Below are 65,034 nucleotides of genomic sequence, written 5' to 3'. Positions count from 1 at the left end.
ACAGTCATCGTTAATGGTGAAATAGAGCTACCGCACTTACTGTCACAATCAAATAACCAGCAGCACACACAGTGGATTGCTAAGTAGGTCTATTGCCAGTTTCCTTAATTAATAAGTTTGTGTCACAATTTTGGAATTAATGGACCACGTGAGCCTTTTTTTATCTCTACCAGATGGGAAATAAAAGTTGACGTCTTAACTTTTACTACGTAGAAATAATTTAGAAACGCTATGTCAGTTTGATTCCGCAACAATAATAGTAGGAGTGCTGGAGTAACTGAAATTTCATCACCTTTATTAGTGAATCTATAAATTGATTTTTTTTTGTTAGAAAGCCTTACGTGTTAAATGAAAATAAACGTAAATCTAAAGTTGTTGAACAATGAGTTTTGATTGTCAGATATTTTATCATAACAGGAAAAAAGTTATTTTGTGACGCTGATCATTCTTGTGATTTATAATTAGTAAGTAACTATTATAATGTATTTAGCGTTAATATGAAAATAACAACTAATTTGAGGTAAAAAGGGATAGCAGGATAAAACCTTTTTTATAAAATGAAAGGAAAAATGTACCAATTTATATATTTACCTTTCAAAAAGCTTAGGCCTAGCCGAGGGTCTTCCGGAAACAATTTCTCTATCTTCCGAGATGGATGTTAGGTCTGCGTACATTTTACCTTCCCCAGATCCCACATTGTAGGCTTTCACTGGGTATGTTGTTGTTGTTGTTGTTGTTGTTGTTATTAAAAAGCTTAGGCCTAAATGATGTAATATATGTCAAGCCTTTATATCGAGAACGTCTAAGAGAAACCGTGATATTTATGCAACAAGGGGAGATCACATATGGACTAAAGATATTTAATGACATTATTAATATTAAGAAAGTAGAAGAAACTAGTTAGGTCAATAAAATGAATAATGGTGGACGATGATCTGATTAGGAGGACAAAAGTTTCAAAGATTGACTTGCCTTGACAACTATCTTTTGGACCAAACCTGTTCATCACTTTAGGGCTGAGCCGCAAAATATTGGCTATGAGTTCGGAACCTTTTGGCTTAGATTCAATATTTATATTAAGAAATTTATTAAATGTGAATAAACATACAATTATGAATTTATTATTTAAGATGAACTATTGGTTCAATGACAAATTTAGAATCATAAACTTTAAATTCGCCGATTAACCACACATTCTATCAATCTTTCACATGAACGCAAACTATTTGCAGTCAATAATTTAAATATATCTGTTCACCAGTGAATTAGTTCTAAGTTTAAAGGGACGATTTATTTAAAAAATAGTGTAGTTGATGTCGGCCAAAAATGACTATGGTCATTGAGAAGGATGAAACAGATAAAATGAAGTGGAAATTTCGACAAATGGATGCTCTTAATGAGAATATGAGACAACAAAAGAATAAAAGTTAGGATGTCATTTGGTTGGTTTAATTATTTTTCCTGAAATTTGACTGACTATTTTAGAAACAATCTTGGTAAGATTTCCTCATTTAAGCCATTGCTGGGATTTATTAAATAAACTTAACTATTTTAGAAATAATTTTTGATATACGCGATCGAAATTGCAAAATATGAAGTTACAAATTGTGCTTGAAATCTGATTTATTACTTGTGCTATCAAACTTTCGACGTTACGTGTATGCAGCGTTGCCGTCAAGGCCACACTCTCAAGTTTTTGTCAGGATCAAACTTTCCACACACATATACTTAAAAAATGTATATCTAAAATTTTAACTATCACTTTATGAAATTCAGATATATCTTTTTGAAACTGAGAGAAGTTTTTGTGAAGTTTCAACTACATATGTTCATGCCTGCTAGCTAATGTTTTCAAATTTTTTCAACACTATCACTCGATTTAAACTCAGTTTTTATATTCGAAATTCAGGACATGCTTCGTCAAACTTGCAACATTAATGGTGATTTGCGAATGTTTTCAAGCTTTTCCAACAACATACACTTAATTTAAACTCACTAAACATTTCCAACAACATACACTTGATTTAATCTCACTTTTCATATTTGAATTATATATTCTGGACCCACTTTTCCAAACTTGCAACATGGTGATTTGCCAATATTTCAATAAAAATTCAATAACATTCACTTGATTTAAACTCATTTAAGAACTACATTTCCAAGCATTGTACTTCAATTGTTGTGAAATTTGACTGAAATTTGCCTACAGCGTCAATTAAATATTTTGGAAAAATTGATTAAGGTTAACTGTGAGGTTCAAATAAGTTGCTCAACAAAATTTATTCCTTCGGATTTACTCCTGTTCTCCTTAGGTTTAATTTTATGGGTGAAAAAATTAGCCCATAAAAATATAGATAAATTAACTCATCTGAAAGTTGTTATGATCCAGGTCAAGTATATAGTTCAAATTAACCCCGTAAAATAGTATTAGGAAAATGACCAAATTAACCTTTATTATACCATCGGAGTAAAATACCCATATCATTAGCAAAGTTTTACATTTGCCCGTAGCCTTAACAAAAATTCCCAATTGCCAAAATCTCTTTATTTAAGACACTTATTTATTTCTGCAAATTAAAAAAAAAAAAAGAACATGTAAATTCACCAACTAATTAGTACACCCTGAATTTAATCCAAAAACAGCTAATTGTACCCCTGACTTGTGAACATTTCGATATTTAACGATGTTTTTGTACTCTTCGTCATTTCATAGCATATTTTCCATTAATGATAAAACTATGAAGACTAATATTATAGTGCTTCCTTTGTCTCACTTTATTGAGAAAAGCTAACATGCACATAGTACAATTTCTTTTAAATATGTAGGGCAAGGAAGTGCATCAAGTTGGTGGGAATATCTTTTCAAGTAGCTCATTGAAAGGCAGCATCATTTTCATTCATTAAAAACAAACAAAGAAGGTTCCGCATTTTCCGAGCTTATTGTAAGTGCCCGTAAAATGCATGGATCATTTGGTAGTAACTTTATTTTGACAGCTTTTTGAAAATGCTCTTTTGGAAGGAAATAATTTGTGGGGTATTTCATCGGACATGTACAAAGGAGATGCGCAGAGGCGTCAGTGGGAGGTGTGAGAGGTTGGCCATGATGGGCCTAAGGAGAGGTAAAGGTAAGCCAACAAAATCTTAAGGAGAGGTGATTAAGCAGGATATGACGCAACTTCAACTTACCGAGAAAGGTGTGAAGGTTGAGTATTAGGGTAGAGGGTTAGTAGGTTGCCGCGAGGATCTCTTTTTCGCATCAGGAGTATTAGTAGCTTTTTACGTTTGCTTATTCTTAGTTCTCTAGGGCTACCTGGTTTTTTATTTTTTTATTTCGTGTATCTTATTATCTTGCTGTTGTTACTGCCTTTTATTACTGTCGTCTTTTCATCTTTCCCAGAGCCAAAACTCTATCAAAAACATCTCTATCTTGTGGTGTGCGTACATTCTATCCTTTTTAGACCCTACCTAGTGAGATTATACTAAGTATGTTGTTATTGTTTATCAGACTATCAGGGTGTGTTTGGCACAGGAAAAAATATTTTCTCCCAATTTTCCATATAGGTAGGTAAAATATTTTTTATAAAAAACAAGTTCATTAAAAATAAAAAAAGTAACTTATTTGTTGTGCAGGTAAAGAAACAAATTTAACAAATTTCTCAAGTCCTCCTCCCCTCGCCTATACTCACTCCAATCCCATCATTTCCTCCACCCCATCACCTCACCTATATCCTCATAATGTTAATGTAGTGTAAATAATTAAATAAATACTTAGAATAGTATTTTTGCTTGTTTATTAAATAAATATTACTCCTTCCGTCTAAAAAAGATTGTACTCTTTTAACTTGACACAGAGTTTAAAAAATAAAGAAAGACTTTTAAAATGTGTGGTTTAAAATAAGCCTTAAATATTTATGTGATTGTAAATCAGCTCATAAAGTTAAATTATTTTTAAATATAAAGATATTTTTAGAACAAATTAAAAAAAAAAGATAATTTTTTTAAGACAAAGGTTGTAAAAGATAGAAGAAATAAAAACTTATTTTTCGACTAAAGAAAATTTTCAGGGAAACCTTTGTCTATGAAATAATCCAAAGGTGTTTGAACTCTACTTTGCAAACAAGCATTTCAAGATGTTTTAGGTCCACAAGCCTCTCTATGTTGAGTTCAAATCAATCCATTTCATTTCAACAAGATTTATTGACTGTGACAATATTCGCCGTCAAATCTAACGACGAGAAGAGACGTTAAAATCCCATCCCCCACAGTCCACCATGGCAGAATACCTAATAAAAATCACTCGTTTTATATAAATCTCCTTAAATTATATCTCATCTTATTTATTTTATAATATACTCTCCCGTTTTAATTTATGTGAACCCATTTGATTGAACACGATATTTAAGAAAGAGTGAAGACTTTTAAAACTTGTGGTTCAAAATAAATTTGAAATATTTGTGTAGCTGTAAATCACTTCATAAAGTGAATTTGTTTTCAAATTAGGAAAAAGGTCATTCATTTTGACACGAATTAAAAAATAAATGGGTTCACATAAATTAATACAGAGGGAGTAGTAGCTTTCTTAAACTCGTAATTGCTTAACCCCGATAACTGATCCTAATTATTACTTTTCTACGATTCTAAGTGATTTTAAATGACGATTAACGTGTGGGAGTAATGACAATAACATCATATTATTTGATATGCAAAAAATATAAAATATTATTTTCTTTTATATTTAGTCATTTTAACGATTATTTCCTTTCTCCTTTTATATATCTTCTCTAATTCTTTATGAAAATACAATTATCAAGTTTTCTTTTGAGGGGATAATAATTATAAAAAAATTAAGTACACGAAGATAAGTAGGAATAATTATTATTTGAGAGTGTAACAATTATAAAAAATCAAAATAATTTAAAGGAATTTGAATTAAATGCGTCCAATTTAAAAAAGTCTTTAGATATCTACCTGAAAAAGCTAACAAGCCAGCTGCGAAACTCTTCCAACTGCTCCACCTGTAATTACAGATTTTAAATTTGAGATCTGAATATAAAAAATTTAATGATAAGGATCGCCTTCCTTAAAAATGAGCCTTACGCGGTACGAATGTGCATATAGTCGGCCAAAAAAAAGAAAGAAAAAAAAAAAGCCCAGCTACCATCCCCTCTCTCTCTCTCTCTTACACGTTAAAGCTAAAAAACTTGTTAGCAATTATCACTTCAATACCCCCCACCCCGACTTGACAATCATTGTCCTACTACTAGTACTACTACTTCACCTCTTCTCAGTTTTCTACTCTACAGCTACTTTCTTCTTACCATCAAACACTTGTTATTCTAGCCGGAAAATTAATCGGAATCTTTGCCTATTTAATGATCTTCTCCAGAATCGGTTGCTTTCTATATCAAGATCCACTTCACTCTTACTGACATATTCTTATTTACAGGTAATGAACTTATTTACTACTCTTGAAAATGTTTTCTTTTTTCTTGTTTGTGGGGTGATCACATTTCTTGAACCATTTTCTTCTTTCATGAGAATCTTAAGTGAAAGTTTTGTAATCCATTGGAGTATTTTTTTTTTCTGACGTGTTATACTGTTTATATAACTGTTTGAGCATGGTATTATATTAGCTCAGACGCAACATTCATAGAAGTTGGTCACGGTCATTTTTGAGTTCCCTAGCTATATATAGACTTCATCTTCTTTTTGTTTAAGTTTAAGTTATAGTACATCCATTGTAAAAATAAAAAAAAAAACAATTCACACTATATCTATGGGTAAACTTTCGTAAAATGTAAATTTTATAATCTTGAAAATAAGATGGAATATTTGCTATAACATATAGAAGTGATATTAAACTCTTTTTATATTTGTTCTTGATGAATGTTTCTTTGCAGCCGAGGGAAATTAAGTGTCAAAAAAATATATGTATTAAAGTTATTGGGGCTGTGAATTAGGGTTTTGTTACTTGTAAGAACCTTATTTTAGTGTTTCGCAACTTTATTTGGTGATTGTTTTTTCGTAGTAAATCTTTAAAAAAAGATTTTGTTCAATTTGCGGCAACTGTTCTGAAGTAATAGCGTGGTAAAAACGTTGTTGCTTGTCCTATAAGGCTAATTCTAGGAGACATTACTGTCTAGCATATCAGAATGTGTGGGGGAAACTTAACAGTAAATTTTTGGAATGGAATTTGTGTCTACTTATCATTTTTAGTTTTTTACTCTTTCAACTATTTTTGTGTCTATGCAGCTATATATTAACTTCGCATTTATTGTTTTCCCAATCTTCTTATCTATGTTGCTACTAACCCACATGGGTTTCTTGTACCTTGCGACTGTTCTATTTCATGTTACCTAGCTTCTTTTGCTCTTAACATTGTAACATGATTTTTTTTTTTTTAAATTTAGTTATTAGGTTTTCCCTGAATTTCTATCTTACTTGGATTCTACCATAACTGTGGTTTACTTTGAAAAAAAAAAAGTTTTTTCTGGATCGAAAAGAAGTCTTTTGTATTAATCCTTTTCTTGAAGATGTATGGCAATTGTATGAATCTTTCCCATGAGAACCCAATAGTATCCACAATGTAGTTCTTATATATATTTTTGTTTAAGGGGAGAATTTTCTCTCAATAGTTTTATAATCTTATATTTTAGTACGTAGGTCACTTGACCAAACCATATTATGTTTCTTGTATTTATCGTTGTTCAAGGTTTGCAATTGTTAGCTTCTGAATGACACCCTGTTATTTCGATCCCAACTTTTGAGCTGATTTGAATTTTTGATTTTCTTGTAGCACCATGCAGTTATTGAATGCTATATAGAGATACAAAGTGATCTTACAAACATCAAAATATTTGAGATGAGCGACCAGACATCTGAATTTCATGTTGCACAACATAGCCGGAGAGAAAGGTTGAGGATTAATTCGGAGCAACAACTCGACCCCGGTATTCTTCAGCCATATCAGTATAGAAATATTTCGTATGATCCATCTTTAGTCCTGTCATCTGAAATGCTTAATTTCGTGACGACAAGTACTGAATCCGTTGTGCCTAGTGATGTGACACAAAATTGTAACACTTGGAAAAACGTCGGTACCAGCTGTCTTTGGAATAATGTAGCAAATTATTCAAGTGGATCAGGAGTTATTGAAAATAATCTGAGTCCAATGTTTGTTGGAGGTGAAGGCTTGAATTTGAATAATATTGATGTGAAGCCCAATTTCTTTGGTGGTTATCAAGAAATGCAGCAATCTCCGGCCGCGACTAATAGTTCACCCACTAATAATAATATGCAATTTAGCACTCCTGTACTTTACCATGACACTCTTCAAGAAGTTGTTACTTCAGCTACAGCTGGAACTCAAGGTGTAGAAACCGGCCGGGTTGGTTCGTGGACTGAGAATGGGAATGAACTTCTGCTGCTTCCAAATTATATTGATCAATCGCGCCACTTATTTGGCACAAATTCAAGCACAAAAGGTCATGATAATTCGAATGCTCAAGCCTTGGCTCTTTCACTTTCACCAGTTCCAGCATCAAAAACAAATATGGTGCAAATGGAAAAAAGGAATAATGCAATGGCGCCTGAAAATTTTGCTATTGCACATCGAAGTGCGGTGCCACTTGGTCCTTTCACCGGTTATGCAACGATACTCAAAAGCTCAAAATTTCTAAGGCCTGCACAACAATTGTTGGAGGAACTCTGCGAACTTGCTGCTGGTTCATCAGATGCGATTAAATGTTCAAATTACTCGAAGAAATTTCATGACGGTTTTAGGGTTTCTTGTGATGTTAATGCTTCTGAGTCTTCATCCGGAGCTGTTGTTGGAGATTCGGGTGGTTCAAGTGAATCCAATGTGCGGCCTGAGTATCTGCAAAAGAAGGCAAAGCTAATATATATGCAGGATGAGGTAATTTGTGCATTTACTTTTTTGTAGAGATAGTTTGTTAGCTCTAGCTTAGTTACATGATTAATTTTTTTGGCTTACAACCATAATTTTAGCTTCCTATAAGGAAATTTCCAATGTGCTAGCGGACGTAATTATCCTTTGATTGCCTGAATTTGCAAATAATAAGATCTTGATTTTCTCAGGAGTACTTTTTAACCACCATATCTTGTAGAGTTTGTTTACATGATATATTATAATTCACCAAGAGATATTGCAAAGAAGATCCACTGGGTATGTTGTCGTTGTAGATATTGCAAGTAAGATCCAAATTCCATTTGTTGTGCAGATGTTTCGAATGGAGTTTGTATATTTATCTACTTTATAGCAGAATCGATATTTGATACTCGCAGAAAGTGTCCCTTTTTCCCAATGCCCCTCAAGTTAGTAGAAGCGTCCTTTCTTTTTCTTGAATGCAACTCCACTAGTGTTATATATTTGTATCTATATCTACTTTATAGCAGAATTGATATTTGATACTCGCAGAAAGTGTCCCTTTTTCCCAATGCCCCTTAAGTTAGTAGAAGCATCCTTTCTTTTTCTTGAATGCAACTCTCCTAGTATTATGTATGATATGATTTTGTATTTTCTGTTTGAAATTCTATCTTACACATCTAGTGAACCAAAATAATAAGAACATCTTTTTAGAAGATTTATTCTATGAAATGTTGTTTTACGCTATGTTGCTCAGACTCGACAAACATGTTGCCGCATTCATGTCTGATCCTCCAAAATGCACTAGTTTTGGAGGATCCTATACGCACCGGTCGACATTTTTGAAGAGTCCGAGCATCTAGCTTATCAGTGATTCAAAAGATCCTGTTGGATTTTGAATGTTATGGTGGATAGATATTTGATCTAGCTTAGAGTTTTCACTTGTGGTAATGTGCTATGATTTCCTGGACATTTAAATTCTGTCTTTTGAGTGTCTTTTTAGCTGTACTTTGAACTTGAAGCAGTGATGAAATAGTGGTATTCCGCTATATCACTTGCTCTTCTTTACAATTGGACATAGTATGGTATCTATAATACTTGGAAAAAACTGAAAACTGAGAGGCACGACTATGAACTTGAAGCATAAATATAATAACGGGGCACAAGGAGTCATTGTGGATACATAGAAAATTGTTAATTTCAATTGTTAATTACACTGTAAATCGTTGAGAAAGTCCATAGGGTGTTTCCAACATGATTAAGCAGGTTATGAAGCGTGATGATATGGGTAAATTTCCAAAGTGATAATTTACCTGACTGAATAAATATACAGATATGCTTTTACTCTCTCAAACTATCAAAAAATTACTGCTCATTGGTATTTAATCTCCATTGCTTAAGATAATCTTTTTTAGTCGGTGATTTCTATCAGTTTCTCTGCTACAATTTACTAAATCGTAGTCATTCGTACTGTTTCCAACATATTTGCAGCTGGTTAGTATCCGTCTGGAAAGTTAAATGGGTAAGAGACTGTTGGTTGCTTTTACTGACGTAGGACATAGTTGTACTTTTTGTACCTAATGTCTTTCTTCTTTGCTGGTAGATTTATGATTTGGTGCCTTTAGCATTCGACGTTCCCCATCAGGCATGAACATTTATTTACTCAACAAAAGAGCACGACTTTTCTGTTTCAATCAAATGATGTTATGTTTAGTGAACTTTATTAAAGTAGAATCTCATCATTTAAAGACCATAATTTGATGGTTGTCAATGGTTGGAAAGCAACATTCTACTATGTTACTGACGTATAACTCAAAAAAGTTACTCGTTTAACTAATTTATTTTATGTCAAATTATTTTGATTAAACTTGTTTCTGAAATATTAGGTTTAGTGAACTCCAGAAAAAGATGCATCAGAAGGAACATTTTCCCACTATTTTGTTCACTTTCATACTTTATTTACAGGACAACATTTGAAATTGACTTAAATATACTTTTGTGACAGATTTGTAAAAGATACAAGCAGTATCATCAGCAAATGCAAATGGTGGTCTCGTCCTTCGAAACCGTGGCTGGTCTAAGTGCAGCAACCCCGTACATTTCTTTAGCTCTCAAAACGGTCTCACAACATTTTAAATCACTGAGGAATGCTATCTCGGATCACCTGAAAAACATAAGGCAAGCGTTAGGAGAAGACCTGCCATCCCCTGCATCTGGCAGTAAAGGTGATGGAACTTCGTCACGGTTGAAATTCGCGGACCAGACGTTACATAAGCAGAAAACTGGCGGTCCCGCGGTCGCCTTTTTTGAGTCCCAACAACATGTCTGGAGGCCCCAACGAGGCTTACCAGAGCGTGCTGTGGCTATTCTTAGAGCTTGGCTTTTTGACCACTTTCTTCACCCGTAATTTTCTTATCCTATGATCCCCTCTTCCATTTTAACTATGTTGTTTGATTACTTCATGTAATAATGTACTGTAAGGTACTTGTAGGTATCCTACAGATAGCGATAAGCACATGCTGGCTTCTCAAACTGGCTTAACTAGAAACCAGGTAGAGATCTGCAGTTTATACAAAGAAGAAAACTACTACTATCCCAATTTATGTAGCACCTTTCGGATTTCGAGAGTCGAACGAGTTTTTTTCTTTGACCATGATTTCTCGAGTCAAACGAGTTTTTTTCTTTATATTACTTCTTAGGTAGTTTTCAAATATGTGAATTTTATTTTAAATAACTTAAAAGATTCTATTTTCAGATTCAAGGTCATTATTTAAAGATTTGACTCGAGAAATCTGAACTGTGCTATATAAATTGGAATAGAGGAAGGAGTGTGTTTTTCTTTCTTTCTAAGTTCTTTACTTTTAAAAGAACATGAATATTTGATATGTTCAATGCAGGTTTCTAATTGGTTCATCAATGCACGTGTTCGCGTATGGAAACCGATGGTTGAAGAAATTCATATGCTGGAGACTAGAGAGAATGGTCCTACTGTCCGGAAATCAGAGGGGAATAAGCTTGTGACAGAACGAGCCAACAATGTAAATGATGGATCGCATCGGGGTAGCAGCATTAGCATGGCAAATTGTGGCCAAAACTTGAATGTACTCAACATGAGTGGCATGTTAGAGGGTCCGGTAATTGGTCCCTCTGAACGATTAGATGATCATAATGATATGTGGAGGAATCAAGAAAAGCGTTCGAGGATAGAATGTCACATTCCTTCAAGCATGGATGGTTCGTTGATGGGGTTTGTGCCTTACCACCAAAGAAATGCACTAGAAATCGGGGGTAGTATCGGAGCTGTGTCATTGACATTGGGTCTAAGGCAAAATGCTGAGGCTGCACAACAACAACAATTGCAGCAACTACACGAACATCGACTTAGGCAGCAGTTTGGAGGACACATGATTCATGATTTTGTAGATTGAAGGGCAAAAAAAGGGACTAAGGTGATAATTGTTGTAGCAGGTGTAAGTAAGTTACTGCCAAAAAATGTGATTAACACAGGAAAAATGATGAATTGTTGATATATTCAGTAGGAGTAATGAGGGCCTTGTAGAATTGTCATTTCTCCCGTAGTACTAGTGGATGAAAATTATTACTGGTTTATAACGCAGGTTTAATTTCACCCTATTTTATAACAGTGATTTTCAGGCAAAGGCTCTTGATTTATGATACTCCGGATAAGTGATTTCTATGGATGTGTTAGCCCTATAATATAATTTTTCGGGATAATATTTTCTTTTGTACTTACCAAACAATTTACAGTAAGAAATTCATATATGTTTTTCAAGAAAATATCGTTTACATTAATGAATGCTGGTAAACCAATTAATCATTTTGTAACATATCGGGGACGGGAAACTAGCCAAGCTAACTCGATTTCTTGAAGAAAATAGAGGGCGCATTACAAAAAATATTTTTCGTGGAAAACATTTTCGTTCGTATCAAACACACCCTAAGCGATGGTTTACATAAGCTAGGACCCTCTGTTCTACGACCCATGCATCTTATGGTTCTAGAAAAACAATTCTGCCAAATTAAGTGAGTCTTTTTTTCTTCCATTTTGATTTTTACCAAAAGCACAGAAAGACAAAGCTTTATTGGGCGATTGGTAACTATATATTTGTACAGGATTTAGAACAGTATTACATTTTTTCCAACTAAGCAGTTGGTAGATTAAAATGAAAATCATGATTTCTCTTATTTGGTCCCAATAGGCCAATCCATAGGCCTAAAATTTTAGATGGTCCCAGATGTTTATACTGTGTCAAAATTATTAGGCCTGGCCTTTTGACAATAATAAAGTCCAGTACTTCAATATTAGACTAATTCAAGTTTGTCTTTTATATTCTGTCCCTCCACTTTTGATTTTGGACGCTCATTAAGAATTAATAAATGATATACATATTTTACCATAATGCTCATATTAATTGTTATATATTCTCAATAGACTTGAAAAATAATTTGGAAATGAGTAATTAATGTTTGAGGTAATATAAGTTTTTTTTTTTTTTTTTTTTTGTCTTTCTCTTGAATGCTAAATTGGACAAATAAAATGAAAATTTATTTTTAATATAGTAGACAAAAAAAAAAAAAAAAACTGAACTGAGGAAGTAATATGCAATATATAACTTACAAATATGCTACTATAAGTTACATGACAGAAAATAGGTGTGTGCATGGATCAGGTTGGTTCGGATTTTCTAAATATCAAACTAAATCAATTGTGTCGGGTTTTTAAATTTATACACTAAACCAAATCAATAAAATTAGGATTTTTCAACCTAGGGTTTTATCGAGTTTTTTGGATTTTTTTCAGGAAAAGTCTTCATACAAAACATATAGTAACTTTTACTTCAAATTTTTCTTTAGTCCTAGTAAGATACAACTATATAATTAAGGTATTTCTTAAGAAAATAACACAAAATATTCAACAAAAAAAATAATAAAATCGGTTAAAATAAATATTGCTAATTAATAAGCCATAAAAAATGATCATAATCTAAAAATACGAGGTCATGTTAAAATAAGTACGGCTAATAAGTATTAATTACATGACAAAGAAAAATAAATTAAGTTATGCATTTTTACTCTCTAATCAATTATGCAAAACTAAAGAATAGATATCCAACATTATTATCATTCCTAGTGGTAGAATTGAATTTCTTTTGTTAGCATTAGTGATGAGTTGGTTTGGACTTTATTTGAGTTACTAACATCCATGGGATATAAAAACCTTATTGGCATTCAAAATTCTAAGATCAAGCTTGAAATATAATATGATAAACGAAAAAAACTACGATTTTTTTTAGAAATATTTATAAATTAGTTTACAAATAAATATTTTTATCTATAAAATATTTTAAAAATTAAATACATGTAATGTAGCTAAAACCAAACTAATTATGATTTTTTTTTCAACACCAAACCAAACCAAGTCAAACCAAATCTTTAATCAAATTTTTTTCTCGATTTGATTCGATTTATCGATTTGATGTGGTTTATCGATTTACTTTGTACACCCTGACAGAAAATATGGACACTCATTATTCATGGGATTCACTTGGGACACCGTTATATTGATTGTAATTCATGTCATGTTTACACAGTATATAAAAACTTAACCTTCTTTACACTATACTTAATGAGCCAATGATAACAATGTTGGGTATTTTTGGTGTGAATGAGAAATGAAGGTTTTATCGTGCTTTTTCAGAAAAGGCACACCTAATTTTCCTAACAGACACCTTAGTTGATTATAAATATCTAGCCTTTTCTTTGGATTTTTCCTACAAAAATTCTGATTGTCTTTTTCTTTGTTTCTGCACTTCGAATAAATTTTGTGCGATTTGCTGCCGCCTGTTGAGTTCGTCGTTCACCGGGATTTGAGTTACCGTTACACTGATGAGTTAATTAATCCTGTCCTGGAAGGATATATTCCATAACCTCGAATACATTGAGAGGAATAATTTTCGTAAGAAAACATTTTGAATTAAGTGAGCTCGAATTATTTTTTTAATATTTATTTTCAGACTTTGTTGAAGTAATTACGGAAGAAAACTATAACAAACAAGTAAAGCAGCTACCCATTAATTAGCTTTATTTAGGAAACATTTAGTCAGTTAACTTGCTATACTATAGACTTCAAAAGTCGTCCATCCACTTTCCACTCAGTTTCTTCATTAAATAAATAATCTTGCATCCACCTTATATCATACATTCACCTATCTCTCTTCTTCTTACGCCATTTCTTCATGCAACGGTCCTTGTCGAACATTGGATGATTGTGACGGACAATTAATTTGCTTAAGTGGAAAATCCAACGATGACCCTGACATTGGTATCAATATCTGTAACACGGGAGTCTCTCCTCCTCCTAAACAGTGACGGTGCTAGAATTTTTACTTATGTAGTTAAAAAATATGAAGAAGTAAATACACGAAGAAGTCAAGAGGTTAAACATCTACTATATATATATATATATATATATAAAAGTAATTTTAATCTTGTATATACACTGTAATTTTTTTACCAAGAGAGTTTGATGAACCCCTGGAGCCTATCTAACTCCACCCCGCTCCTGATCCCAACGACAATTGAAACGGAACGCATCCTATTTACACGTGTTCGCCTCTGATCACAGCCTCGAAAAAGCAAATTAACTATTCTTCTGCAAATATTCATGTCCTTGCTTACGCTTTGCCTTTGCAGCCAATTGTATTACTAACTGAGGGCGTCATTTTTATTTGGTAACCGCATACAAATTTAAGAAACCGCGACAAAGCACACTATAAGTGAAGTCTAATATATATTACTGCTATATATAGAGGACAATGTAATGAGTTTTATAATACTTAGTTACATTATAATTATTTGGTTAATCCAACTAAAATGGTTTGCTCTTTCAAATGGGTAATTTGCACGATTGCCCTTCTTTGGGGTGGTTTTTAATTTTGCCCCTCAAATTGCTGGTCTTTAATTTTTACCTTTGCCTAAAATATTTCGAGATTCTGGATTCGAACCCCAGCTTAGTCATAAAATAAAAAATAAAAATTTCCAAGGCAAGGCTTCACGAAAAGACTGCCTTATGCGACAGACGTTGCGTTAAGGCATAACTAAAAGTCTGCCGAATACGACGGACTTTGCCTTATAAGGTAGACTTTTAGTTATGCCTTAAGGCAACGTCTGCCGCATAAGAGAGACTTTAGTTATGTCTTAAGGCAAACTCTGCAGCATAAGACATACTTTTTGCAAAGCCTTATCTTGTGATTTTTATTTTCTTGACTGAATGGCGGTTCGAACCCAGAATCTTGGGTATTTTCGGCTACCTTTTTAAGCGAAGCGAAAAAATTAAAGACCAGCAATTTGAGGGGCAAGAATTAAAGACCAGTGCCTTTGAAAGGCAATCCGTGCAAAAAATTGCTTTCAAATTTCCCTTGGATTTACTATTTATTACTTCATGTACCAAAGTATGTTTTTTAAACATCTAGATATTTCAAACCCATTTTGATAACATATCTTTTTTCTATGTCTTATTTTCACCCACCCTTTATTTCATTTTTACTTGGGTTGACATAATCAATTTGGTAAATATAATCAATTTTGAGCCCTTTAAAAATACTTAAAAATTGTGAATAGTGATGATGTCATCTAACAAAAATAACTATGCAAAAAAAAAAAAAAATCTAAAATGGTGATGATAATAAATTTGAAAAACTCATTTGGTACTGGAAGAGTACTCGATCGATTAAATTTTTCTTAATCACCATTAAATTTCTCTTGATCTTAGTTTTAGTAAAAAACAAATATTCTGAAAATATAAAGTTAGATTTAATGGTATGACACAATTATACAATAGAAATAAATTTTAAAACTTCTTAACAATAAATTGATTAAAATCTTGGAAAATAAAAGAAAAAAACCTTTAAATTTTATTCAATTTGTTTAATTAAGTAAGATAGAAAAGTGGAAAATATGCTTACCAAGTGATCAACTCCTCAATCCCATAATTATTAAATATTGATAATAGCATACTTCTTTTCTTACAAACAATTTAATTTGTCAGAAAGCATATAATCCTTAATTGGTTGAGTAAGGAAATTTTCTTTTAAGAATAAAGCATCAATGAGTTAATGACAAACTCAATTAATTATTAACTTTGTTTTAATGAATTCAATTCTTTTTTAATTTCATCTAAACCTAGACTTTAATCACCATATTTGTTTTAGCATAAACCATTGTCACATGAAATTATGAGTAATTAATCAATTAATACCAACTATGCTATTCCTACCTCTAACTAGAAATTATATGCTCACAAATTCATAAAATATTAAAATGTCCTTTTCAATTTATGATTATAATCTGTTTGAAATCATTTGCATACTTTAAATTATGTTACTAAACATCAAGTTATCTCTGTCTCTTTGATATCAGTTTGTTCCCTACCAAATTGCTTTCTTATAGAGAAGTCAAAGAAATACTTTCTCTCTCTAGAATGAGAGCTTCTCTCGGCTAAGGCTGGATGGCAAGGAAATCGAAGGCTAGAGGGGGAGGGCAAGGAAGAGAATGGGAGTTCCTCAATCAGAAGATGCGAAGAAGATGAAAAGTATAAGTGTGATGCAAGGGGTTTTACCCTTAAATCTGGAACAAATGGCAACGCCACCACTACCTACTCCGACGGCCGATACTGTACAATCGCCGCCACCACCTACTCTGACGGCTGCTACTGTGCAATCGCTGGTGTCAGAGGGAGCATCTTGGGCAGATCAAGCCGAATTGGAAGAGCAAAGTGGTGGGGTATCAGGTAAAACACTAAACCAAGGGCCACCAGTGAGATCGTGGAGTAATGTTGTGGGAAACACACTTTCGAGTGCTGGGTGTGATTTGATAGCAGAGGAATCCACTTGGTCAAATGTAAAAATCACTATCGAAGATATCAAGGAAGAGGTGGCGTATTGGCACACAGCGGTGGTGTGCTATGTGCTGGGATCTAACCCTCCCTTGAATGTCATTGAAGGGTATTTTAGGAGAATTTGGCGTACATTGGGTATTGATAAAATCGCACAAGTTAATCGAGGAGTTTTTCTGGTGCGATTTGAAGACGGTGCTGGGAGAGATAAGGCAGTAGAGGATGGAACCCAAACTTTTGACAAAAAACCAGTGGTGGTTAAGGCATGGCAACCTGATGTTGCAATGAGCAAAGTCCAGGTAGAAAGGGTACCGATATGGATCCGATTGTATGGGCTAGATTTGAAGTATTGGGGCACCAAGGCGCTGACCAAAATATCAAGTCTAGTGGGGAAATCACTGAAAGCAGACAGCGCCACGACTATGAGGGAGCGATTAGTAGTAGCTAGAGTAATGGTGGAGGTCCCTTTGAACAAAAAATACTCGGAATTTTTTTATGTTTGAGAATGAAAAGGGGTGTATTACTGAGCAAGAGATTTACTATGAGTGGAAGCCAATATTATGTGAGCATTGTAAGATATATAGGCATGGTAAGCAAAATTGTCGGAAACTAGAGGAAAGTACGGTACCAAACAAGGATGAGCATACGAATGTGGACCAAAGACAGGGTATGGGCAACAACAACCACCCAGCAGCTCTAAAGGACAAAGAGAAAGGGAAAGCTAAAGAAGTAGGGGCTATAGTACACAAGGGGATACATCAGGTCGCTCAGCAAAGTCATAAATCGAAGGAGACAGCAGGGATGAGCAATTCATTTGCTCCTCTAGGTGGAAATCTCGGTGCGAAGGACCAAGAGATGACACACACCTTTGAGGCTCAGCAGCAGCTCTCTAGGCCGAGCAGGGACGCAAGGGCAGTTGAGGGTAATGACATGAACACTAAGAAGGGGAGGCAGAGGGAAATCAGTCTAGTTAAAGGGAGGGGTAATGCCAATCACCCCCCCTCTCCATGGATAGGATCGGATTCTGGAACACCAGGGGCTTGAAAAGACTAGATAAACAGAAGGAGATGAACATGTTTATGCATAATGCCAATGTTGGTCTATTTGGGCTCCTGGAGACTAAGGTTAAGAGACAAACTGCCCAGAGGGCTGCTCTTAACTTGTGTAATGGATGGGCATTTAGTACAAATTTATCCGACCACCCTAGGGGGAGAATTTGGTTAGTGTGGAAACCAATGATATATAATGTCAACATAGTGGTAGTGTCATCCCAACTAATACATTGTGAAGTGGGACATAGAGGTACGAATAATACATTTTGGGTTACTATAGTGTATGGGTTCAATGATCAAGGGCTAAGGAGAGAATTATGGCAACAAATTGAAGGGATTCATGACACGGTGAGTGGAGCATGGGCCGTCATGGGTGACTTCAATTGTGTACTTAATAGAGAAGAAAGGGTGTGCAGGCCGGTGACTTTGGCAGAAGTAAGGGAATTTAAACAGTGTGTGGTGAAGTGTTCGTTGGACGACCTCAAATCGTCCGGGGCATTCTACACTTAGAATAACAAACATCGGGATGCAACTAGAGTATATAGTAAGATTGACAGAGTCTTGGTAAATCCACAATGGATTACCAACCTACCTGCTTCCGAAGTACATTTTGGTAATGAAGGATTAATGGACCACTGTCCAGCGATCATAAGCTGGGACAATGGACAACACCATGGGGGAAAAAGATTTAGATACTATAATATGTGGGGGCTGGCTGACAATTTCAAGGAAATGGTACGAAAGGATTGGGAGAGGAATATCTCAGGTACATGTATGTTTAAACTGGTTAGGAAGTTGAACAGATTAAAAGCAACACTGCGGGCATTTCATAGGGACATATTTAGCAATGTGGAGCAGAATGCAGAAAGGGCTCGAAGGGCACTTGGCGTCTGCCAATCGGAATTGCAACAGGATCCCACAAACGTGAACTTAATGGCTGCCGAGAGGAGACTGGCTGAGGAGTACCAGACATGGAAAATGGCAAGGGGACAATATCTACAACAAAAATGCAAGGTATATTGGCTAAAGGCCGAGGATCATAATACCAAGTTCTTTCATAGCATGCTAAAGGCTAGGAGGAATAATAACAAGATCTTCACCATCCGGGACTCATCCAATAATACACTGACTGATATGAATGACATAGCCAACGCTTTTGTGGAATTTTATACCGACCTGCTGGGGACATCGACACCCAATAGAGAACCAGTGAGCAGCCGCACTGTGCAACAAGGGGTTGTTCTGTCCAACACCCACCGAGAGGCTTTGGTTAAGGAGTTTAGTGAACAAGAGATGGTACAAGCTTTATGGGCAATAGATGGGAACAAGGCACCAGGACCGGATGGATACGGTATCCAGTTCTACAAAGACTGCTGGCCAATTGTGAAAAAGGATGTTCAAGCAGGGGTTACGGAATTTTTTCGAACTGGCAAACTGCTGAAAGCATGGAACAACACAGTAATTACACTTGTCCCAAAATTTGAGCATGCCGAAAATGTTGGGGACTACAGGCCAATAGCTTGCTGTAACACGAGTTACAAGATTATTTCTAAAATGCTATCTAACAGACTAAGGCAGGTGCTACCAAGTATCATATCCCCAAACCAAAACGCATTTGTATCCGGGAGAACAATTGTACAAAATGTCCTTATATGTCAAGATTTGGTGCGACTATACAACAGGAAGAACTCTCCTAGTAGTTGTCTGATAAAGTTGAAGAAAGCGTATGATACAGTGGAGTGGGCATTCGTGGAGGAAATGATGTATGCGTTAAACTTCCCTCATCAGTTCATCAGATGGACTATGGCTTGCATTACTACACCACAGTTCACTATAGCTATCAATGGAGGGTTGTATGGGTGTATAAAGGGGAGAAGAGGGTTGCGGCAAAGGGACCCCATTTCCTTTTTATGTTTGTTATATGCATGGAGTATTTCACTCGGATAATGAAGGTGGTGGCGCATCAGGTGGGATTTGAATTTCATCCAAAATGTAGAAGTTTGCAGCTGAATCATTTATGCTTCGCGGACAATGTCCTCCTGTTCAGCAAAGGTGAGTTTCAATCAGTACTATGGATGCTAAGAGGGCTGAAAACCTTCTCTGATGCCTCGGGTTTACATACTAGCGCTCAAAAATCAAGTATTTTCTGTGCTAACATGTCGGCCCACTGCATAGCGGACATCTACGACCTATCAGGTTATTCAAGAGGGACACTTCCCTTTAGATACCTGGGAGTTCCTATATCTGCAAAAAAGATATCGAAAATGGATTGTGAAGTACTTATCGACAAGCTTACAGCCAGGGTAAAATGTTGGGGCTCACGACACTTATCTTATGTGGGCAGGGCACTGTTGGTCAATGTTGTCCTGCTACATGTCCATAGCTACTGGTCGTCCATATTCATCCTACCCAAGCTAGTTATGAAAGGGATAAGAGCAATATGTCAGAATTTCCTATGAGAGGGGAAAGTGCATACGGCTAAACCCCCACTTATAGCTTGGGACTTGGTATGTAAACCCAAAAGAGAGGGGGGACTAGGTGTTATACCCCATTTTAACCGGGTTGAAGCGGAGTACAACATATTGGTGATTCCTAAATTATTTATTTTAAGGAGTCGTCACCTAATTGATTTTAAGGTGAATTAGGGCACCTAATTATTAACTAAGGTAAAGCTAACTGAACCTCCGTTAATAGCCTGCTTAATCAGTGTGATTCTAGGTAAGGGTTCTATATTATCCTAAAGGGAAGGGGTTAGGCATCCTTTAGGATCCGTTAACTACGGTTATCCGGCCAAACTTAGGTCAATTAATTAGGGTTAAATAAGGTGCTTAAATTTTAAGAAAAGGGGTTAAGAAATGTTGGTAAGGTTTTTAAGAAAAATATAAGAATGTTGCTTAAAATAGGATTTAGAGAAAATCTAATAATTTGCATAAAAGAAGATTTTAAATGCCATTTAAAATAAAACTTATAAAAGTTGATAAGGCTTTAAATAAAAATGCTATTTAGAATGAGATTTGTAAAAAATATAATAATTTGCATAAAAGGAAACTTGAAATGCCATCTAAAATAAATGTTGCAAAGACTTTAAATAATAATGCTATTTAAAATAAGATTTGCATAAATATGATAATTTGCATGTAAGCATAAGAAGATGCAGGTTTGTGTAGTGTTTTGCTAAATATTTGAAACAAGCTAAACGACGATATATTAATTGACTTTGCGTTTTAGAAGTATAAACAAGATTATGTTTTATTAATTACATTTGGTCAAAAGTATGCATATTTTGGGATAAACCTCAAAAGATGTCTACAACATATTCTTTAGTTCCTCTTTGCATATTAGTGACATTTTAAAATTCCCAAGGTAATAAGAATAAAATATGATTCCTTTAACTCAAATATGACTTTACACTGTTGAGAGTTAATTATTCTAAAAGTCAATATTATAGATACTATAAATAATTTAATATAAAAGGGGAAAAATGAAACTTATGAAACTAATTATTAGTTTTCCTTAAATTAACTACCCATTGCTAACAGCTAAACCCTACTAAATTCTCTTATAATTCACCTAAGCTGACAGATAAAATAAAACAAAGCGTTAGTTATACAAAGCTAATCAAAATGTATAACGAAATAAAGTAGAGAGGAAGGAAAATCAAATGGGTCGGCCCATTTTAAGGCCATTGCAATCCGTTACTGCTGTATGGGCTTTGGCCCAGTAACTTTCTGCTTTGCTACTTTGCTGTGGACTGAGGACTGGGCAGAGAGAGTATTATGTTGTTGGGCTTTGGCCCAACACCGAATGCGGAAGGAGACGAGCCCAAAGGACTCGTATACGAGATTCATGCGAAAAAAATGAAAGAACAAAATTAGTATATAATCAATAAGGTTGAACAGGTCAGAAAAATACAAATTTAAAACAACCCCGCAGATTATATGTATACTGTGTATTTCTAAGTATATTTCATGTATACACATTTATAAGGATGTATAAAAGGTTAATATTGGAAAGCTTTCGCCCTCGTCTTCCCGTTGTTGCACAAGTTCCGAGGGATTTCATGAATCCCAGGCATGGCTAACAGCGGGGAGGGTTTAAGCTTGATCTATAGTGACCAATCTCACCTCCATATGAATGTGTTTCCGTGAGCGTACTTGTAATATAGGTTCACATACATATTCCAACTGAAACATACTTGCAGCAACACACCAAATTTGAACAATCAAAGAAAGATGACAAACTGGCAGCCAACTATACCCAGGACTCGCTAACATGTTTACTCACACGAAATGCACCTGATATAGACTAAGCAGATTCACAATATTCGACCATTTTGAAGAATTTAAATCAGGCATTTGCATATATAGTATATGCATAGTCTAAAAGAAAATGTACTACCCACACAATAATATATGCCAAACTTTAAACTGTATAAAATCCCATCAATCTCAATATTAAACACACATAGAGACCAGCAAATGTGCAATATTACTAATAACTAACAGTGGGCACTTCGAACATAGACAAAAGCAGACCAAACATCAGGCCCTCTAGGACATGTAAGGGAGCATACTTGAACCCTTTTTCTCATTCTTGCATGCCTATTTAAAGACTGAGCAAAGCGTGGTTTGTTTAATAGAATATGACAGTATCACAATTTCTTCAAGTTCACACAAATAATACATAGAGATACACGCTCAGCTGATCCACATAATGCTCTTAAATGACATTACTGGGTAAAGATAGGTTTATACCTAACAGAGGATGCTCATTTCAACATGCTACTATCATTTTAATGAGTCTCAACATCTCTAAAGGATTCAATCAGGGTACTGTATACATGCAAAGGTACTAAAACTAAATCTAAAATACTCTTTAACTTATTAAGCATATTTTGTGATTTATGGGACCATACCAACTATGCTAATAACAAATCATTTACGGATACTTTATGGATTGGACAGGGACATTAGAAGAAGCAAGCAGATAGCCTTTTCAACTCACTAAATTGAGCTAAATACAATTTAAATTCAATAACCACAGTTCAGGTCTGCATAAGCTCGAAAATATAAATGCAAGTTACTATCATGGTTTGACAGCAGTGGCATACAAATTGTACTCAAACACTTCAAGACAAAGATCATTTTTTATGTTACTGATTATATTAATACAGGGTCAGTCCCATATGATAATAAGGATATCAAACATACAGTAGCATTTTGACTCAAGAGTACAGCATCTGGTCAGATTTTCTTAAGAATAGCTATCAACTATTTCAGAACTCAGATTTCAACAGAAAAGTCTTAAGAGAATAAAATAAAAACCAATTTGTCCAAATTCGAACCTAGACTGAAAACTGAATTGCTTCATGTTTGAGAGAAGACTTATTATTTGGGAGAGAAAACAATAAAGGAACTAACTTGGACAATCATCTTCCTTAGGCAGTGCACCAAATTTAAACAAAAGAGTTCTGTTTTATCAATTTAGATCACACATATATATAGTTATAGCTGCAGATTATCCGGCTTCCAGGATGTTTAAGAATTATTGAAGCTTAAGACAACACATACTCATCTTGACACAATTTATTCAGATTCTAGATCAGGCCGACAAAGTGATTTTGGAAACATACAGTTGTATACAAACACAAGGCTACACCGATAATAATCTATTCCTTTTTACTTGGACTATCATGGAGCTGTCTCCATTTTCTTTAGCTGTATAAAATCCAAACTATGCGAGTTATCAATCGTGTGCATACTTAGTATTAAACCTCAAACATGCAGCAACAATCATTACTAATGGATTAAAAACCCACATGGAGTCCAACAGGGGATGTATTACTACTAACACCATATTCTCAACATAATAGGGATTGAATCATTAAGCACCTAATAGAGAGGTATAACTAAACATGATTTAAACTAAGAACATGCTAAACAGAACCTGAAATAGGCATAACATCGATCGAACAGATTACTCAACATACTGAATCTCGGCTAAACAGGACCCCAGCTAACAAATAAGCAAGAAATAAATACTCTCAAACATGATTAAACTTTGCAAATGATACAAATACAACTAAAACCCAACTGATTTTAACGTATACAATCCTGGTTTAAACTAACAAGCAACATAACTATCCTAATCAAGCTTACCACTAACACGGGATAAAACACATAGCACAAACAGTATAAACAACAATTTAAACAAACAGAAATGGCTAAGGAACGGGGTTTACCTTCTTCGGGTGCAGCGAAGTGGGTGCGAATCTTCGATCTACACTCGAACTTATCGAATCTGGACTCGTGTGCCTCGGATTCAATGCGATACCAAAAGGGCGAAAAAAAAATAGAAAATCGATTTAGTATGTTAAATCGATATCAAGAACGTTACGACTGCTGCTAACTTAATACTTTCTAGGGGGATTTTTGGCGACAAAACGAAAGCTTTCAATTTCTATGGAATTTTTTTAGGCTAAAGGACTCAATTTTCAAGGGATTTTGTGCGGCTCAGAACTTAATTCTTGGGGAATTTTCTCAATCCAAAAAAAGCCTCCCTTCAAACGGGTTTGAAACAAATACTTATAGGAGGTAGAAACCGCTAGGGTTTCGTTTGTAACAAAGGGAGAGAGAAGCGGGGGAACAGGAGAAAGTGGAAGGGACAGAGGAGCGTGGGGGACAGGGCATGGTGGAGAGGAGATGACGATGACGATGAAAGAGAGGAGCGGGTGGGGTGAGCGGCGGAGGGAGAAAAGAAAATGAAAGAACCCTAGGTTCTTTTGTTGAACGAAAAAGGCGGGTCGGGTCATATGGTGTGGGATGAGTTGAATTAAAATGTTGGGCTGGTCATTAATGGACTGGTCCAAGAAGGTTTGTGGATTAATCGGAACGGATGAGTCCGCAATTTGGCTGATGGATTTAAAATATGGGGCTTTATAAATTTGAAATAAAGGACCTATTTTAATTAATTATATACTAAGTGTGCTAAAATATTACCTAATATAAAAATATGTAATTATTAGTGCTCAGGTAATAAAATTGTATGACATTGTAATAGCCGTGCAAAAATAAATAAACGCCATCATTTAATTGTGAAAAATGCGATGCGTATGCATAAGGTGGTAAAAATGTTGAAACGCAAATTATGATAATACTGGTAATAATAATAATAATAACAAATACTACTACTACTACTAATAATAATAATAATGATGATAATAATAATGATAATAATAATCACAATAATAATAATAATAATAATAATGGTAGTAGTAACGGTAGTAAAAGATAATGACAGGATAATGAAATGCCGGTATTAATAAAAGCTAATAATTATAAAAAATGCAAATAATTATTTTTTAAAGTTGCCAAAATATTGGAAGCGAAAAATAGGTATTTCGGAGAAAAGGTGGGACAAAATTGGGTGTCAACACTAGGGATTACTGATGGTATGAAATGGAATGAAGCTGCGATCGGTAAATATGTGTGGAATATAGCACAAAAAGCTGATGACTTGTGGGTCAAATGGATCCACCAAATTTACTTGAATGAAGCTGAATGGTGGGACTATGCATATCCCCAAGATTGTTGCTGGTATTGGAAAAAAATGTGTAATATGAGGACGATCTTCGGACCTAGGTATGTCCAGAATGGGTGGCTGACCGCTTCAGGTAAATACACGATACATAGTGGCTACAAATGGTGAATGGGAGACGGCGAGAACTGGCCGTGGTGGAGATAGGTATGGAATAAAGGGACCGTACCTAAACACAGTTTTATATGCTGGTTGGTAATGCATAGGCGAATCCAAACTAAAGAGCGGCTGTTTCGACTGGGAATTAGCCCGGATAACAAGTGTGTAGTTTGTGGAGTTGGGATCGAATCTGTCGACCACCTATTTTTTGAATGTCCATTTTCAGGTCAATGCCTTCGGGAAATATTGGATTGGCTTGGGAAAAGGGATAGTTAACACAGAGGTGGCGGGTATATGGAAGAGGCTAGCAAGAAGCACCAAAGGGAAAGTGTGTCGGGAACTGGTCATAGCCATAGCAGGGGCACTGGTATATCGCATATGGCAAGCAAGGAATACAACACTATGGGAACACAAAACCCCGCGACCAGCAAGCTTGATTAAACAAATAAAAGAAGAGTGCAGAATGCGAAGGGAAGACTTCTTGTCAAGGAAACAAAGTGATAGGGAGAAACAGTGGATCGAATGCCTACTGAGCTAGCTAGTAAGATCAGGTTGACATACAAGGAATTTGGAAAATAATGGCAAGAAGTATTAAAGGAAGAAGGTGCAGGGAAGTGGCATTGGCTGTTCTTACAGCTCTGGTGTACTGGATTTGGAAGGCTAGAAACAGAGTTATATGGGACCTGAAGTTGTCATCACCAGATTTGTGGATGCAGCAACTTGAACAGGAGTGCAAAATGCGGGAAGCCTGATTTCTGGCCAAGAAGATGAGCTTAAGAGGAAAAGAATGGATAGATAGATCACTACATAGTATAGTGGTAAAACCAAACAACATGAAACTGTACAGATAAAATATAGAGAGATAGATTAGCTGGGAGAAATATATGTAATGGTTTTGTGGGTGATTGATCAATAAAAATTTTTCTTCACCAAAAAAAAATTGCTTTCTTATAACAATTCTTTTAGTAAATTATCTAATTATGTGATGAAAATTTTGAATAATGAAATAATACATGATTAATTAAGAAGCTATCATCTTAAAAGAGTTGTGCCTAAGAAACGTACACAAATTATTATTTTTCAGTTAAAAGCATTATGAAGTGCATTATTACCTTGATCTTGGGCCCGGGCTTAGCACGGGCTTCACTGGACACACACACACACAAAAAAAAAAAATAAAAAAAAAAATCAAACATCTCGACGACATGCATCACGACTATGGATTCCAATTATTCTATTTCTTCTTTCATCGAATATGATCTACTACTCTTATTTCTTACTCTACTAATTCGGATCCTGCTTGGACGAAACGAAAGATATTGTCAATAAATATAAGGACGTCTTGCTCATTAACATCTCAGAGATATTCCACCATAGTTAGGGCAGTCAAACCAACTCTCATACGAGCTCCATATATATATATATATATAGACACACACAAAAAAAAAAAAAACCGTACATATCGACGTCGTGCACCAAAAAAAAAAATGGACGGAGGGAGTCTATGGGATCTAAATAGATGTCCACTAATATCGATTGTCTGATGTATACCAAAAGTAGATGTTCACTTTTACTTGTCTAGTTTGAAAAATCAAGAGATAGGTCATCTTTTCATATTTATTTTACCCTTATTATTGTTAATTACTGAGTTGAAAACTTCAAGAGATTGTTAGTGGCTGCACAACTTTTAAAGTATGTTTGAATGATTTCAACTATTAAATGACTTGTTAATAATTAAGAGTGATATAGTAAAATATTCATTTTATTTATGGCTCCTTAAAGTATGTGCCAAGTCAATACAAGACAACTAAAAATGGACGAAGAGACTATATGGGATCTAAGTATTTTTAGCCAGCCCGCTAAAAAAAGTAGTTTTAGCCAGCTTGTAACAGTTTGTAATTGATTAAAGCTGTACATAGATTATGGAGTAAGTGATATATATGAAAGTACAAGAAGGGGTGAATTGTAGCCTTTTAAAAACTCCAGTCTACTCTATACTCTTTGGTTTCAGTCGACTGATAGTGAGACAACCTGCACAAAATTGTTAGTTCTTCGATTTACACAAGTATAAACCACGACAAACAGTAAAGGTGAAAAATATAATATGAGAGCAATAAAATAAATGATACCTGAAAATTTTATACTGGTTTGGAACCAATGTGGTATTCTACTCTAGTCTCCTTGGGTTGCAAGGAGGTTATCCCTTAAAGCTTTTGTAATTTGAGTTGAGTACAGCCTTTGTGGTTTTCTACGTTCACCACCAACATCTACAAGTTTGGTTTTCACTCGCTCACCAACAACGAACAAGGGTTGATTTTGACACGCTCACCAACAATGCATAAGGTTGGTTTTTTCACTCGCGCACCAACAACGAGGGTTGGTTTTGACACGTTTACCAACAACGACTCTTTGGTTTTCACTCGCTCAGTAAAGAAACGAATAATGACACAACCCTTCAATATAAAGCTCACCAACAATTAATATTTTTTCTCTCCTCTCATTTTTGAGTACATAGTAAATTACTAAAAAATACAATGCTTATAAAAGGTAAAGTAAAGAACTTGAGAAGGTTGAGACGAAAGTATAAGTGGTTGTGTGCGTTCTTCATAGTTGAATGCTCCTTTTATAGTTGCTACTATGGGTTGCATCATCAGGAGAGTGCGTTTTTGTCCTTTACGTTTGCTGATCTGGACGTTGCTCCATTTATGGTATATTGTATCTACTAAAAAAAAGGGCATTTTCCACCTAGAAATTTAGATCACATTTTTGGTTGAAAAAAAATCGGCCACGCGCGGTCGAATTCCAAGAATTTATTTTTTATTTTATTTTTATAGGATTTCGACCACACGGTGTCGATTTTTTAACATGAAAATATAATTTCGATCACGTGTGGTCGAAATTAATTTTTGTACAAATAATAAATGGGAAACATTTAATTAAAAAAGAAGAAGCTAATTTCGACCACACACGGTCGAAATTTGGACCACATTTAGACCAGATCTGGTCTTTAATTTCATTTCAACCTTTCTTCTTTCTCTCTCTTTCCTCTCTCCCGCTCCTCTCTACCCACACCACCGCCCCACCGCCCCACCACCCAAGCACTCAACCTTATGACCTTTCCGACCACCAGTCCACCGTCGGCGACGCAGCCCCGTTATTCAGGTACTTTTTTTTTCTTTTTTTTTTTCCAATGTCATGAACAAATGCCCCAAATTGAACTAGTTCTCAAGCATGTATTTCAATCTCATGTTATTATTTACATTACCTTCTATATTTAGTAGATTTGATAACTTTATTTAGTGTTCAATATTTGTTTTAGGGTTTATATTATGTTATTTTTTTTGGATTTTGAACTGAAATTGAATGTTGGATTTTGGACAGTTTTTTTTTGGACTGTTTTCTTAGACTGTTTTTTTTTGGATTGTTTTTTTGTACAGCTTTTCTGGACTGTTTTTCGGGGACTGTTTTGGTTCATTTTTTGGACTGTTTTGGTTTAGATTTTGTTTAAGTTTTTTGGGACTAGTTTTTTATTCATGTTTTTACTTAGTTTTGGCATGGAGTCTTAGTTTGAGTAATAGTAAATTCACATTTGAGTTTGAGTAATTTGTTAATACATGAGTGGTTATTATGGATTTTGAATTGAAATTGAATGTTGGATTTTGGACCCTTTTTTTTGGACTGGTTTTTTGGACTGTTTTCTTAGACTGTTTTTTTTTTGGATTGTTTTTTTGTACAATTTTTCTGGATTGTTTTTCGGGGACTGTTTTGGTTCATTTTTTGAACTGTTTTGGTTTAGATTTTGTTTAAGTTTTTGGGACTAGTTTTTTATTCATGTTTTTACTTAGTTTTGGCGTGCAGTCTTAGTTTGAGTAATAGTAAATTCACATTTGAGTTTGAGTAATTTGTTAATACATGGGTGGTTATTATGTAGTTATTAATGGAAGTTAAAAAGATTTAGGTACTTTATCTATCGAGTTTCAAACTGCGCATTACAGGTAGGAAGGTTATACTTTGAAATAAAATTCTTTTACTAATCATATAAATTAAATATGGTTTAACGGGTTCAAACTTTCTGCAATTTGTGTAGATGGAATGTCGTAGTTGGATGTGCGATAAAACTAATCCTGGTCAATTTCGATTGAAGATCGAATTTGTAGCCGGCGTTTATGATTTTGTTGACTATGCTAAAACACTTGAGGATTTTACAATTCATGGTGTGGTTAGGTGTCCTTGTTCTAAATATGAATGTGTGAAATTCAAGACCCCAGGGATTGTTAGACGACATCTAATGGAAAAAGGTTTTAAAAGTAATTATACAATTTGGAATAGTCGTGGGAAACGCGAAACGATTGGGTGGATTTCAGAGCTTTGTTGTGGGTGAAAGTAGTTGGATAGTAGAATCTAATGTACAGAATTCTAGAATACACGACATGGTTCAGGATGCTTATGGCATGCATTGCGGCTTTGAATCAGGTGGCCATGTTGAAGAACCTCCCAATGAAGAGGCCAGACGTTTTTATAAAAAGTTAAAAAAAACTAGTCGGTATCTAAGTTGGAACTCTCGTGCATGAATTGGTTGACCTGACTCTAGAGATACCCGATAATTACTATAAGGTAAAGAGATTGGTATCTAAGTTGGGACTCTCGTCGGTGAGAATTGATTGCTGTGAAAATGGTTGCATGTTATACTATAATGACGTCGATCTAGAATCTTGTAAGTTTTGTAGTAGTGAACGGTTTAGGGATACACGTAGCGGGAAGAGAGTGGCTATTAAGGCGATGAATTATTTACCTCTAATACCAAGGTTAAAGAGGTTGTATGCATCTAATAGCTTTGCTCCTCATATGAGATGGCACAGTGAAAATTGAAGGCCACCGGGTGTTATGTGTCATCCATCGGATAGTGAGGCCTGGAAGCATTTTGATAGAACTTATCCAGACTTTGCAGTTGAACTACGTAACGTTAGGTTGGGTTTATGTTTTGACAGATTCACTCCGCATTCTGGCTCTGCTGCTCCATATTCTTGTTGGCCTGTGTTTATAGCCCTGTATAATCTTCCCCCAGAGATGTGAATGACTAGTCCATATATATTCCTTAATTGCATTATTCCTGGCCCGCATAATCCAAAGTTTTGATTGATGTGTACTTGCAACCTTTGGTTGATGAGCTGAAACAGTTATGGGCTGAAAGGGTTGAGACATATGACATTTCGGGTAAGCAGCTGGGTTCAGTTATATTGCATTATGGGATGTTGTCTGGGTGGATGACAGCCAGAAAGTTATCATGTCCTCACTGCATGGAAAATACCAAGTCCTTCACTTTAAAAAACGACAAAAAAAATTCATGGTTTGATTGTCACCGTCGGTGCTTGCCGATGGATCATCCCTTTAGGAGAATGAAAAATGCATTCAAGAATAACACAATTGAACAAGATTGTCCACCTCCAATACTATCTGGTGAGGATATTTGGGAGAGGGTTCAACACCTCCCAAAGGTTACCGAAGAAGAACTGTACAAATTCGATGGGTATGGGGTCTACTATAACTGGACAAAGCAGAGCATATTTTGGAAGTTGTCATATGGGAAGGATAATCTTCTACGCTATAATCTTAATGTCATGCACATTGAAAAAAATTACTTTGATAATTTGTTTAACACAGTGATGGATGTGAAGGACAAGACGAAAGATAATGTCAAGATTACTCACACGAGGAAAGAGAAGAACGCCGATGGGTTAAGCCACTCAGCCAAGTAGCACGTCGATGACCAATGAGGTAATACAACAATAGTGGATTGAGAAGGTTGCTCCCTTAACAAGGCATGGGACAGTTTATGGGATGCCTAATCGAGCCTTTCATCGATACCCGTCGGCCCTTGAAGCCATAGGTGTTACGGTGTTACTGATGATGGGGTAGTTGATCCTAAGTAGTATGAAGCTATGAAGCATCAAGTTGACCTGCCAAGATGTTGGGTATGTAAGCCTAGATTAATAGCTCGGAGGCCAAAATGTTGGGTATGCAAGCCTAGATTAATAGCTTACTTAATTCGTGGCCGTTTCCGATTCCCCTGTGTCCTGGGGATGCTCGTAGGTCATAGCCCCCTAGCCAACCCCGACCTTCCCAAGGTAGATGACGTAAGTCACAAGCTGACATAAATCATGCTCTTGTCGATGAGTCTAGTGGGGAGGATACAAATCATGTCTCTAACACCGAACGTTGACCTTTTTGATTAGTGTGCTTTTGGATTCTAATTCTGCTATGTTTAAATGGATATGAATATTGTGTTTAAGGGTTTGAATGTAGATTTAATTTGAACTAGAAGTGCTTTTAATTTTAAGATGTTTAATTGTTTGAATGTAGCTTATGATGTTTAAGTGTGTTAATGTAGTTTATGACGTTTAAGTGTTTGAATTTGATTGTTTATAAGTGTTTGAACATTGTTTATGGTTATTGTGTTGCATTGTTGATGAATTGGATGACTGTTTTGGTTGATGAATTTGGTTATTTGGAAATTGGCAGGTGGGCTGCCAAAAGCAAGCAAATGCTGGAAAAAGTATTCCAGATTTTCGACCACAAGAGGTCGAAAATCCGCCCAGATATTTCACAATTTCGACCAGATGAGGTCGAAATTGTACCCAGAAAATACAATTTCGACCACGTGTGGTCGAAATTTAACAATATTGTTGCCAGATTTCGACCACATGTAGTCGAAAATCTGGGCCCAATTTACAATTTCGACCACATGTGGTCGAAATTGTGAAAATAAATTTCTTTTTATATAAATATAAATAATGTTTTCGACCACACGTAGTCGAAAAAGTTAAACATAGTTTAATATAAAAATAATTTTTTCGACCACATGTGGTCGAAATCAGTTTTTCCCTTAATTTCGGTAGAATGTGATTTCGACCTACCTGTTAGCGATCTACGCATGTGATCGAAAAATTGGTCGAAATAAAGGTTTTTTCGACCTCGTGTGGTCGAAATTTTTGGTCGAAAATCCCTGATTTTTTTAGCAGTGATTCTCTAATTTGGTCTTCTTTTGAATCTCCAGCCGTTGCACCCCTTGTAATTGAAGATCTTTTTTTTTTTTTTTTTTTTTAAATCCTTTAATTTCCATACATGCAGTGATAATTAATTCCTCTCCTTGTTGGTAATTCACTCTTAATAAACAGTCTCTTAGGACGTGGCATCTCACTGTAGAGGAATTAAATCTCCTTGGCAACTTCTATTCAATGCTCAATGACTTTTCCATTTGTAGTTCCTTGAACTTTGGCCAGCCGAGCATCTTGATCTCTTTCCTTGTGTAGTAGATAGCTTCACAATTTAATCAATTATGAAGTGCATTTATTTCCATAACAAAGCTTGTAGTAACTCAGTGAATCTCCCGAATAACTTTTCCTTAGTATTGTAGTAAATATATCACCTTCCTTCCAAACTTGTAGCAAATATATTTGAAATTCAAATTTGGACATCTCATTCCTTCCATAGAATATCTTCTTTTCGGAATAATTGATATTCTCTCGAATAGTTTCTCTGAACTCTTCTTCTGGCTTGTACAAATCTGAACTCTTATTTAAGCAAATCAAGAGAATTTCAAGATCCTCTTCATTTCGATGTGGATCTTGATTTATATTAATTGGAACGTAGTCACATTCGTCTTGTTGAATTTAGATTTTGATCACACTGAATGTGGCTCTTTTGTGAACTTGAGGTTTTTTGGCATATCTTGATACTTCATAGATTTTGGAATGAATTGATCTTGGTCTTTCCTTTTGTAGAATATTTTCCTTCCATAAGATCGTAGTAAATATTCTTCCCATAATTCTTGTACCTTGATTTGAATAAGTCTTTTTGTTCCTTTTGTAGAATATTTTCCTTCCATAGCATCGTAGTAAATATTCTTTACATAATTCTTGCCCCTTGATTTGAGTAAGTATTTTTCTTCCACATCTTCTTTCGTAATTCCATCTCGTAATATCTTCTTTTCCATGTTTGATTAGATCTTTACCAAATTCTTCTTCATCAAATATACCTGTACCAAAAATAAATTTACCACAAGTAAATTTTTTTTATTAATAATTATGTTGATTTGTTATCATCAAAATCAATAGGTGAAACGTTGGACCTAACAATATACTTATTACCGACCAAAATTTATACATGTAAGGATTAAGTTATTCTTTTTGACTTTGTTGGATTACTTTAGCGTAAAAATTATTTAACGAGTGCTATTTCCCTTTTCATGTTTTCGGCTTTAATATCAACCCTTCTTGCCAACAAGATTATGACATAAAAGATTTCCTTTCAAAATTTCCATGTTATGACGAAACTCCTTCAAATAAAACTTCCACCGATGAAAACTTATAAGATCCAAGCATATTCATATGAGGGGACGTTTGGTTGTTGGATAGAGTTGTGTAGGTAATTGTAATGCAAGAATAAATTAGGCGAGGATTAGTTATACATGATTTAATTACCTATTTTTTATTTTGTGGAGTAAGATTTAGCACTGTTTGTTTTATTAAACAGATAATTCGTAATTCACAGGAAAAGGGGAAAAAGGTAGAGGAGAGTGAGTGCCATGTAACTTCGAGCTAATGCAAAATTAGGTAAAAAGCATATAGATTCATTAAATATATATATAAGTATTAGATCTACAAGTCAGTTATTAATTAATTAACTTGAAATTTTTATATTAAAATTCAAAATTCATAAACTTAATATTTTGGCTTTGACTTTGATTTCTTATTTGACCAAACATCTTGATCAACTGTCATCTAGAGGATTAAAAAGTGACCCAATACGCTTAAATTTTCTTATTCTCTAGAGGAAAAGTATAAGTTCAAAATGAAGAGTGGCCACCATTCTTATTGAACAATCCGATAATCAACAAGGACACAAAATTGTTCAAACAAATATATATATTTTAAGAGCTAATTATAACGCGGGAGAAAAAGAACGTATAGTGGATCATATCACTTGTGGAAAAATGATCATTTCTATATATATATATAAGTAATTAAAATCTAAATTCTCATTTTACCTTTAATGATATTATTTCTTAGTGACACAAATATCATGGCATGTGTAAGATCATAAAATCCAGACCCAACTTTGTGAGATTTTATACTGAATATGTTGTTGTTTAAGATCATAAATTGCAAAAACTTTATAGCCACACAAATATTATGATATCTTTGATTAAATCACAAGATCTGAAAATCTTTTGTTTATTTTTAATCTCAATCAGTCAGTCAATGTTCATTATGCACTTATTCAATCATCCTTCAAACTCTACTGGTTATTCCTTTCGCTTAGGTAACATACACCACAGTGTAAATAACATTTACACCATCATTAGGTTATCTTAATCTGTTATAATAGGTAATATAACTTAATTTTAAGATTTCATATCCCATTTATTAATGAAGCTTATCTATAAATATTCTTTGAATACCCAAAAATATATTAAATTATTTACACCGACTTTATATAAAATTTAAACTCGTCCTTTAACAATTGAATCAACGATAAGAAGTACTAAAGCAGCTCGCCATTAATTAGCTTTATGTGGAAACATTATTTAGTCAGTCCACATGCTGTTGACTTCATGTCGTCCATCCACCATCCTCGCAAATTTTTTCATTAAATAGTCTTGCACTTTACTTTATATCATTCGGTTGCATTGCCTATATATATTGGCCAATTTGCTGATATCTTCTTCACAATTTTACAAATATAGCCACCATGGCCAATCTAGTCTTTCTTTCTCTTTGCATCATGTTCGTAATTTTCATCACTTCTTCTAACGCCATTTCCTCATGCAACGGCCCTTGTCAAACACTGGACTACTGTGACGGCCAATTAATTTGCATAAGGGGAAAATGCAACGATGACCCTGACGTTGGTACCAACATATGTAAACATAACTCCCCTCGAAACAATAATTGACGTCCATCAGGACAACTCAATTGCAACGGTATACACCCAATATACTGGTGCTCACCACCTGTCACCTCCTCAACGCCTGCACAACTTACCCTCAATGATTTCAGTAAAGGCGGAGATGGGGGCGGTCCATCAAAATGTGACAACCGATATCACAATAACAATAAAAAGGAACACGTTTTTTACTTTTGGGTAATTGAATGGCCATAAGTTTTTCGACACACAATTGTTGAGGTATGTTGAATGATTAGCAAATCTCTCTCTTTATTTTTTTTCCTTTAATTACTTTAGTGATAGATTTTAAGTTTTATGTAGATTAAATAATATTGATATGATATGTATATATTTGATTTAATTTCTTAAACAAATGATATGATTAAATTGTACATGATTTCTTGCGTCTCGCCTTTGTAGAGTATTAAATTTAACCATGCGAGAATTTGTGGCATGCTATATAACTCCGCTGTCGATTTGAAGAAAATCTTTCTTTTATATTTAGAATATTCAGGCAGCCATGTGGATAGCTAAATTATATGTGTGAGCACCTTATACTTGACCTGCCATAATTCAAAGGTATGATATTTGGTCGTAAATTTTTATTCTTGTGAAAGCTTTTTTTGTTTCTGAGTATTCGCAAGATATAGCGAGGGCTACAGTAAATATTCCTTCTTTCTTAAGTTTATGTTGGTAAGTTTTGTGTCATTGAGATATTGTTAAATTTTTTAGGGTAGTGAATAACATGCGTGTCACCTGACATTTTTAACTTAATGCCAAATCTATATATATATTAGGAGTATAAAGTTAGGCAAAAGAAGAGTGATATGGCCCCTCTGTTTCGCCAACATTCACATATTTTTTTTTTGGCCTTTTTCTCCTAAATTTTCAGATTAACTAACTCATTTTTAAAAATTTATAAGTGAATAAATACATTACTTAATTAAATAAGGAGAAGACGTTTAGGAGAAATTGTAATTGTTTGGCTCCGGTCTCTTCCCCAAAATTTTATGGACAGAAATTTAGTATTAGACTATTAGTTATGTCATGAAATAATGTCTAAAATAGATCTCATCAAAATATAACTGCCAGACTTTTAATCTTCCACTATAATTGCAATTTATTACTAATATAAATATCCCTCCATGGACATTTTATGGTATCAAACCTTTTTCATTTTCCAAATATTCTCTATGTGACTTTTTTCTAGATCTAAGGTTGTTCTCCATATGTATAAAATGGTTCTGTCACGCCAGGTATATATGTGGATTCTTTCATTCCCGAGGAAATATTTCACAATTAATATTGTAACATATTGTGCTTAATTCTCAAGTGTTTGACCATACCCTAATTCATTTTTCTATTATTTCTTCATTTCGTCCGTTAACTAATTCTTCATCTTACAGGAAAGAAGGGCAAGAAAAATTAAAAAACTGCATGAGGAATTACAATTGGAAGAAATTAAAGAGTAACGATTTTAAAGTCCAGCCAATTGCAAAAACTTTGTAGTTCCAAATAAAAGGACATATTGTGACTCGATCATTGCGGTAGGAATGGAAAAACAAGAAGCAGAGTTTAGTTTAGTGGAAGAGAATTACATTACTGAACTTTCTAAGGTTAATTTGACATACACATGTACACTTAAGGTGGCCAAGGAAGTTAGCATCATAAGATGGCACAAGAAGAAGCTTGAAGAGACTGTCTTTTTTTTAGATACCAAATCTTAGGTTTATGTTAGCTTTTGATTTTGGAATGAGAATGGTTAAAATCATTTTACTTTTATAACGGACATAAAAAGTAAGTAGTATTGCTTTAATTTTACTTTTCATTAGTTTATGAAAATTTAATAGTTTTGCATAATACGTTTGGGTTGGAGCAGTAACTTGTATCAATGTGTGTTTTGGTTTTGACTTGATTACTTAAGAATACTTTTAGTTTTTCCAAAATCAAATTGTTAATTATCTTTAGTATTTGAGTATGAAGAAAGGGATTATTTTTTAAATTTAACAAGGTTTTTGACGATAGTGCAAGAGCGATTGCTCGTTTTTGACATTTTTCTATTTTTTCATTTATATGTCATATTACAAAAGCTCAAAAAATTGCTTTCTTTTCATTCTTTTAGTTATATTAAACTAGTACACCCATCCGTGCTTCGCGCGGTTGTAAAAATTACAGTTAAATATTAATATCATGATTTTAATAAAGAAAATTAATAATTACGAATCTACATCGTTTTATAAACTTTTAACATCCTATATAAACTTATTTGAAATAAAAGTCTGAGGAAAAAAAATCAAATTAAATATAAAATAACTCATTTAAAATTATAGGTGAACTTGAATAAGTAGAACAAAAAGTAAAAGATAACGAAAAAAGACATTAATTGTAGTGTAAAAATCCGGAAGATGCACATCTAAAATATCGTTCAATTTTTTCTTCTTCTGATTCGGTCTTTCTCTTAGTATTGTTGTCTTAGTAAGAATTGTCTTTTGTTAATAATAAGGTAGACTTTGTTTCCAATTTCACTCCAATAAATACTTGAAATAAATAGAAGAAAAAAAAAACGAAACAGCAAAAGAAATGACTGAGATAAAACACAAAAAATAGGGCCGGGGTCCAGGAAAAAAAGAAGAAGAAGAAGAAGAAGAAAAATGTGATTCTCGCTTTATCTTTCCGTTTTCTGCTTGTTTGTTTCTTTCTTTCCTCCCATCAATTTCATCTAATCGTCCTCTCAATTTTCTGTAAAATTCCTGAAATTATCTTCTCTCACTTGTCAATTCTTCTTACCTCTATATAAGTTTAAAAAGGCTTCAACCTTGGCCACTCATGTAACATTAACTGTCGCAAAAGTTACGTTCTACTATGGAAGCAAGAAAACAGATGAAAAACACTGAAATAAGACAAGAGTAAAAAAGATTAAGAATAACCGTGTAAGATATTTTTTCTTACAAACATAGAAATGTAACTTTACGGTATAAATGAATTTTCTTGTTGTTGATAAGAAAAAAAAACTATAACTTAAATTATTTGATTCTACCAAAAAACTAATAAAATCTATCAAGACTAAAACTAATAATATAAGTACATCAAGATGTTAAACTTTACTAAAAGTTCCACAAATTTAACGAAAAAAGGTTTCACTAAATATGCACAAATACAAACATTTTGTAAGCACAACTTTGAGAGAGAAAAGCGACAGATTTAATATATAATTACCAGTGAATTTTGGTTCTTTGTAGGTGCCACACCCTCTCCATCCCTTCTCCATAAGCTTAATTTGCTCCAAAACAGTCCCTGCAATATTATCCTTAAATCAGATATACAAATAAGCTTAAACCATTTTTCACAAAAAATGAAAAAATCAATATCGATTTTGACATAAAAATGTTACCGGTAAATTTTCTCTCTTTTTATATTTATAAAAAGACAACAACATTTCATGCTATGTTGTGTATGCTCTCAAAAACATAATAACAAATCTAAAATACAAAATCTATCAATAATTAAGAAAGTAGAAAAGAAAAAATAAATCGCATATTAAGAATGCTGAAATTTTTGAAAGAAATTACGAAAGACATAGAAGGAAGAAAGGAGATTATAGGAAAAGAATTACTTGTTGCAAGATGAATATATGCTAGACTACTCATTATCATTTACTACATGTCATTATTACCTTCACTAATTATCTATTTCGTGGGTAACTGCTGCTGCCCATACTATGACTCTTCATTTTTTTCCCCATTTATTTACTATAATTCTTTATTATTTATTGTCTTTACATGGACTTTAAATATAGGCAATGAGGAGAATGATAGAAAAAATGTCAAAAATGGGAGAAAAAAGATAAATACTAATGGAGGTCATAGAGAGGTGCCACATCACCTTTTCTATGCCTAACTTTATATTATATATAGATGTGCTACGCTAAAACAACCGAACAATTATTTATTTTAATTCTCTTCACTATGCTCAAATACCAACCGCTTCCTGCGCAATTTCCATTCTAAAAAATTTTAAGTCCACATATTTATTTTTGTGATTTATGTAAACAAAACATACAAAGCTATTTTTATATAGGAGCTGAGAGCTATTTACATATATAGTCGAATCACGAAGATATATATATATAGAGAGAGAGATTAATTTTTCTCTCATAAAAATTTATAAATATAACTATTGAGCAATATTTTGATTTTTGTCTCTAACCGCGCGAAGCGCGGATAAATTCACTAGTTATTATATATATATATATATATATATATATATATATATTATAAGATGTCACGCTTATCCAAATTACAATATGAAAATTAAAGCACATAATAACCTAGACCATGGACCAAGTGATAGGAACTGTACCCTCATCTGTATCCAACTCCAAAGCATTCCACACAGCAATGGAACCATCAACAACGTTATTTTCACATGGAGGCTGATCACCATGTTGTGCATCACAACCAGCAGTAGAATCACATTCATCCACAACTTTAGCCATTGCAGTGTTCCCATTATTAGCCTGAATACGTATCATTTTTCCACACCTTGAACTTCCCGCAAACCATCCAGTAGACAACGCGACTATGCTTTCGTTATTGTCATAATATTTCCCTTCACATGCCCCTGGACCACCCCCGTCTCCGCCGTCACTGAAATCATTGTGGGTAAGTTGAGCAGGTGTAGAGGCGGAGATGGGTGGTGAGCAATTGTATAGAAGGCGTGTACCGTTGCAAACCATCGAGCCACATGGTTCGCATGTATCGGTTGTAGAAGAAGGGACGGAAGGACGGTTATTTTTGCAATTGTTGGTTCCAACATTAGGGTCATCGCTACATTTTCCGTTTATGCAAATTAATTCGCCGTCACAATCGTCCTGGGTTTTACAAGGACCGTTGCATTGGGAAATGGCGTTAGAAGAAGAGATGAAAATTGTGAAAATGATGCAAAGAGAAAGTAAGGATAGATTGGTCATGGTTGCTATTTTTGTAGTATTGAAAAGATTAAGGTGTAAGAAAGAGTTGATGGGTGAAGGAAACTGTCCAAATGGGCAAATATTTATAGGCAGTAAACATTGATGATGAGAAATTTTTATTTGTTCGTTTTGTGAGGCGTGATGTTCGACAAGTAGAGTTGTAGACGTGTCAAATAGGTTGATTGTGTTGAATTTAAACGGGTCAATGGATTGAAGTAATCGATGAACGGATTATTAATCTGGTCATATATTATCTGGATAGAAATGAACTGAATCATGATGAGCTAAATATAATGAGTCATTGTTAACTCAAGTTTTACTTGCTTTCTCCTCCCCCCCCCCCCCCCCCGCCCTTCTCCCTTGCCCATTTATAATTTGTTTAGTTACCAAACAAAACTAACAAATTGTTGTGGTTATATATGTATGTAACATATCATCAAGTGAAAAGAAAATTTTCAAAAATATTTTGACAAGTAATTTCGCTTCGACCCTAGTTGGCTGGAAATATTTACGACGTATCCCCTCGCTCAAATTCCTTTCTCCCTGATACCGTCTCAATATATTTATATATCAGGATGATATCATGGAGGACTAAGAGAAGGACTGCATCAGTTCTCCATGATACCATCTCAATATATTTATATACCATGATGATACCATAGTCCTGAGAAGTGTCTCATTAAAGGACTAAAGTAGTCCTCCATGATACCATCATAATATGTGTATATAAGATGAATGTATCATAGAGGTTTTTTTTCGAGAAAAGTGTGTCTTTTTGAATAAATGAAGATGATCATCCATAAGACCATATAAGTATATTTATATACCATGATAGTATCATGAAGGACTAAGAGAAAGACTGAAGCAGTATTCGATGATACAATCTCAATATATTTATTAGACAGAATAGCTTGGGAGGCCCCTGTACTTGTCCATTTTTATCATGCCGGTGTTCGTACTTACAGGTTTGCCAACTAAAAACCTCTATCCTTAAAAACTGAGCATTTTAAAACCCTTTAATCCCGGCCTTTACGCAGCTGTAAGTGTGGAGACACACATATAATCATATATGATCTGTTAGGCATCACAAAAAATAAAAACAAAAGCGCGTGAAGTTCTCTTGTGAAAAATAAAAATATTTGCTTAAATGGGTATAAAACACCCCATCTATATCAAGTCATCCAAATTTAACACAGAATAACCAAGTTAAATTCAGTGCAAGAATAATAGTACTAGAGCAGATAAACAGGTGTTTAGAAATTCAAGTGAGACACTAAGCAATGACAATGAAACTGCCCAATAATTCAGAAGAGAGTCCAGTCAATAGTCATCTTACGCAATTTGCTTGGAATTCAATGCCCACGCTATAGTCAAGGAGACGAGGACCATCAGGAAGCTTCATTGTAAATTCCACATGTGATGATGTTATTGAATTTAAGGCCGCTGCATTAAGACTAGTTAGCTACAACTACTATTGATTACTTTAGCAGGGGGTCTAGGCAAAAAGAAATGCATTACTTCAGGGGACTCACAAGGAAGAAACTAGTTTCCTCTGCCTCTGCCGAAAGGCGGAAGAAAGAGCAGGATTATTAAAGAATGGAAGTGCAGTGTTGAAGGAGCTTCTTGCTTTATGCGGGTACGAAAATAATGGGGATATGGACGGATAATTATTTTGGTTTGAGGGGAAATATGCGTTCTTTTCCCAAAATAAGTTATCTCAGGTAGATGAGATTGGGTGGGATAAGATGGGATTACTAATCCATCTTAGTAATAAAAAATGAGTTGATCCTTATCCAACTTGAAAAATTGAGCTTTTTTAATTTTAAATACATGAGAGGTATATGGCTGATAAGCTTTTATAATATCTCAAGAATCCAATAATTAATAAATCTTGCATATTATTCAATAATTAAAAATCATACGTACTAATATGCGTTTTGGCACTTTTTTAAAAAAAAAAAAAAAAATTAGTCTAGACTCTATATCCACATCCTACCCAATTGGGGTCTTTGGAATTTGAACTGATTATGATTTTAGTGTTTTATGATTATCATAATAATATGCATTGATTTTTAATTTGAATTGATCCATATCAAACCCAACCAATCAAGATTTAAGAGGACACTAAGCTTCAAAAGTATAAAAGAGGATAATGAGCTTGAAAATTAAGTCAGGAGCTACGGTCATCTATCCTCATTTCCATTTTACGTTTACATAAGAGAATTTATCAATCTATGCTCACATTGCATTTTATATAATTTCGAAATTCATACTATTTGTGCTTTCTCTACTGAAAATTGGAAGCATTCCAAGGGAATCAATTTGAAGTATGCATTCTATTCTTTGAAGGATTCTTCATTGAATTTTTGTATGCTTTGGTTGCAGGAAATATTCCAAACTGTGGAAAGAACGGGAAAAATATTACACATTAGATCAAGTACATACAATTTTTTCTTTGCTTTTTTGTTAAATCGAGGGGTCATCAATCATCATCTCTATTTCCATGCTTACGTAAGAATTCATTTGTATATGTTCATATTGTATTTTTATATAACTTTGACATCTTACTATTTTTATTTCTCTACTGAAAATTAGAAGCATTCCAAAATTTTCTTAAACGCTTTGTGAGCTATTACATTAGATGTTTTTTTCCTCACCTTTATTTATTTGCTTATTGTTTATTTATAATTATTTTTCTAAGCCTCCATTACACTCATATATTCATTGCATATTTATTTTATTAACCATTTTTTTTTTAACTTTTGCTTCTTCTTCTTTTTAGATCTTTTTTTGAGATGAGAATGTTGAGATGGATGTGTGGCCACACCAGGAGTGACAGGATTAGGAATGAGTATATTCGGGACAAGGTGGGAGTGGCCTCGGTGGAAGACAAGATGCGAGAAGCGAGATTGAGATGGTTTGGGCATGTGAAGAGGAGAGACACGGATGCCCCAGTGCGGAGGTGTGAGAGGTTGGCCATGGATGGTTTCAGACGAGGTAGGGGTAGGCCAAAGAAGTATTGGGGAGAGGTAATTAGACACGACATGGCACAGTTACAGCTTACCGAGGACATGACCTTAGATAGGAGGGTTTGGAGGACCCATATTAGGTTAGAAGGCTAGTAGATAGTCTCATTACCCTGCCTTATTAATAGTCGCATTATCGTAGTATAATTTCTTGTGCTCTAATTTATGCTATTATATGTTATTTCCTGTGCTTTGATTATTCTATGTTATCTGTGTCACTTGCGTTACTTCATTTCCATATCGCTTTGAATCTCTTAGCCGTATCTGACCTCTTTTTATGTTTTTATTGAGCCGAGGGTCTCTCGGAAACAGCCGTCCTACCTTGGTAGGAGTAAGGTCTGCGTACACTCTACCCTCCTCAGACCCCACGTTGTGGGATTTCACTGGGTTGTTGTTGTTGTTGTTGCTTCTTCTTCTTTTTAGATCTCCAGTGAGTTGTTGGGTAAATATAATTCATAAGAAATTCTCAATACACTAATTAATTATCAAGGTTGGTCTTTGGAGTTAAAGCATTAGCCTTGAATCATCTTTACTATTCGTCATAAAGTCATATTTAAATCACTTTCTTAAGGAGTAAGAGACAATGAAGAATAGTGTGAAAAAGAAGTTAATTTCATGTCTTCGACAACAAAGGAATATGTACTTTCACTAAAATATACACGCAAAGAATGTAAGAACACTTATCGAGTAGTGAATATTATAAAAGTGAAAAAATATGTGTAATATATAATGGAGGAAATTATGACACTTACCAAAAATTATAATAATTTAATAGTAAATACATGATAAGATTCATTGTACTTTTTCACAGCTGGTTTATTGATTTGGTTTCACATTGATGATCCTTCTTTAATTTCTCGATTATTTTTCTCAAACGAAAGGGATAATCATTATTTGAAACTTCCAAGAAAAATAAAGAATCTGAGTGATGATGGAAAATTATGTGTTTTTGGTGAATACATATGATAACGAATCTCTGCATAGTTTATGCTCACAAATGCATAAATGTTATTGTCAAAATTAATTTTTATATCTTATTTAAGTAATCTGTGCTTATTTTTTATTTAACACTTGAAAAATATAAGTTCAAGTTTTTCTAATTAACAAAAAACTGAAACCTATATGTTCTTGAGTTCACACGAGCACATATGAATAATTTTTTGATTTTCATTTATTTGGGAAGTGACATAAAACAAAATCTATAACTATTTGTTAGTTCATTATTATTAGAATAAGTTAAATAGTATGTTGGGAGATCATGCAAAATGTGGGAGGTGGGGCTGGGGGTGGGAGCGGGGAGGGGGAGGAAGGAGAGACAAAGAGAGCGGGAATGAGTTATTGCTCATATTCTACTCAAATTGTTTGCTCTAATACTTTTAACAAATAAACTCTCAGAGTATTAAATTTATTAGCATAAGAAATAAAAAATATTTTAGATTATATTAATAGAGAAATTATATTATGAATAAGACCGTGTAATGGAAGACTTAATAAGTAGAACCAAATTTAAAAATATTGAATATAAAGAAATTCAAGTACCACATTAAAAATTTAAGAATTAAATTAATTTCTTATGTGGGTGACTCTAAAATATAGCATTTATAAGTTCTTGTGCTTTCCAAATCATATTTAGACGTAAGTTACTTAACTAATAATTATGTCAAGTAAACCTTTTATTTATTAATGATATGATCTTTTTTATATGTTATAGATCAACAATTAATCAGGATTCTATAATGAATAGGGTTAATCACTACAAGATTTAGATTTTGCTAAATTAATATAATCTAATGTGTTCAAATAAGAAAAATTATAATTAAAATTGCACATATTATTAATTTATATATGTCAAATGATATTTTTTTTAATTATATCAAGCAAATAAGGTGATAATTTTTTATGATTAATTTCATTTGACGCTGACCGCGCATTGGGTGGGTACGGATACTAGTAAAATCAAAAAAGCAAAGGTGGGATTAGACCTGGCAACCGGTTTGCCATTACCGGTTTTAACCGGTAACCGAACCGGTTAAACCGGAACCGGTAGAACCGGTTAACCGTTTAATGGTTTACCGGTTCGGTTCCAATATTTTGGAAACCGGAACCGGTTAAACCGGTAAAACCGGAACCGGACCGGTTAAACCGGTAAAAAATAAAAAATAAAAAATAAAAAAAAAACTATATAAGTAAGTATATATAGTATATAGGACATATATATATAAGTATATATAGTATATATATTAAGTTATACACATTTATAAGTATATATAGTATATAAATATATATAGTATATATATATATTAAGTATATATAGTAGATATGTATATACATATATTTAGTATATATATTAAGTTATACATATATATATATAAGTATATATAGTATATAGTACATATATATAAGTATGTATAGTATATATACATATATATAGTATATATATTAAGTTATACATATATTTAGTATATATATTAAGTTATACATATATATATATATATAAGTATATATAGTATATATACATATATATAGTATATATATTAAGTTATACATATATTTAGTATATATATTAAGTTATACATATATATATATAAGTATATATAGTATATAGTACATATATATAAGTATGTATAGTATATATATTAAGTTATACACATATATAAGTATATATATTAAGTTATACATATATATAAGTATATATAGTATATAGTACATATATATATAGTATATATATTAAGTTATACATATATATAAGTATATATATTAAGTTATACACATATATAAGTATATAGAGTATATAGTACAAATATATTAAGTATATATAGTATATATAGTAGATATGTATAAGTTATACATATATTTAGTATATAGTACATATATATTAAGTATATATAGTAGATATGTATACATATATATAGTATATATATTAAGTTATACATATATTTAGTATATATATTAAGTTATACATATATATAGTATATATAATAAGTTATACATATATATATAAGTATATATAGTATATAGTACATATATATAAGTATGTATAGTATATATATATTAAGTTATACATATATATAAGTATATGTAAGTTATACATATATATGTATACGAAAAACACTATTCTGTATTGCTGACTTGCTGTTAGGCTGTTAGTCAGTAAATATTTAAACTTTAATTATAAAGTTGTATAACATATGAAAATATAGCTACAATATACAAATAAATACTATAATATATATATAATACAAAAAATAAAAAAAAAATAGATTTTAACCACTTCAAACCGGACCGGTTCCGATTTGAGGTTTAAAACCGGTTAACCGGAACCGGCCGGTTCCTTAACCGGTTCCATAACCGGTTCGGGTTGGAACCGGTTGCCAGGCATAGGTGGGATAGAAGAAAATGTTGAATAAGTAGGCATGGTAAACGCCATAAATGGCGGTCCATTTTTTTTTTTATTTAAAAAGACCAAAAGCCTATAGGGGTGGAAGATTCATTTAATATGTTTTATTCAAAGTTCCCTCTAGTTCACGCAATATTGCTAGCGTGCTACTACTTTCTTGTTTCGTTTCGTCCTTAGGGTCATGCTTCACTGAGGCAAGACTTCTACCAAGACCGGCCAAATCCAACTTGAAGATTGATCATGACCAACTCTCTAATCTTAAAATCAAAGTCAAGAAGAAGGAGTCCAAATTTGATAATGCATAGCAGACCTCTTATCCGTTATTGCTCATTTTGTCAATTTCTTTAGATGTACATCCTCTATTAGCACTGTCCTGAACTATAAAGGCCACAAATTGTACAAGCAGGACGTATTTATCCATCGCACTCCACATAGAGGCAAGGATAATACTCCTCCTAATTGTATATCTTTCTCTTTGGTTGATAGATATAGGTTGGGGTCTGCCTAACCCCACTCCATAATGGAGGATTTATATAAAAAAAAAGTCATCCCATAAATATCTAAATGCATGAAATTATACTATGTATATAAGTCAAATGTTAACGTACATACTAAATTTTCAAAGTATGGTTGAACATTCTTATCGAAATTTCTGACTTCGCCGGTATTGTTCTGTTATGTTATCATTATAAATAAATAACATATATGTGAATGATGTGCAAGAACATTTTAAATTATCATGATAGGAAATTTTGAAATTTGTTGTCTAAAACAAGTCATAATATTCTCTCTATTCACTTTTACTTATCCACTATACTAAAAATATATTTTCACTTTAGGCAACCTTTAACATTAATCACTTATTCTCCAAATCATTTTCCAAGACTTAAGACTAAACATTAATTGATAAGGGTATTGTGGTAAAATACTCATATCAATTATTATTTCTTAAAGTATGTGTAAAGTCTAAAGTGGACAATTAAAAGTGAACGGAAGGAGCAATACTAGGAAAAGATGTTTTTCTCGCCAATGGTGACAAATTTGTACTATAAAACATGATTTTCCATACTTTGGGAAAACACATGATGGGAAACAGGTTCTACTGAAATGTTGGGACTCCATACTTTTTTCATGTGAAAATACTATTATTTAAATTTTCTCACCCGACATTCAGTGGGAAATAACCACTGAACATTTTTCAGTGGAAAACAGTGGGAAAATATAGATTTTTTGGTAATGGAGTATATATTCGTATACGTATAAAATGAGAAGTTTAAAGTTATTTTTTTTAATATAATTTTTTTTTCTAAACTGACTAAAAAAGACAGTGCATCATACATAAATTGAGACGGAGGTAGTATAATTTTCAGTAAGGGACTTTTGGCTAATCGTGCACAATTGTCATTATGAAACATTGCCGAATGTTGATGGCTGTTAATTTAATTAAGGACGTGCATGCATGCACGGTTTCTTGAGGTTGATAGAGCTAAGCTTGTACTATAATTTATTAGTACTAGACAAATTAACAAGTTGATACATATTGACTAAATGCTTCCACTGTCACATGGAGCTAATGGCTGCTGTTTCCTTAATTCATTGAGCCAATAAATCAACGATGTCCTTCTCCCCTAACTTTTTTTCTGCAAAAAAGGGAAACGGTCATTTTGGATAATCTTCAGAAAGGTTATTTAAGGAAAAACTAGATAGTTGTAGTTTCTGAGAAAAAAAAAATCTGAGTGAAACAATTTTCCTTAATTAATTTTTTTGGGTTCGAAATTTGCATCAAGGCTGTTTTTTTACTTTTAAAAAACGTTAATATTTTGAGTTTAAAAAGAAAACTCTTGAAACTTTATGAATTAATCACAGAAGTTTATTTAAAAATTCAAATTTGAAACGCTAGATAAAATAGCTAGTACTTCTTCTATGAGTAATGCATTATTGGTTGAAGGAAAATCGCATGTTGTTGTATCTAGTCTACAATCTGTGACTATCTATGTGCCCAATCAACTGTCGATTTTCATAATTTGCTTTGAAAACGTTATAATTATTAAGTAGATTCTTGGACATCCAAGAAAAATCCTAGGTGATCCAGATCAAATTTGATACATCCACCAAGCATAATAGGATCTAAGGCCGAGCGGCCGAGCGAATATTCAAACTTTATAGGTTCTAGATTTTTTAAACAATGACTTCAAGTGCTAATATAAACATTTAATATGTGTATATATTTAATAATTTTTTAACATAAATACATTGTTCGAGCAAAAATTACTGAGTTCCGAACCCCCAAGCGGGCTTCTACCCCCGCCACAATAAAGGATATGGTACGTTTTCACCAATCACTCAACTGTTGTTTCGTCGAACAACTCAAAAGTTGTTTCAAGAATTTCTGGATTTGTTATGAAATAAATCCATAAGTTGCTGGAATATAAAATTGAAGTTGTTGCAACGACTTCGATAATTGCTGAAATATTTCATATTTGTATTGTCGTCCTCATCTTTAAATTATTTGTTGAAGTCTCCAGTTCATCTGATCATAATAACAACTTATGAGTCTAGTTACACCTATCTTGTGTCACGTCGTAGTGGAAATATAATTTTTCTTTCATTGCTGAGTTCTGGTGTCTTGGGAAATTAAAAGTTCAAATTGATTTTAAATGGTGATAAGAAAATCTTGTTATAAAATTGAACCATCGAATTTTAATAAGACAGTCAAAGGTAACTACAGGGGGTCAACATCGACTTGATTGAGCAATGCTTAAAGATATTTATGAAAACTTAGAGTCCGGAGCCAAAATTGCTTATTTTTGCATAGAGTGTCTTTTTTTTTTATACCATAATGAGCATTTCGTTGATATAATCAACGAAATGCCCAGCATTTACTGTTCATAGCCGCAACAATTTTTTTTATTTTTTTTTGTTTGCAGTTCGTGAACTGCTTAACGAAATAGCAGTTTTTTTTTTTTTTTTTTGTATTTCGTGAATAAAAACGAATTTTTTTTTTTTTTTTTTTTTTTTGCATTTCGTGACACAATCAACGAAATAGAATTTTTTTTTTTTTATTTCGTGAATAAAAACGAAAACTGATTTGTTTTGTTTTGTTTTTTTCGCATTTCGTGACACAATCAACGAAATAGGTGTTTTTTTTTTTTTTGTATTTCGTGAATAAAAAAAGAAATAGGAAATTATAATTTTTTTTTGGGGTGGTGAAGTTATATATATATATGAATGAAATAAAAAAAATATATAATTTCCTATTTATATATATATATATATATATATATATATATATATATATATATATATATATATGAATGAAATATATATATATATATATATATATATATATATGTATGAATGAAATATATATGTATGAAATATTTTCCTATTTCGTTGGTATATAAACGAAAAAAAACATATATATATTCATCTTATTTCATTGGCATATGAACGAAATAATATATATATATATATATATATATATATATATATATATATATATATATATATATATTTATATATATATGAATGAAATAAAAATATATATTTTTATTTCATTCATAATTTATTTTTTCATTCATATATATATATATATATATATATATATATATATATATATATATATATATATATTTTCGTTTATATACCAACGAAATAGGAAAATATTTCATACATATATATTTCATTCATATATATATTTCATTCATACATATATTTCATTCATATATATATATATATATATATATATATATATATATATAAATAGGAAATTATATATATTTTTTTATATATAAATAGGAAATTATATATATTTTTTTATTTCATTCATATATATATATAACTTCACCACCCCAAAAAAAAAATATAATTTCCTATTTCTTTTTTTATTCACGAAATACAAAAAAAAAAACACCTATTTCGTTGATTGTGTCACGAAATGCGAAAAAAAACAAAACAAAACAAATCAGTTTTCGTTTTTATTCACGAAATTAAAAAAAAAATCTATTTCGTTGATTGTGTCACGAAATGAAAAAAAAAAAAAAAAAAACTGCTATTTCGTTAAGTAGTTCACGAACTGCAAACAAAAAAAAAATATTGTTGTGGCTATGAACAGTATATGCTGGGCATTTCGTTGAATAATCAACGAAATGCCCATTATGGTATAAAAAAAAAAGACACCCTATTTTGGTCTAATGGCTCCAAAAATATGCCATTTTGGCTCCGGACTCTGAAAACTTACATCTGTTACTGTTAGGAGTAAAAATGTGTTATATATTACTCCATCTGTTTCAATTTTATGTGAACCCATTTGACTAGATACGGTGTTTAAGAAATAAGAAAAGACCTTTAAACTTACGGTGTCAAATGAATCACATATATTTTGTATGACACTGACTAATAAGAAAATAAATTTACTTAAATTGCAACGGAGGGAGAAGTAGATAAAAATAGTAAGGTGTAAGTATCATATATATCGCTTTTATCCACATAATAATCGACGTGATACTTGAGCCAAGATAGTGAAAAGAAAAACAAATTGATAGTTATAGGAGTCATTTATTTGTTTAGACAAGGGAAGATAATTCATGTGTGGCACAATTTTGTGACTTGTAGTAATTATTGTAATAGTTTTACTGTATATGCTCTTTCATAGCCCTTTCCCGTTTTAACCACCTATAATTACGGAAAACATGTCTGGTTGGTTAAATATTGTTAATGGAAATAGTAATTCATTATTCCTAACAATAGGTCAATTCACAATAAAATTCCATCATGAAGTTTAACTTGTGAAATAATGCTAATTCTACTGTATTACTATCTGATGCGCAAAAAGCTACATGGACGTAATCCAAGATTTTAAAGCAAACAATTACTGTCTCAGTTCATCTGATCATAACATCGACAAGTTAAGAAATTATTTATTCCTGGCTTGGATTGATGTTAAATTGTTGAAGTACCTTTTGTTACTATTGGACAAGTTTCTATTTTATGATCCTAAGAAGAAATATATTGAACTTGCTTTCTCAATGTATGTTATGTGCATGTAATAGTTATTTATGCATGGTTTTTACATATATGTGTTGGTAATAACATAGATCAGCATATATCATTTTAGGCATACATTAGATTTGTTTTCCTCAAATGTTTTTTTGCCCCCTTCAATCCTATGATATGAAGGAATCATCATTCTCTTATGAATGGACAGTGTCAGATCTGCAAATACTTGTTCTTATTGAAAGAGGCTCATGCTTCCAAATTTCAGGAAATCCAAAAAGGATATAACCTAAACTGGGTAGCAAGAAGTCTTAACAGATTACAATCACCAGCTTCTCCAACCTCCACACACCTCAAAGGAGACGAAAGGCTGCAAAAAAAACTTATGGTGATCATATCACATTACAGAGCCATTGAATTTGAAACTACTATGTAACAAATTCAGCTTTAAAGATCATCTTTTTTGGCATTAACACCAAGAAGTTTAGCTAGCTCCCCGTTTTCGTAGGCATCAACGGTATCTGTACAGTATTTAACATTGTAAGCACAGGATTATGACTATCCAAAGGCAGCAGAGCACTAAGATATGTTTGTTTTTGGTAGCTTACCATCTGATCCTCCGATATGCTTTCCGTTAATGAAAACTTGTGGCACGGTACGTCTGCCAACCATCTCACTAAGGGCATCCTGGATACTCCAGCCATCATCTGACAAGAGGAGAAACAGAATTCTACTGTTTAAAAACAGATCTTTTTCACCTTCTACATTGAGTTCAAATAGTTAATGCTGCAAATCAGTGTTGTCAAATGCAAAAAGTTCTAAAAAAACCTCTCCAGGTTCTATTGGGGCTTTAAGCGCAAACCCAATAGAGGAAAAGAATTTCTAAGAAATGTAATTCAAGAAAAAAAGTAACAAATTCATTTAATAATGTTTCCTTAAAAACTAATGCACTTATTTCCGATTATATTTGTTGTTTAGTGCCACTTGATTCAAAATGAACTCACGGGCATTGACCGTGCACGCTTAGTGCTGAACCGCAGCTTAAGTGAGGGAAAGCACCCTCCCTGAGCTTTTTCTAAAGCTTCAAGGGTTCGGGTTGTTGCTAGGTGTAAATGCTTAGCTAAGTGTAGAACTTTCTTCACTGAAGAAGTACAGACCTAAAAGTTAGCCACCCATCACGGCGGTGGAAGACCCTCAATTTAGAGCAAACAAAAGAGAAGCGAGAGAAAATAACATGGGACATATAGGAGCTTTAGTGTTCCCTTTATATGTTAAAAAGACCTCCAATTAACCAAACGAAAGAAAAGGAGGTAAGACAAAATAACATGGATGTCATCTAATAAATTAATTTAGAACTGTTACCTTTATCAAAAAAAAAAAAAAAATTATTACATGTGTTACTTTTCCCCACTTGCCTCTCAATTCATTGTTTCATTCCCTGCAAAGTACCCACAATTTTAAATCAACAAGAGGTGTAAGCTCAAGACATTTATAAACCCTTTTGGATCCATACGCTTTTCTGGATAAGTTATATAAACCCTTCTGAATTCCATTACACATGTTGGACATCATAATCTATAACCTTTGTAACGGGAAACCATAAATCTCTATATATGTTAATATTTACCAGTGGCCCTCAAATTTGGACTTAATGGTGAGAAGCCAGCTTAAATGGTTGGGTTTTGATAAATGACATGAAATTTGACCATTCGGCCAAAACTTTATATCTCTGGAGATTTAAGTGTAAATATGAGGTTCCCATTAGTCTGCATGTTATAATGCATGCAATAACGCTTCTCCCACTTTCAATTAACTGGAAGTGTTTCTTTATTATAATTGGATAAGTCCAATTGACTGGAAGTGTTTCAATCCCTTGTGAAGAAATCGTAGAAAATTAATGTGATTGCAAGCCTAATGAGATGTAATCCGTTGTGGCTAACAATTTTACTTAGCTAATGAAATCCATTCTAAACAATTGACAAAACATGTGGGGATTGATAAAGGAAATTTGGGGGTGAGACTGAGGGAATGGAAGGATACCTCTCTCATCAAGTTCAATGACATAAGGTTTTTGCTTCAACTCTTTAAATACAGCCTTTGCTTTCCTACAGTATCTGCAAAACAATAGAAAATTGATGCAAACAATTAATCTACCATACATAAACACAAATTAAAATTGTTTGCATGTCAGGACATTAGTTATCAGTAGTTTTGATTCTTTTGGATCTCAAACATTCTTATAGGTCCATGTTGTATTGCCTCAGCAATATTGTGTGCGTCATATTTACAATCTAGCAAATGAACTAAAATTTACTTGGCAACTTTAGAATTCAAAAGCGAGCACATAATGGGAACTTGGGGCAAAAGCCCATTTAACTGTCCTTTTAGTGATGAAACATAATCCTTTAATCAATTTGAACGATGCATTCAGCAGGTAAAAGCACCATTTCTCTGATATGTCCTCAGATTTTAAGCAGAGAGCATATTGCAGTATTGCACACAACATAGTTTAAATGCAATTCTCCCCAACCCCACCCAACGTCACCTATGTCCCTCCCTCTAAATGCATGACTCTGCCATATAACTTATGGAGAAATAGTTATGGAACAATAAACCAAAGCAAGTCAAAATTCAGCCACTATGTTTTTATCATACCATTTTCTTCAAAGACTTGAGCACCCTCATGCCAATTCAATTATTATAATGAGCAGAGTCTGACCAATATCTTTCTCCTCCAAGTCAAGCCTAGCCCCTACTTATCGTTCAAGCCCCTGAATATGGATACTATTTACTTCTTATGAAAAGCTTGGTATCTCTTTGAATTTTGTAATCCATGATCCTAAGAAGGCACCAAACCCCACTTTGTGGGATTACCCCGGGTACGTTGTTGTTGTTGTTGCTGTTGCTCCTAAGAAGGCAAAATATATTTCCTAAAGGTGAATACAAGAAAACAAAATAGAAGAAAAACCCACTCATTAAAACAATTCCTTGTTTATCCATTTAGGGGTGCCGAGGGTCTATTGCAAACAGCCTCTCTACCCCACAAAAGGTTGGGTAAGGTCTGCGTACACCCCACCCTCCCCAGACCCCACTTGGGATCACACTTAATATGTTGTTGTTGTAGTTTTATTGTTCTCTATTTATGGGTCGAATGGCCAAAGCCTTCTGAAAGGTAATTGATCTGCAAATGGAAGGGAAAATAAGGATATTCTCGTACTCTTATTTTTTATGACAATGAAAACTGCAGCCGCTGCCCTTCTGATGCGCACAGGGTAAACCCCACTCCTGTGCAATAGCCCGCAAATCACACAGGAGAGATAACCGCACAAGGCAAGCCTTGTGCGACGAGCTCGACCCAGAAGGCAAATCCCCTGCTATCCATTATGGAAGCCCCATACTCAACCAACTTAGCCGCCCTTGCAGATATTCTCGTATTCTTGAAAGTTCGAACCATAGATTTCTGATAGTATAATATTTGAAATAGGAATTAATTTTCCTCTGCCACCTCACCTTTCATGTAATTTCCTCCTGTCTAATTAAACAAGCTGTGATTGCACATGCTCCTTTAATCTCTTTGCTCGCATCACCTTTTAGGGAAAAAGATAGATCCTTGGTCTCTTTAATTAGATATCATATGAGCAAGGTAAATCAAACTTCTTTTTCGTATAGCGGATGTACTATACTATTTAGCTTTATCAATTGACAGTTGACACGCACCAACGTTAACAAGTCCAAACAACTTTAATAGAAAGAGACAACCATTTTTGCTTTCTCTTCCTTTGATCTTAAGATTCAACTATAACCTTGCCAAATAATATCATAAAGATTATTACAATAAATAAGTCAAAGACAACTAATAAAAGAAGGTATGATGCTAAAGCAAAATCAAGAAAAGAGCTAAATCACTGTAAAAAGGGGGGAATGTCCCACATTTTTTCATATATGCATCCAATAATTCACTCGTCTACGAATACCAAAATCAAGATCTTTTGCAAAGTCACAAGAAAAGCTTCTTCCTTACATGCTTCAATGTTATTCAAGATCCCTTCGCCCCAATTTTTGTCGCAGCTTTTAGATTTCGAGAGTCGCACAAGTTTTCTTTGACCGAAATTTTTTCATATGCCTTTTAAATAGTTTGAATTTACAATTAATTGGACTTACTATACTTTTTAAGTAGTTTCCAAATATGTAAATTTTATTTCAAAAAGCTTAAAGATTCCATATATCAATTCACTGTCAAAATTAAAACGTTTGGCTCTCGTAATCCAAACTATGCCACATAAATTAGGACGGAGTGAGTGTCTTTTTTGCATAATGTCAATTACATTTATTCCAACAAATGTTCAAATTTATCAAAGACACAAACTTTATGCTCACTTTCAGCAGAATAACTCTACCCCACAAAAAGGGTCTCCCAAATTTGGAACTTATCATATCAATTTGAGAAATAACAATCAAAATATGATCTAGAAATTACAAATGAAGCAAAACCCAAGAAACAGAATCATATAAGCTAAAAAAAAAAAGCACCAAGAAAGGTATATTAAAGGGAGAGAAAACTAACGGGCAATATGATTTGGAGAAGATAACAATGGAATGAGATGAAATTGTCTTTCTAACAAAGGAAGAGGAATCTCCAGCTTCAGCTAATGTTGATGTGTATAACAATACAGTTACAGATACTACCAATAACAAAATGGGTACTGAAATTGAATACATAGCTGATTTCGCCATTTTTGAGTTGAACACTACTTTGGTATTTCAAGATCTTGTTGGATTCAAGTTCTCAAAAGGAAAAGGTATATTTATGTGATTGGGCTTTGGGCCTTGTTTTTTGGTTATGGGCCTGGTAACAAAAGGACAATTCGCAGGAATAATTGAGAGAAGGATTCAGGAATCGACTCCCCTCGATTCGAGATCGGAAAGAAGGGTATGGAGTTTCTTCGAGGAATGATCTCTTGTGGCAGTATGCAGATTCTCGAGGGCCCTAGCTTCTCGTCCCAGTCAATCTCCTTCTGGATCAAGGCCAGACATGACCCCGAAGATATCGACCTTTACCTCGAATAGGTCTTCAGCTTCAATTTGGGCATGTTGTATGATGTATATCTTGGGGTGGTCTATAATTTTTGCCCCTCAAATTGCTGGTCTATAATTTTTGCTCTTCAGCGCTTTAAGTAACGAAAAAGTGGTCAAAAGCACCCCTGACATTGAAAAACAAATGGATCTATGACCTAATTTCGCAAGGCAAGGTTTCACATAAACTATGCTTATTCGGGTAAAGTTACATAGAAACAATGTTTTCCCGGCATAGTTCTGTAAAAATTAAGTTATCCGACATAATTTCATTTCTACAAAACTTTTACCGGACAAGGCATAGTTTCTATGTAACTTTGCCTCAGTAGACATAAATTCTACGAAACCTTGCCTTGCGAATTTTCCTTTTTACCCTGCTTGGGATCGAACCCAGAATCTCTGGTTTTGTAGACCGGCGAATAAGAATTCTTTGACCGACAAATTTTCATTAAGTGAGAAGCAGGGCAAAAATTAAAAACCAGCGATTTGAGGGACAAAAATTAAAGACCAATCCATATGAAGGACAATCCGCTCAAAAGTGTAGGAGATTTTGATAAATAGCCACTTTTACTAGGTGATTTACAAGAATGACCTTTGTAATGTGTGGTTTTAAATTTTTGACCTCATTTTCCCTATAAGCACAATTTCAAGTTTAATAAGTTTTGCCCCATGTGCAACACTTATGACTTTGGACCTTGAAAGTTTGCTTGTGGGGCAAACTAGGCACAAGTTCAAGACCATCTATTTTACTTATGACTTTGGACCTTGAAAGTTTGCTTGTGGGGCAAACTAGGCACAAGTTCAAGACCATCTATTTTCAAGGTAGTACCATTTCAAAACTAAATGAAATTAAGTTATTTTTAATAAGTAAATACTCCTTTTTTCGTATTGCTTTGAAATGTCTGTCGGTGTGCCGAGGGTCTACCGAAATAGGCTCTCGACCTGCCAATGTAGGGTTAAGATTTACGCACACTCTACCCTCTTCAGATCCCACCTTGTGAAATTTCACTAGGTATATTGTTGGTGACTTCAAGACTAGCACTAGTTGTTAATGGCTAATGATACAATCAACCAGTAAATTATGACTTAAATTATTCCTCGTTAGGACTCATCCAGTACTTCAGAATGAAGTACTAAGATTATTGAATCATTAGAATTACTTCGATATATCTTTCTCAAAGACAAAAACACCCAAAGTAGCACATATACATTGACTGATGAGGTCAAATTCCTAACAAGTTATTACAGCCACATAATAATTAAATGGACTTAATAGGTTAAGAAACATTTGCACCATCCATGAATCAACAAAGATAACAACTGAAACCACTTTCTTCAGTCTTGCACATATTGTGACCAATAAGTATTCTCTAACAAAAATGATTTTAACTAGAATAGAAGTAGTTACAATCTGTTAGAAATTTGCATCTCTAGTTTGAACTTGTACAAGTTTAGAATTAGTTACTGCTTGCAAAACATATATACTACTAAGATTTTTGCTGTCAAAGGTATCTATCTTTTTTTCACAGGTATGATCCTTCTAAGTACCTTTAGTATCTAATATGTGAGATTCAATCCGTGCATCCAAACTAGTGGAAACCGGTTTCCTGGTAGAATTCACTTGGGTTACAGGACAAAAATGTTGGGTTTTGCTCACTCATAGAGAAGCAGTAGTATCAGACTCCACATTCGAAGAAGAGGCAACGGATGCAGTTGGAGAGATTCTTGATCTACGTTGCCTCGAATATGGATAGATGACAGCAAGCTCCCGAACACGGTTTAACACATCGTGAGGAATTGAGCGCACACCGTGCTTCTTGTTTGCATCAACCTGCAGCAAATCTTGTAGTTTGAATTAAAAATAGCCATAAAAGATGCTAAGCCATTAAGAGAGAGCTGAGGATGAACAAATGAGATTCAAAGGAGCAAATGTCTTAGGTTAGATTTAACACCTGACTGGTGGTTCGTTTCATTTTTTATGGGCATGTATGGAGTATGATATATCGACATGGTTTTTGCATCATAATACTAATCTGCTAAAAAATGTAGTATAGGAGTTGACTAAGTCTTTTAGGCAATCAACTTTCTACCATTACATAATGAAGCTTCTAGTAAAACTTCGCTATTCAAGAAAATTCAAGCACCGGCCAGTACTTTCACATATATTCCTCGTATAACCTGAACCTCAAAAGAGAATATCACATCCAGAGGATAAGAAAAGACCATAAAAAAGATGTAGTAGATCAAACAGATGGCACGAATACTTATCTCTGTGCCATAGAATAATCACGCTTAAATTGTAACAACATAACGAAATTTTTTCCATGAAATTGATGTTCCGATAATTATGTGCAAGAAATCATAAAATAAAGTTGAATTTTGAATTAAAATTGCATTAGAGGTTTTCAATTGATAGGAAGAATACGATACCCCTCTCTGGCTCTGCAATCGTCGGCTGCTTTTCCTCAGAAGATTCCGCCATTTGTCCTGACAGAAGCAATGGACTAAAAAAATCAGACCAAAAAAATAACATGGAAAGAGGGAAAATTATATGTTGCTAGACGGTAAAGTACCTTCAAATCAGCTGGACTTCGATGCACAGATGATTGGAAAAACATCCTCCTTATATCACTCCATCTACCAACTCCATACTTGGAAACACCCTCCACCAACTTTACGACCTCAGGTGTTGACCAATACTTGTGTTTTCTGTATTGGTTAGTGCCTCGGGTATCGGTCCATATAGTCCAATCATCTTCAGATGTACTATCACTTGACTGGTCAGAAAGAGTGCCAGAAGAACCTTGTGCCAAAGGCCGGTCCTCAATTGGCAAACCAGGTGGAATTAGGACGCATCCAACTTGAGAATTTCTTTTACCAAGACCTTGTGATGATACTTTGACTCCTCTGTGGTAGTATCGCCGACCAAATCCTCCTCGTGAAGGTTTACATTTCAGATACTGTTCAGATATTCCTGATTTCGTTCCATCACATTTTACATTTTCTTCAGCTGGCTCCTTGCTATCCCATTTGAAGGAATTCCATTGGATATGTTCTCTCCTTTTCACGTGTTGAACCCTTGGCTTTCTTCTGAAATTGAATATACTAGCAAAGGCCGTAGATGCTGTAAGGAGATCTTCACTCGAATCAAGAGAGAATTTTGGAAAACTGAAATTCTTGTCTGACATCTCGTGGTTTTGCAAGCCAAATGTTCTATGGGGTTGCAGCCATTGCTTATCCGCAACTGAAGTTTGACGTCCAAACATCTCTGAAGTTTGACGTCCAAACATCTTCGGGAATACCTCGAGTAGTTTATTAGTTGACATGTCATCAAGTTTGTCTACTAGCACAGAATCATGATCAGATGAGGTACTTGCATCAGACAACTTTAACACATGAATGCCGCAATTTCTTCCGTCTAAATCAGCTAGCTGGTTCTCCAAATTCACATTCCCTATACAGGATATATCTCTTGTGACATCATGGAGGGCAGGACTCTCTTCCACAGGTTCCTGCTTATCTGCGACTGAAGTTTGATGTCCAAACATCTTCCTGAACACCTCAAGTAGTTTATCAGTCGACATGTCATCAAATTTGTCTAATAGAATAGCATCATGATCAGATGAGGTACTTGCATCAGACAACTTCAACACATGAAAGCCACAATTTCTTCTGTCTGAATTAGCAAGATGGTTCTCCAAATTCACGTCCCCTATACAGGATCTTGTGACATCATGGAGGATGGATGTCTCTTCCTCAAGTTCAATATCTAATAACTTTTCAGTTTGATGTCCAAACATCTTCCCGAACACCTCGAGTAGTTTATCAGTTGACATGCCATCAAATTTGTCTAATAGCATAGCATCATGATCAGATGAGGTACTTGCATCAGACAACACATGAATGCCACAATTTCTTCCATCTGAATCCAAAAGCCGGTTCTCCGAATTCACATTCCCTATACAGGAAGTATCTCTTGTGACATCATGGAGGGTGGGAGTCTCTTCCTCGAGTTCAACATCTAACAAACAGATAAAAGGACTGAAATTAACTTATCAGTTGAATGACATTTAATTAGGACAGAATCAAAGGAAGAAACGGAAAGAATAGACAGGCATGATACAGGAGAGGCAACAACTCCATACCCAAAAGGTAATCTTCACATGAAATGGAGAAATGATTTTCATCATATCCATTCGACAATCCATCAAGAAACTGCAAAATCAGATATCTACAAATGATTGGTAATAATGGAAGGCTATGGAACAACAAAGTAGTAATACGTGCCAATATTTATGGAATTTTCTCATTCAAGGCAAGATTAAACTCATAGAATTCAAACTAATCAGAAATAATGTGAACAAATTAGAACACATAAAGCTCTAGAATATACGAGTAACAAATTATGCCTGCTCACTAGGGTAACATACCTTCTCCCTTGTTTTATCATCTTCATTAAGATCTCTTTGAACTGCATCTAGATGAAAGGCCAGATATCAAAATATCATTAGTTATGGGAAAAAACTAAGATAAATTGAACAGTCATCTGATTCGCATTGCTCAAGTTGTTATGACTATTACCGCGATCGCTTTTTATTAAGACAGACTCCAGAGCTGAAAACTCCTTAAAGTAGCTCTCTGGAACACTGAATGTACATGTGTTAAAACCTAGAAGAGTATCAATTATATCATCATACTCAGGTTCTGCTAATAAATATTCCACTCCTATTGCTTCCTCCTCTGATGCAAAATAAACCGATGCACCGCCTACAACCTAAAATATCAGAACAGTTTTGAGCACAATAAGGTAAAAATATTGATCAAAATGTGCACAATATTCAAGAACAGCTAAAAATGCCAAGTTCAAAAGTTCCAAATCCTTCAAGTGGAAACAGCAAGGTGCTGTTTGGTTGCAGGTTAGAGTTATACAGATACTAGCAGGGGAGGGATTAGTTATTCAGGGTTTAGTTATTCATGTATTAGTTATTCCATCTTCTTAACCTGCAGAAAATAATACATAAATTGACTCATAACTTATACAAGTTGTAGTTATGCGGGATTATAAACTGGTAACCAAACACCATACTTGGTGTGTTGAATTTTATACATAACAACTAAAATGCTACCAAACATGGTACTACTTGTACTGGTTTTAATATATGGATAATTCACTTCCTAACCAGCAACCAAACTAGTCGTCCACCAGAATATTAAGCTAACCTGTTCAGGCTCGTGTTGAAAGATCTTTGCATTCCCATTCGGTGTCTTCCAGTTGTTCTCTAACGAATCCATAGCAGTTTGCAATTAACCCGTCTGTCCAAGTTTACCTAACACATTCTTGAGAATATATACCAGAACAAGAAAAAATTCAGCCTCAGCATAAAAAAAGTAGCTTTGAATGTCAAATTGAGATAAGCATAGGTACTCGCCCTGACAGCTATAGTCTACCATAAAATAAGGCAGCCTAGTGCACGAAACATCACGCGTTTACGCAGGGTCCAGGGAAGGGCCCAAACCCGAAGGAGTGATGTGTATTTGTAGTGGTGCAAAAAGAACCAATGATAGGTATATGAAGAAGTAATTGTCAGTAACAACTAGTGTACTTTATCCATTTGGGAATACTTAATGGAAATACTAAGTGAATAGCATCCTTTAGGCATATACATTTACCTTGTATTCCAGAGGTACGGGGTCATAAAAATTAAGAAAAGAACATAATACAGTTAGACCTCTCTATAACGGCATCGTTTGTCCGAAAACCTTTTGGTTGTTATAGAGAACATAGTATAATATATCATAATATGAAAAATAGGCTCCAAAGAAAAGTTGGCCGTTATAATGAAATGTTGTCATAGAGGATGACTGTTATAGAGAGGTTCGACTATAATTGATTTAGCCACTACAAATGTTACTGAATTAGAAGCTCCATAGATTTCAAAATAACCATTAAGAAAATGCATTACCAACTAAATAGAATCATCTAATCCGTAAATTATGGAACAAAAATTTGACTAAACACCCCACCAGAGTCTCTCAGTATATATATAGGCCATTTCTTTTTAATTTTAAATTTGATAACCAAAGGTCAACAACAACAACAACATACCCAGTGAAATCCCACAATGTGGGGTCTGGGGAGGGTAAAGTGTACGCAGACCTTACCCCTATCTCGGTAAGATAGGGAGGTTGTTTCTGAAAGACCCTCAGCTCAAAAGAAAACATGACGAGAAAAGGTCAGATAAAAGCACAAGCAGTTCAAAGCAAAATGAAAATGAAACTACTGAAATCGAAAAAGTCATGATAAAGCAGTCTGTTGATAACCAAAGGTCATCCCTAGGAAATATCAACTAAAACTTCAGCAACATGAACATATATAAAATAAAACAAACTTGTCTATGCAATCAATAGTGTAACAAAAAGCTAGTACTAAAAGATTAATGTGGACAAAACAAATGATTCAAGAAGTATAAGAAAATGCATGCATAAAAACACAAAGGAAAAGGTAAAAAACAGAGCCTTTGTATAAACAAGAACCAAATGCATCTCTGATCATACTTCCATTTCACTAATACAAACAAAAAAAAATCCATTTTTTACACTAAAACCAAAAAATAAACAAACCCCACATAAAATAATCACATTAAATGCATGGTTCCGCTATTTCAGTAATGTGAGCTGGTTTTTTTCTTTTCATTTACTTCATTTTATAAGAAAATGCATGCAAATGCAACCCAAAAAAAACAAAACAAAGGGAAAAAAGAAAAGAAACTTGTATAAACAAGAACCAAAGGCACCACTGATCAAAAAAGATTCATTTTTTGTACTCAAAAATAAAAAAAAATAAAAAACCCCACTTAAAATAATCACATTAAATGCATTGAAATAACTAAAAAAAACAAAAAAAAATATATCAGGTACCTCTGTTTCAGTAGCTGTAGCTGATTTTTTTTGTTTTTTTGACACACAGAAGTGGAGACGGATGTGAAGTGACATGCATAAGGAAATTGAAATTGTGGGGTTGGGGTCCGGAAAAAGTGACACGTGGAGTTTGGTGGTTGACTGTTTGAGAAATTGTACAACCTTAAAAATGGATTTGGAGAAATTCTGTGTGAATACCCCTTTTCAACTCATTATCGTAATACTCATCACGATAAAAACATAAAAAAAAATTGTTCACTTAATTTTTTTTTCCAAAAGTGTGTTTATTTATAAATAATTAATTTTACTTTTTCAAATTTTTACCTTTTTCAAAAAAAAAAAATTATTACACAGGGTAGGGGGAGTAGAAAATTTGCACCTATTAAGTGCTATGTGAACAAATTTCAATATCTATTTAATTAGGGGCAGTTTAATTAAATTATTTATTTTTATCTAGGAGTTAGTATTTTTTTAAAAGTAAGTGGACACTCTTTTTAATCGGCGGGAGTAATATTTTAGATTTACATTCTACGTATAATCCGAATATTAGAATTTTGTATTTGATTCTACCTTTATTCACTTCATTTTAAATAATGTATGCTCCCTTGTCCCAAAAAAAAAAAAAAAAAACAGAGGAGGAGTGAAAGATTATTTAATTGTCGCTGTAAATAGAATTTTTTAATTTTAAAATAATAAAGCTAAGTACTAAATACTCCATATTTGTACTCCATCCGTCCCAAAATAAGTGTCAGCTTAGCAAAAATAAAAAAATTAATAAATACAATATAAAATTTAGGAAAAATGTTTAAAATACACATCAACCTTTGCCCGAATTTGCTGTAACACACATAACCTTTACGGGGGTCCTATTATCCCCTGGATATATTTTTAAAGAACTTTTTTTTTTGCATTTATCGAGTGAGCTGGATAACAATTCAAACACGTGCTGAACAAAATGTCAAAAACAAAGGAGTCCAGTCATCTTCAGCTCATTTCACTCTTCAAACAAAACAAAAAATTAGAAGTCTCTCCTGCACTCTTAATTTTTTTCATAGAGAAAGCAGTTGATTCTCTTCGAATTTGATCTTGTGAATCACTATATTCTTTCATAATCGAGTCTTGACTTGTTTCGCGTTGGATTTTGGTTTGATTTTTTCAGATAAAT

The 65,034-nt window shown here is 33.7% G+C and overlaps 4 protein-coding genes across 8 annotated transcripts; 1 reads left to right on the top strand and 3 right to left on the bottom strand.

The window, feature by feature from the left end:
- Positions 1–4,961: 4,961 nt before the first annotated feature.
- Positions 4,962–11,544, top strand: LOC132600390 (BEL1-like homeodomain protein 8). 2 transcript variants are annotated; one of them, XM_060313516.1, is made up of 5 exons: positions 4,962–5,446; positions 6,807–7,915; positions 9,891–10,288; positions 10,377–10,437; positions 10,783–11,544. In XM_060313516.1, exons 2-5 carry the CDS (start codon positions 6,863–6,865, stop codon positions 11,311–11,313), a joined length of 2,043 nt encoding a protein of 680 aa, XP_060169499.1. In that variant the 5' UTR covers positions 4,962–5,446; positions 6,807–6,862; the 3' UTR covers positions 11,314–11,544. The 2 variants fall into 2 exon arrangements, with proteins under 2 accessions (XP_060169499.1, XP_060169498.1); XM_060313515.1 differs by having other exon boundaries at positions 4,963–5,446; positions 6,797–7,915.
- Positions 11,545–34,976: 23,432 nt separating this feature from the next.
- Positions 34,977–40,533, bottom strand: LOC132600389 (kiwellin-like). 3 transcript variants are annotated; one of them, XM_060313512.1, is made up of 3 exons: positions 39,851–40,533; positions 38,708–38,785; positions 34,977–35,576 (listed from the first exon to the last, which is right to left on the bottom strand). In XM_060313512.1, exons 1-3 carry the CDS (start codon positions 40,458–40,460, stop codon positions 35,398–35,400), a joined length of 867 nt encoding a protein of 288 aa, XP_060169495.1. In that variant the 5' UTR covers positions 40,461–40,533; the 3' UTR covers positions 34,977–35,397. The 3 variants fall into 3 exon arrangements, with proteins under 3 accessions (XP_060169495.1, XP_060169497.1, XP_060169496.1); XM_060313514.1 differs by having other exon boundaries at positions 34,977–35,584; positions 39,851–40,532; XM_060313513.1 differs by lacking the exon at positions 38,708–38,785 and having other exon boundaries at positions 34,979–35,576.
- An 11,561-nt stretch (positions 40,534–52,094) lies between these two features.
- Positions 52,095–56,977, bottom strand: LOC132600388 (glutaredoxin-C4). The gene is made up of 4 exons (XM_060313511.1): positions 56,443–56,977; positions 53,919–53,992; positions 52,487–52,585; positions 52,095–52,399 (listed from the first exon to the last, which is right to left on the bottom strand). The coding sequence occupies exons 1-4, from the start codon at positions 56,610–56,612 to the stop codon at positions 52,326–52,328; spliced, it is 417 nt and encodes a 138-aa protein (XP_060169494.1). The 5' UTR covers positions 56,613–56,977; the 3' UTR covers positions 52,095–52,325.
- Positions 56,978–58,250: 1,273 nt separating this feature from the next.
- On the bottom strand, positions 58,251–63,949 carry LOC132600387 (uncharacterized). Of its 2 annotated transcripts, none has more exons than XM_060313510.1 (7): positions 62,172–63,949; positions 61,533–61,725; positions 61,382–61,422; positions 61,097–61,166; positions 59,525–60,972; positions 59,382–59,438; positions 58,251–58,782 (listed from the first exon to the last, which is right to left on the bottom strand). In XM_060313510.1, the coding sequence occupies exons 1-7, from the start codon at positions 62,241–62,243 to the stop codon at positions 58,609–58,611; spliced, it is 2,055 nt and encodes a 684-aa protein (XP_060169493.1). In that variant the 5' UTR covers positions 62,244–63,949; the 3' UTR covers positions 58,251–58,608. The 2 variants fall into 2 exon arrangements, with proteins under 2 accessions (XP_060169493.1, XP_060169492.1); XM_060313509.1 differs by having other exon boundaries at positions 61,382–61,428; positions 62,172–63,948.
- Positions 63,950–65,034: the final 1,085 nt, after the last annotated feature.

Source organism: Lycium barbarum, chromosome 6, assembly GCF_019175385.1.
Source record: "Lycium barbarum isolate Lr01 chromosome 6, ASM1917538v2, whole genome shotgun sequence".
Classification (NCBI taxonomy): domain Eukaryota; kingdom Viridiplantae; phylum Streptophyta; class Magnoliopsida; order Solanales; family Solanaceae; genus Lycium; species Lycium barbarum.
The sequence above is the reverse complement of the archived record's forward strand: the minus strand, read 5'-3'. Positions and strand labels throughout refer to the sequence as shown.

Bases quoted from the DNA above. Each gene is read 5' to 3' on its own strand.
- LOC132600390 (XM_060313515.1), top strand. From the start codon at position 5,087: ATGAGCCTTACGCGGTACGAATGTGCATATAGTCGGCCAAAAAAAAGA. The intron at 10,289-10,376 runs GTAATTTTCTTA...AGGTACTTGTAG, and splicing joins TTTGACCACTTTCTTCACCC to GTATCCTACAGATAGCGATA. The intron at 10,438-10,782 runs GTAGAGATCTGC...TGTTCAATGCAG, and splicing joins CTGGCTTAACTAGAAACCAG to GTTTCTAATTGGTTCATCAA.
- LOC132600389 (XM_060313512.1), bottom strand. From the start codon at position 40,460: ATGACCAATCTATCCTTACTTTCTCTTTGCATCATTTTCACAATTTTC. The intron at 38,786-39,850 runs GTACAGTTCCTA...ATAATATTGCAG, and splicing joins GGAGTTGGATACAGATGAGG to GGACTGTTTTGGAGCAAATT. The intron at 35,577-38,707 runs GTAATTATATAT...TAAGTTGTGCAG, and splicing joins CAAAGAACCAAAATTCACTG to GCGTTGAGGAGGTGACAGGT.
- LOC132600388 (XM_060313511.1), bottom strand. From the start codon at position 56,612: ATGGCGAAATCAGCTATGTATTCAATTTCAGTACCCATTTTGTTATTG. The intron at 53,993-56,442 runs GTTAGTTTTCTC...ATTGTTTTGCAG, and splicing joins TTCTCCAAATCATATTGCCC to ATACTGTAGGAAAGCAAAGG. The intron at 52,586-53,918 runs GTATCCTTCCAT...TCCTCTTGTCAG, and splicing joins CATTGAACTTGATGAGAGAG to ATGATGGCTGGAGTATCCAG.
- LOC132600387 (XM_060313509.1), bottom strand. From the start codon at position 62,243: ATGGATTCGTTAGAGAACAACTGGAAGACACCGAATGGGAATGCAAAG. The intron at 61,167-61,381 runs GTATGTTACCCT...CTGATTTTGCAG, and splicing joins ATGATAAAACAAGGGAGAAG to TTTCTTGATGGATTGTCGAA. The intron at 60,973-61,096 runs GTATGGAGTTGT...TCTGTTTGTTAG, and splicing joins ATGTGAAGATTACCTTTTGG to ATGTTGAACTCGAGGAAGAG.